The sequence below is a fragment of the Labeo rohita genome, chromosome 14, assembly GCF_022985175.1.
Source record: "Labeo rohita strain BAU-BD-2019 chromosome 14, IGBB_LRoh.1.0, whole genome shotgun sequence".
NCBI lineage: Eukaryota > Metazoa > Chordata > Actinopteri > Cypriniformes > Cyprinidae > Labeo > Labeo rohita.
In genome coordinates, this window is record NC_066882.1 from 15372153 (window position 1) to 15444241 (window position 72089).

The window sequence follows — 72089 nt, forward strand, 5'->3', positions numbered from 1 at the left end:
TTGCTATTTAGTAGGTCAATACAGGACAAGGCAGGTAAAAGTAGACAATATTTTATACCAAAAATTACAAATCATGTACAAATCATGTGATCAGCTTTGATGTGAAGTTCCATTGGTTATGAAGTGTCTCATGAACAGTGGCATTTTGGATCATTTTATACTGATTTTTGGTCATTTTGGGGGTCATCGGATGCAAACTTCACTTTTACATGTTGTCTGAACGTTAATGTGTGTTGTCAGTGTATGTACAAATCTACCCTATAATGATAAAAATCCATGCAGTGGTTTTTAATTAATCTGTATAAATAACATCCCCTTTTTCAAATCAAGCCATTCTCAGATGTGGCGTCACACCGACAGAGGCCACTCCCACGATAGTTGATTAACATGAGCGTCTTACCTCAGATCAGCTGTAACAGTCCGATCCCCATTGTTTCGATGCCGGAGCAGGGATGTAATTTAGACAAGAATATCTCCGATTGAGGTGTTGTATTGCTGGATGTAATAATGAACATAGTGGTCTTCATTTACTCCCAACATCTGAGCTGCTGTAGATGCAGTGGATTACATTTGTTTGTGAAGGGAATGAGCCTCCCGATCTACATAAATGTGTCTATGTTCGCGCAAATCATTTGTGATCCAGCTTCACCTACAGCAGAAGTGAGTATAAGGGTTTTTTTTTATGAATCTCTGCAATCACCTTTCCTGGCTAAACATGCTAAATAGTAGTAGTATATTTTATTGTCCTCAAAAGGAAATTTGTTATGGACTAAATGCTGCTAAATTAAACAATCTCTCAGAGCAGCAGCCAGAAGAGAGGGGCGGGGTGAGCAGAACTCATTTGCATTTAAAGGAACAATCCCTCAGAATGGGATGATTTTTGCAGAGCTCATTTTGACAAGGTAAAAGGGTGTTGTTTTACACAACCATTGAGAATTTTTAACCAAAGTATATTGTAGACTTTTCATTAAGACCCAAAAGAATTATATCAACTTGTGGAAACAGGGCATCCGATGACCCCTTTAAAATAAATCATTGTGCTTGTACTTGTACTTTTAATACATAAATACACCTTTTTTAATCATATAAAAATATATTGATGCCTGTTGTATCAGTCTGTTGAGTGCATGAGAGGGAGTGCATGAGCTGATAAAATCTAGGAGTTGCAACATAAGATGTTGTAAATAAAAAAATTATAATAAAAAAAATTATATGTATCAAAAAACATTACAACAAGATTAGGATCTAAAAAAGCTCTCTATTCCTGGCACACTTTTGGATTAAAACCTCATGTCTCCAACCCAATGAGCTCATCTTCAGACTTCACAGGAGATAATTAAGACTTTGCATGAGACAAAATTGTGGAACAAAAGTCGCATGGTTGTGTGTGCTTTTGTCTAGGTTCAGATTTAAAGTATAAAGCTTTTATACAAAGCAAAGAAAACAACATATGACGTCACACTATGCCTCACAAAATGTTTTTGTATGGTTTAACTTTTTCCTTGATGGCTTGAAAAAGTTGTGTTACAAAAAAGTATGTAAGATTTAGCTTTAATAATTAAAACAGGTTCTTTTCTTGGTCGGAGCTGACAGTTGCCTATGATTTTGGAAAGCCCTATTTTTAAAATGATTTTAAAAATCATTATCTGTCTATTATGTCTGTTGTTAGCCCCTTTTGTATGTATTTCTTTCCCATTCACTTACTATTTTATACTACTTTTTTTAGTTTTTCCACTTCAAAATGTCATGTTTATTTCTCTTTCTGCCAAGTTTCACATTGTAAACTTTAATATGGAAAAAATTATTTAAACGTTTAAGACATTTCAAAACTCTTCAGCCTCCCCTATAGTGTATTGTGTTTGCTTTTTCAGCACTTCATCTGTTTAAAAAAAAATCAACATTTACTCAGAGTTTGGACTGAAGCTGGAATGGGCGGTATTAACGCCTTACCCCTGAGACACAGATTCTCGTTTTCACATTACATGAGTGCATCAGAATGACAACATTGCTTATCAGTAACGTTCAATCGTGCAACGTTGTAGTCATTTAACAGAAACCTGACTCAAGCAGCTATCCAACGTGTCAGCAATGGAGATCATTTTTCGCCAAAATGAGCCAACAAAATGAAGATGAAGTCACACAGTTTTGGGGAAGCGATTCTTTGGATGCGTACGAAGGGTCAGCGAACTTTTCCAACTCTTCAGAGTTAAATGGCACAGAACTCGAGCCTCTCCACCTGTCCCGTGCCGTCCCGCTCGGCTTGGCTTTGGGGACTTTCATCATCTTCGCGGTGGCTGGAAACATCTTGGTGATACTATCAGTGGTGTGCAATAGGCACCTGCGATCGCCAACTAACTATTTCATCGTCAATCTCGCTATTGCCGACTTGCTCCTTGGCACAACCGTGTTACCCGTATCAGCCACTTTGGAAATATTGGGTTACTGGGTGTTCGGGAGGATATTTTGTGATGTCTGGGCAGCGGTTGATGTGTTATGTTGCACCGCATCCATCATGAGTCTGTGCGTAATCTCCATTGACCGTTATATCGGAGTGAGCCATCCGTTGCAATACCCCAACATCGTGACAGGACGAAGAGCTTTGCTAGCCATGCTAGGGATTTGGGTCCTTTCTTTAGTCATCTCCATCGGACCCCTGTTAGGATGGAAGGAGCCTCCGTCACCGGATGACACGGTGTGCGTAATAACCGAGGAACCCTTTTACGCACTGTTCTCGTCACTCGGCTCCTTCTATATTCCCTTAATTGTCATTCTAGTCATGTACTGTCGTGTTTATGTAGTGGCTAAGCGGACAACGAAGAATCTGGAAGCCGGCGTAAAGACGGAAACTATGAATTCAGGTGAAATAACGCTGAGGATCCACAGGGGTTCACAGGTGCACGAGGACTCCGGCGCAGCAGCCAAAGGTCGCACGCATCAGGCGAGAAATTCTCTGACGGTCAAACTTCTAAAGTTTTCCAGGGAAAAGAAGGCAGCTAAGACCTTAGGGGTTGTGGTTGGCATGTTTACCTTGTGCTGGTTGCCATTCTTCTTCACTTTACCAATTGGTAGGTCTTTCTTACACACAGTTGCACAATTCGTACCCCCTCTCACTTTCATGTTGTCACACTATATGGGGTACACTGAAACAGAGAGCTGCAATTTAATAGCATATTATGGGACTTTTTGGTAAAATAACAGTAAAAATTAAATTACAGTGGTTTCTTAGTCTGATCATCTAAAAACCAGCTAGCTGTTGACAGACCAGAAAAGACTTTAAAGCTGGTTTAAATAGCTTTCTTTCTTTCTTTACAATAATGAAAACAATATGAAACGGAAAATAAATGTAAAAAAGGAACTTCAGGTAACTAAAACATCTAACCATTGTTTTGGCAAACAAATATTTTAGTAAACAACATGTAATAATTTGCCCCAATTAAAATGTGACTTCTTACCTCAACCAACATTTAGGCCTATTAAATAAACCCTGGTGTTTCTAAAAAAAAACGTTCTGATGCCCACACACACAAATATTTCCAGAGAACACACACACAAATCATTACGCCAGTCTGATATGATCTATGGTATTCTAGTCTAACTAGTAAGAAAATGCACAAAACGCCTTTAAAACCAGCCAACAGATCAGCTAGACCAGGCTTGGAGACCAACTAACCAATTTAGACAATCATTATATTATTTCAGGTAGTGTTAGTAGCGGAGTTGGGTAGTAACTGATTACATGTAATCTGGATTACGTAATCAGATTCCGAAAATCAAGTCGTAATTAGACTGTTTGTGACCCTGGACCACAAAACCAGTCTTAAGTAGCACAAGTATATTTGTAGCAATAGCCAAAACTACACTGTATTGGTGAAAATGATAGATTTTTCTTTTATGCCAAAAATCATTAGGATGTTAAGTAAAGATCATGTTCCATGAAGATAATTTGTACATTTCCTACTGTAAATATATAAAAACTTAATTTTTGATTAGTAGTATTCATTGCTTAAATCTTCATTTGGACAGATTACAGTTACTTTTTATGGATTATATAATTACATATTATTCACACAATGGCAGTAAGTGATTCATAATTTATCAATTCCCCCTGACTCTTTTTTTTCTCTTGTAAATATTCCTTTCTAAAAAGCTTTGACTATATTCACAATATATAATGGTCATATAAATGCCACTTTAATATAAATGTCAATTAATTTGCAAACCATGCTTCTAAATTTGGGTAAAAATTTTAGTAATTAAATATTTCAGTAGTTTTACAAAACATTTGCATATTTGTAGCTCGAATATTTCTATTTTTAAGAAATATTTAGATTTTTCTATTTCTATATTTTTCTCTTATTCAAATGTTTAAATAATTTAATTTATATTTTTATGATTTAACTAATTATTAGCTTTATATGAACTCACAAGCCCCCTGCAGTTCTTCCATTGAGCCCTGTTTGGAAAATCCTGGTTTGATGAATTTTACAATGTTAATGTAAAAAAAATAGAATATATTTTCTTTCTCTTTGCCTTTTTATATCAGTATGGTGAGTTTAATTGTAAGTTTCAAACAAGTTAGATTAAAAAAAGTAATCAGATTACATTACCTGAAATAAGTAACTTAGATTACATTAATACAGTTTTCACACAGTAATCACAGTAAGTACACTGTAAAAGACAATTTGTTGAGTCAACTGAAAATAATTTGTTACCCAGCTGCCTTAAAATTTTATGTTCAGTCATCTCAAAAAAAGTTTATTCAGCTTGAAATGTTAAATTATACTAAGTGACAACTTAGATATTTGAGTTGATTCAACTTAAAATTTTAAGGCAGCTGGGTTACTTACCCATCTGTTAAGTTTAAGAAACACAAATATCTAAGTTCTTACTTAGTACAACATAACATTTCAAGTTGACTAAACTTATTTGAGCTGACTGAACTTAAAATTTTAAGGCAGCAGGGTAACTAATTATTTTAAGCTGACTCAACAAATTGTTTTTTATTTTTTACAGTGTAATCGATAATGAATTACAATTTGTAAGTAATCTACACAGCTTTGGTTAGTAAGAATAATAATACTTTTTAGTTAAAATACTGGCATTCTTTAAAAAAAAATCTTAATTCTTAATGAGCCCTTTATTTTGTTTGTCTTTATACATCCTGATGCCTTATATTTTGCTTATGACTGTCAATATTTGTTCTCATGTCATAGGATCTGTGAAACAATCCTCAGAAGGTGTAATTATTATTTATGTTTAATTTAATGCTTAACAAATAATCAATCATTATAATTGCGTTTCTTGTTACATAAGAGTTTGGCAAGATAAGTAGAAATTGTTTTACATTGTAATTAAATTACAGAAAATTACACAAAATACAGAACAATGAATCCCACTCTAACATATATAAAGGTAAAATAATAATAAAAAAATACAAATATTAAAACAAAAAATACTTAAATTACAGTGGAAGTATGCATTCTGTGTTATGTGATGTTATTCAACTAAATTGAGGCGCCAGTACACTCGCATGAAATACATACAAGTGATTTATCCCATAAGCCTTCTGCAGCTGGACATTTGTGGTCAGTGGGAAGACCGCAGAGTAGGAGGTTAAGACAGAATAAATCTTTTTGCACTTTATTTCCTCCTCCCTCTCATGGGGCTCCCAGTGTGGGGTCTGCTGCATCCGCCGTTTGGCTGTCACAGCAGGGAGTATGAGAACGAGGCCCTGGACCGCAGCCATTCAGACTCAAAGGCAGGTTATTATTAATGAATTAACATAGTAGTCATTCCTGTCCCAGACAGGGTTATCTAAGCAGGGCAGGGTGCTTGGAAGTTCAGCTGGCCTGCTTCTTAATTAGGCAACTGTGGCTTTCTTTGAATTTTACAAAAAAAACACTTAAGTGGAAAACAGTAGTTTGTTTACTGAGTCATTACAGCACTAAATTATTGTATCTACAGAGGTCAAATTTACATGAATATATCATGATACAATGCTTTAAATTAACACGTTTGTTAAACAATGTCAGATTGTGTTTACATGGAAACTCTTTAAACCGTTGAAACGTTAAAATTATTTCAACTCAAATCAATATTTCATGTTTATTTATTTGATGGGTTCCGTAATTGTTCAGGAAGGCATAATAACCACTAAATGCATAATTCATCATTGTCCAAGGCAAGCAATTTCCTGTGCTAATTTCATGTCTTTTAAATCACTCCCTACTAGCCTTCTTTAATATGGAAGCCTGTTTCTGCAATGAAATATTTAAAAAAAAAAAAAAAAAAGGTTATTGTGACTTTTTATTTCACAGTTAAAACATTTTCCCTCACAATTCTGTTATAAACTCCAAAAAAAAAAAAAAAAAGTCAGAATTGAGAGATGTAAATTTAGAATTCAGACTTTTTTCTTGCCGAGTTTACATCGTGCAATTATATTTTGTGTTACCACCACAAAATAACAAATGAAAAAGGAGATTGCAACTTTTTACCTCACTATTTTGATTTTTCAATAACTTTTTTTTTTTTTTTTATATAATGTGGCAAAAATAAGCATTCATACTCTAACATAATGATATATACACTACCAGTCAAAAGTTTGTGAACAGTACGATTTTTAATGTTTTTTTAAAGAAGTCTGTTTTGCTCGCCAAGCCTGCATACAGCAAAAACAGTAAATTTTTGAAATATTTTTACTACTTAAAATAACTGTTTTCTATTTAAATATATTTTAAAATGTAATTTATTCCTGTGATTTCAAAGCTGAATTTTTAGCATTATTACTTCAGTCACATGGTCCTTCAGAAAACATTCTTATATTCTGATTTGCTGCTCAAAAGCATGTAAAATTAATTTTATTATTATTATGTTGAAAACAGCTGAGTAATTTTTTTTTTCATTCTTTGATTAATAGAAAGTTCAGAAGAACAACATTTATCTGAAATAGAAATCTTTTGCAATTTTATAAATTACTTTATCATCACTTTTGATCAATTTAAAGCATCCTTGCTAAATAAAAGTGTTACTAATTAATAAGTATTCTATCATTTCTTTCCGAAATAAAAAATAAATATATACTGTATAATGTTACAAAAGCTTTTTATGTCAAATAAATACTGGTCTTTGGATCTTTCTATTCATCAAAGAATCCTGAAAAAAAAAACTCAACTGTCAATTTTAAATATTGATAATAATAATACATTTCTGAAGAATAATAAATAATACATTTCTAGAACAGCATATTAGAATGATTTCTGAAGTATTATGTGACACTGAAGACTGGAGTAATGATGCTGAATCATTTAGCTAATTAAATTTATAATAATAATAATAATAATAATAATAATAATAATTTTGGTTTGCAGGTTTGGTGAGCAGAAGAGAATTATTTAAAACACATTAAAAATCTTACTGTTCACAAACTTTTGACTGGTAGTGTATTATTGCTCTTTTATTTCTTTATTTCTTTAATCATTTATGTAAATACTTTTTATGAAATAGATAATGTAGCTATATGCAGCTTAAGAAGACCTGCTCATAGTTTTAGCTCATTAATTGCTGAGGAAAAGGATACATGAGATACACGTTAACAGGGACTATAAGTTATGTTCCATAAATCGTTGATATTTATCCAAACCTGTCATACTAGACAATGGAAGAAACCCCAGTGAGCTACTTGACTGCCACAACTTGGAAAAACAGGATGCGAGATTGTGGACAGTATATCTCAACCTTGTTTGCTTCCTCTTAGAATCGTATCGTTCTACCGTTCTAGCTACGTTCTAGAAAAGTTCTTTGATAAGAGCAGCAATCAGAATAATGAGACCATTTAAGTGTGTGAGCTGCTTTGGTGTTGCTAACATTAATCAATGCCCATCTAAGGTCTATTCATGACTTCTTTTTAAAATGTTAAAGCCTTCTAGATCTTTGTTACTTATATACTCTTTTGGCCTTCATTCATGAATTCGTTTTTTCAGCCAAGTCTCATGGTTCCCATGGTACTTTGAATGCAGTGGGTCAATGCACTAGAGCTACAGCATTGAGGTGCCTCCGCTTTATACACCAGGGATCTCAGTCTAAAGCAATTAATGGCACAGATCCACAGCTCCTCCACTGAAATTTAATCAAAAAGGGAAAACAAGAACTTTTTCTAGAAATCTTGCTAAATTTTGTTTTTACAATAAACAGAAGAAGCATTTCATTTTTAGGTTATTAACTCACAACTGCTTTAGCAGTTATCCACTTTATTAAGGCTTTCACACATTCATTTATTAAACTAGCGCTATCAAATTGATTAATCGTGATTACTCGAGTCCACTATAAACGTTTGTGTTTATATAATATATGTGTGTGTACTGTGTGTATTTATATGTATATATACACTAGATAATCTAGCCATATTCTCTTCAGCTCAGTCAATTGTGAAATATTTTTGCTATTTCAAATATCTGTTTTCTGTTTGAATATATTTTAAAATGTAATTTATTCCTGTGATTTTTCAGTATCATTACTCCAGTCTTCAGTGTGACATGATCATTCAGAAATCATTCTAATATGCTGATTCGCTGTTATTAATATTATTATTATCAGTTATTACAAACAGTTGAGTACATTTTATCAAGATTTTTTGATGAATAGGAAGATCCACAGATCATCATTTATCTGAAATAAAAAGCTTTTGTAACATTATACTACACTATACCATTCGAAAGCTTGAAGCCAGTATAATTTTTCTTTTTCTTTTTTGCGACTCATAGAAATTAATACTTTTATTTAGTAGGATGCTTTAAATTGATCAAAAGTGAGGATAAAGACATTTATAATTTTACAAAAAAAAAAAATCTACTCAGCTGTTTTCAACATAATAATACTACTGCTACTAATAATAAATGCTTTTGAGCAGCAAATCAGAATATTAGAATGATTTCTGAAGGATCATGTGACTGTAGTAATATTGCTAAACAAATTCAGCTTTGAAATCACAGGAATAAAATAAATTTTAAAATACATTCAAATAGAAAACAGTTATTTTAAATAGTAAAAATATTTCAAAATTTTACTGCTTTTTCTGTACTTTGCAAGCCTGGTCAGCAGAAGAGGCTTCTTTTAAAACATTAAAAATCTTAAAAACTTTTGACTGATAGCGTAAATACACACATCTATTTAATTATATATATTTAGTATTATGCATTATGTAAACACAAATTTTTATTTTGAATATGATTAACTGATTTGACAGCACTAATATCAACTGGACAAAAGGCCTAAATTTGGCCTGTAAACTTTGCTTATTAGATAATCACTTGAATACTAAACTCAACAGGTTAGTTTTAGACTTATGAAAAAACAATCAATTTACATTTTGTTTGCATTATTATGTATGCAAGTGACACCTTTTTTTTAATCTTGCTTTCTAAAATTTGAACGAATATCCCTTAAAATGTTACATTTAATTATCAAACAATATAAAATTGTTTTTGTAAAAGATTTAGAAATTGTAAAAGATTTAGAAATGTTATTTCAGAATATTTTGTTCTTTGTTATATATTATCATCATGCTATTTATTGAATTATAACATAAAGCACACTGTGTAGATGTACAGTGAAATGTTATCTTAACAGACATAGTTCTATGGTTCCTAAAAGCTGAAACATAATCATCCAAACATTCCTTGATTAATATGTTTAACCAGTGTCTAATGCATCACATGACCTTTCATCCAAGTTCCCATCAAAGAGTAAACACAACTAATCTGTACTGTTTCAAGAGTTCACTATAGTAATTAAGTATTAACTTAGATTATTAATTTAGCTCATTCATTGCTGAGGAAAAGGATACATGAGATGCACACACTAACAAGGGTTATAAGCTCCATAAATCACTGATATTTATCCAAACCTGTCATACTAGGCAATAGAAGAACTATTTATTGACTACATTTTTAGTGTCATAGTTGTCACACCAGTTTGCAGTAAGCAGAAATGTTGTGTTTTACTAAGCAAGCATTGCTACCACCTGCTGGATGCTAAAGCAAATGACAGACCTTTAAAACAAACACCAGTTGTACCGGCAGGCGGCACAATCACCAACAATCAAGTCACAACAAATTGTGCAAGCAGGGGAGAGGGTGCTTGCTGCAGAGCCAGATGGGAAGAGCTGGAGCTCCAGCTCCCCCTCGCTGGAGGTAATGGGTGGAGATAGACACCTAACCACACCCTAACCCTACCCCTTACCCTATCCTAACCCTAACTCTACCCATTAATTCACACAGAGGTGGAGCTGGACATCCAGAGAGGGGGAGCTGGAGGCCATTCGGCTCTGCAGTGAGCAGTACTTGAAGCAGGGGGCGCACACCAGTTGTTATATGAGAGAGAGACAGACAGCAGAAGCCCATGTGCTGTGGTTTGTTCAGGGCGGCAATTTCACAGAGCATCACAGATAATGCACAAGGAATATACCTCATAGCTAAGACTTTCTCTAGAAATGGCTTCATTTTCAAATTCAAACCACAATTGTTTAATAAAAGTACTATGTAAATCTAATTTGTAATCTGAATAATTTATAAGACTTATGTCATATGCCATATTTCATGACATTAATGTTAAAACTTAACCTCACTCATGTGCTTTCTCTCTTAACAGTTGCGTTCAATGTTAGCCTGCGGCCTCCTGAAACCGTCTTCAAAATCATCTTCTGGCTTGGTTACTTCAACAGCTGCCTGAATCCCATCATCTATCCCTGCTACAGCCGGGAGTTCAAGCTAGCTTTCATCCGCATCCTGAAATGCAGATGTCACCGCAGGAGACGGCCAGGTTGGAGAGCGTACAACTACCAGGGCGCGCACATCAACTCCTTCTACTCCCGGCAGGACTCAAAGGACTCTGTGAACTATGGTAGTTACCTAAATGGGAGCCAGAGAACCCTGTCCTCTGCCAACCCCAGCCCTAGTTATCATACCAAAGGCCTGTCGCATTTCCAGGAGGACGGACCCAGACATGCCCGGAGCAGGACACCTTCTGTGTTATCCGAGAGTACTTTGGATCATCATCTTGAACCTGTGGAGGAAGATCCAACTCAGTCTGTAAGCAATCCAGATCAAGCTGTTTTAAGAAACAAGCCTCAAGAGCAATTGAAAGAGTAAGGATGTTGAACTTTTAAGCGGCACAAGACGTTTTTTTAACCGCGTTAAGTATTTCTGTGGTCATGAATAATACAAAGAATTATATTTCTTTTTAAACTATTTAAATCTAATATACAACCTGGTGTTAATGTACAGCAGTGTGAATACTCTTGTATTCTTTAACAAACAACACTAAAGCAATTTTGCTGAGTATTTTTCATTCATTTCCAATACATCAATTCATTAGTGATTTCAAGTTGTATTGTTGTCATTAAAATAATGTATACAGTAAATTTAAAGCAAAACTGATGACCTTTTTTCCATCATAGATAAAATTATAAGCAAAGGAAAGCTTCCAACCTGCTGAAATGAGAAAACGGTTCCCACATCTCAAGAATATCAGAGTGGATTATTTATTTATCATCAACAGATGCATTTCAGATGCTCTTTACTGGGTAGACAATGCACTGTACATTTTATTTACATTCATTTTTCGTACATTTTCATAAGCACCCATGTTCAAGAAAGGGGTTCTATAATTTGTTTGTTACAAAGTCGTCAGGCTACTCCATGAAACCCCCTCAATGGAAAAAAGTGAGAACCGGCGATCAGTTTTCTCAATACTGCCTTGAACATTTCACATGAGGAATGTAAAACAAGACTGCAAAAATACACATTTATACAACAGTCTTTGAACAGAATCAACCTTTGACATTCTCAAGCTGCGATACAAGAATTATTTCAATAGTGTAATTAGAAATACCATGATCAGTTTACTGTCCAAATCACTTAAACACTAAATCCAAAGCAGAAATGTAAATGTGTAAGTAAAAAATAAATAAATTACACTTAAGATTAGTAACTGCAACTCAATATAAAAAAGGCAAACAGAATATGAAAGAAAAACATTTAGAAATTGAATCGAATACACTTCCCATCCCCACCAGCAAAAGATCAGTTAATAGTACGTTGTCAACATTTAAAAAAAAGAATGTGGCTCTGTTTTTATACACTGTACATTTTTCGTAAATACAATATTCCTCTGATTAAACCCTTCCATCTACAAATCTGAAGGCCTTTAATTTCCTAGTGTTTCCCTCCACAGCATCCTGTGAAAGGTCAGATCCCAGGACAGTTGTTTTTGTTTGTCTCTTCTGATGAAGATTTAAATTCCATAAAGATTTAGACTGTTGTTGCAGCATCTGAAATGAAATTATAGCATGAACAATTTAAGAGAAAATACTTAATATCAATGTAATGATATGAACATTTGAAAGGAGCTATCAAAAACACCCACTGTTTAAAAGGCTCCTTAAACAACAAACTTGTTCTTGGTGGTGGAACCACTTTTGGTGGCTGTGTCCGCATGTGACTGGTATCCAATGATGACTTTTGGAGGCACGCCTAATCTTTCCTTATACACACGCCTGTGGATAGACAAAAAAAATACAAATTAACAGACAGATTCAAGAAGTAAAATTAGGTTAAGCATTAAAGGATTAGTTCACTCGTGAATTCAAATTCAATTCCTTGAAATTCATCCAAATTTTAATGTCTTTCTTTCTTCAGCCAAAAAGAAAGTCAAGTTTTTGAGGAAAACATTCCAGGGTTTCTCCTCCATATAGTGGACTTTAATCGGGATCAACAAGTTGAAGATCCAAATTGCAGTTTTAATACAGCTTCACAGGGCTCTACATGATCCCAGCCAAGAAATAAAGGAGAAACGATCAGTCATTTAAAAAAAACAAATGAAATTTATGAAACTTTTTTTAAACCACAAATGCTCATCTTGCACTAGCTCTGTGTTACATAATAACTTTGGAAAAGTCACGAGTGGTTAGTTCTTCGTCTCTGCATTCTGGTCCAAAAAGTTAGGGTAAGGCAAAAAGGTCCATCTCGGGCCCTGTTTACATTAGTGTGTTTTCATTTTAAAACAGCATTTTAAAATAAATGCGCTCCTCGTCTACACTGGTGTTTTCAATGTGTTTCAGAAACGATCTCCGTCTACACTACCCAACTGAAAACGCATGTCACATGACCATTCATGCAGAACCATAGATATGTATAGGTAGATGCCCTATTATTTAGATGGAGGGCACGTCTACGTGCTTAAAAACGGTCGAATGGGGAATCTACCTACACATATCTATGGGTACAACAATGAGCATCATGTTATTGTTGACAAGATCGTCAAGCATACGCAGAGCGAATGTGGGCAGCCATGCCATTGTTTTCAAAAGTCTCTGTTTTGGTCCGTTTACATTGAAACACAACCCCAGAGTTTTCAAACTAAAGCGTTTGAGGGTCAAAAACACTGAGGTAGTGTAAAAGATAGGCATAACTGTAGCAAAAGTTATGCTTTTTAAAATAAAAATGCACTACTGAGCCGGTGCCAATAGCCACGTGGTTAGTGCGTCAACATATAGCACAACTGCGCTCACGGCGACTCGAGTTCGATTCCCGTCTCAAGGTCCTTTGCCGATCCCGCTCACCTCTCTACTATCCTATCACAATAAAAGGCATAAAAAGCCCTAAAAAAAAAAAAAAAAAAAAAAAAAAAAAAAAAAAAGAAAGAAAATGCTCTAGTGTAAACATAGCCTCATTTTCTCCTCCAACTTCAAGATCGACCAACATCATTGTTTTACCTTTTTTGTAAAGGGTGTTTGACTTTGTTTACACGTTCGCTTTGTAAACAGTAGGTCGGTACGTCGAACTACGTCATGCATGACCTTTTCCAATGTGACTATGTAATACAGTTGTAGATGTAGAGCTAGTGCAAGGTAAGTATTTGTGGTTAAAAAGTATGCAAATCTTTACATTTTAGTTTAAAACTTTAGTTGAGTTTAAAAATGTTAGTCTAAATTTTTTTTAGAAAATGACCAGTTGTTTTGTAATACATGGCCCTTATTCCTTGGCTGGGATTGTGTAGAGCCTTTTAAAGCTGCATTGAAACTGCAACTTGGACCTTCAACCCACTCATCCCCACTGAAGTCCACAATATGGAGTACAATCCTGGAATGTTTTCCTCAACAACCTCAATTTCTTTTTCACAGTAGTTTGGAATTCACCAAACAGACTAGCCCAACTGCGGCTTGGTGTGTCCAGGGCTTTAAGGCACAATGCCGCATAAAAGCCAGACTACATTATGCCTGCAGACCCACCTCAGCCGCTAGTATCAATAAATGTGTTGTAATTGCTGTGAAAATGCATTTATTCCACCTCTGTGCAGCATTAAACAGTCTGGGTAAAGAGACCTAAATGCCACTTCAGAAGAGCTTCTGTACCACCTTTGCAGTGTAAATTTGGCAATAATCTACCTAGTGCTCTACCTAATAACCACAAATGGAAAGGATTGGGATTGGGATCGTTTGAAGCCGCATTTAAACCGCATTTTGGAAGTTCAAATTCGGGGCACCATAGCGGTCCATTATACGGAGAAAAATCCTGAAATGTTTCCCTCAAAAACATAATTTCTTTACGTCTGAAGAAAGAAAGACATGAACATCTTGGATGATAAGGGGGTGAGTACATTAACTGTAAATTTTTGTTCTGGAAGTGGACTTCTCCTTTAAAGTCACACTGAAACACAAGTAGTGGACGTAAAAAATTGTAGGGTTTGTACTTTGTTCTATGCATAGGTTGTGGATTAAGATTTTGACGTGTGTGGGTGCACACCAAAATCAAAACAGATGAACATGAGCTTGGTTTAAGTGGACTATGATGTGGACTAAAATTTTACCCTATGTGTACAACAGCATCTTTGTTCTCGTAGTCTGTTGTCCATATCGCTATTTTATCTCCCTTTGTTCGGACGTTGACGACGGCACCACAGACATCGTCACTGTGGTCATCAAATGCTTCTCCCACAAGGCACAAAAGCTGAAAAACAAACAAAGAATTAAGAGAGAGAACATCTAAGCCTTTATGATCCACAAACACACTATAAATGTTGCAACTAATGCAGCTAAATTGACTGGAGAAAATATGGACTTACTGTCTCCAACCAGAAGCGGTCCAGGTCGGCTCTGCGCTGCTGTTTGGAAAGGGTAATCAGCCAGCGGCCGCCCCGCTTGTTTCTCTCATCTTCCCACATGGGCTCAATGCCATCCTGTTTCGAAAAGAAAAAGAGCACACGGATCAATTGAGATGCCTTCAAAATTATTGACGTAATGTTATAATACTATATTGTGCCTTACCTTGAAGAGGGAGTAGTCACATCCTGACATTAAGTTACTTGATAACTGAATGTGATTGTATAACCTGGGAAAACAACATCAAAATCTCTTTTAGTACCACAGTGTTGCTTACAACTCACAGTCTGTAATTTAATCAATGGTTGGTGAATCTATCATGCTGTCTGTGTCGTTTTAATTCTCCCAGTAATACTTACGCCCAAAAGTCTTCCACAGTGTCAAACTTTGAAATGAGACGGAGATTAGCTTGCCATGTTTTGCTTTTGTCATTTTTGAAGAACCAAAGAGCCCATCTGCCATAAAATAAAAAAAAAACAAACAAATGAACTTTTAACTCTTCCAGACAGTTAAAAAAAAAAAAAAAAATTAAATGTGTGTGGCCTGGGTGGCTTTACCTGTTCTGCAGAGGATGTTTAATATAATCTTCAAGGCTCACTATCTCTTGCTTATTCTCGTCGTTTTTTTCTTCTTCTGAATTTGTTGGATTTGTTGAAGTTTCCTACAGGAAAAGAACAGAACAATTTATTATATTTCCATATTTTTTATCTTATATTTTGCAAGCTGAATGTGACATTTAAAAGAAAACATCTTTTTCCCCCTTGTTTCCATTTAGAGAAGAAGTTCTTGATCTTTTTTGACTCCAACACCATTGTCTGCAGGATATTCAATGGACTTTTCAAGCTGTTTGTGAGATCTACAAGTCAATAATTTAGTATTTTAAATAATATTTATAACCCACAATTTCTACTCAATGAAATACCTTGACATAACTAGGAAAAATAGAAATTCACTGTAAAAATTCAGATTAATTCAGAGTTATCAGAATTAATTCACATGAGTTTTCCAAGTCTAGAAATCACACTTTTAAAAATGAGGCGTTCTCATATTATTACATTGTTTTGTCTTGTTTTAAATCATTGTAAGTCATCTTGGACGTCTGCTGAGGCCTCACTGTGTAAATGTTATGGATTGCCTCAGGACAAGTCATAAAATAATTACAGTGCATTTATTACTTCCAGGTGGTATTACTTTTATTAATGAGAAACCATTTTAAATTTGTTTTACTTGTTTCAATATATCATTAGAACTATATATATATATATATATATATATATATATATATATATAATATATATATGTATATAAATGAATAAAAAATAAACAGACTGACGACACCATTTTGGTTCCTCAGACTGTTAACCTGTCAAAACCCTCTGAAAAAGATCTCAATTTCAAAATCTTTCGCATACTCAAGGAACTTTATAATCATCTTTTCCTTATGACAGGGTTACTTGAGGAATGAAGGACATTCATTAAAGCTTTTACAGAAACTTTTGTATCCTTATTAAAGTTTCTCAGAAAACTGCACTTTCTGAAAAAGTTCTCCAAAGGCTATAATTTATTTTTAGTGACAAACAAGTGTGTTTAAAAAGAAAAACAGATACTCCTGCAACCAAACACGTAACGGTGTCAAATTCGACTTCGACACACTGACCAAAGATTCTCTTCAAAACTTACTTTATTAACATTTTACCAAACATCTAACAATTCCGCTTATACTGTATCCTTGTAAACTTAAGTGATATAAATCAGTGATTTTAAGCTGCGTTAAGCGACGTGTCCATACAGAGACTAAAACCAAACAATCACATTACCCATATTTTCAGTGACACATCAGCAAAACATGAGTCAAGATTACAGGAACAAATACGGTTTAACAACATGTTCAACTTTTAAAGAAAACATCAAATATGCTCACAGCCCTCCTCTTCAGGTAAAAACATACAATATTTAACACTTTTGTACAATATCCTTCCAACGCATATGTGCGACAGTCCCACACATGAGCTCAGTTGACTGTCCGCTAATAGAGATATCACTCCACAGCAACATATTGATTCAGATTAGCTTCTACAAAAGCCCTCACCAAAATAAAACACGTATTGAATATTAATAAATACCACTGGTGTCATCACAACAATGTTTGTAAGAGCACTTATATTTACTCACCGGTTCAGCAGTCGCCATCTTCTACAAATGTGAAGGGTCTTTCCGTGTGTGAAAACACCATTTGATTGGCCAAACTCTACCGAACACATGTGAGTCAACGAGTAGCACGCGTTTGGGCAGCGACCCCTACAGGACACCGAGAGGTAGAGGACTCCCGCCGTAAAAGGTTATGAATTGTGTATGGCTGTTTCCTATTCATTATCACTCAGCAGCCTGACCAAAACCATTTAAGTATTTATTTTTGCACATGAATATAACGAATGGATCATCTAAATGTTGTGTATTATTGTGTATGTTTACATTTTCTATAACTGACAGTAGTATCTATCGGGAAATACTATTTAAGAATAAATTTTAACATCACGTGATCAAGTGAATTGTTTTTAACGGATTTATATTAATCAATTTGGTCAATTTATGATTTTTTTTAAGTACATATTTAAGATTTATATCACAAACAGAATACACCAAGCGATTAATGTTGCAAAATTATTTAAAATGGAAGCATGTAATGTTTTGTGTTTGGTAATCACATTTATTCAGTGTGTAACTGGAACTCTACACACAAATAACCTAGTTATCAGAACAACCTCTAACACAACAGTCAACATATTAACTACTGAGACAAGGGTGTTAATGATTAGTATGTGTGTTTCATGGCAGGACAAGGCAGTTGGGGCTCATATCTGAACTCGAGGCTCACAGCTGCAGGACAGCTCGGATACTGTGGAAGACACACAAAAGAAAGTGTGGATTTAGATGCCAATTTGTTCCCCATATTGCATTAATATGATATTACAGATGTCACCAGATAGGCATGTTATAAGGTATGGGTATGTACCTCTTCCCAGCATGCATCAGGTCAAAGGCCTCATTGATCTGGGCAAAAGGCAACGTGTGAGTAACAAACTCATCCACCATCAGCTTCTTATTCATGTAGTCATTCACTAGCTTAGGGACACTCTCCACACTCTTCCAACCTGAAAGACAAAAGAAAATCCTTCTCTTATGAAGTGAATTGCCTGGCATTTCATATTTATAAGCTATAATAATAATAATAAAAATACACACAAAATAAAAATAAAACAATAATAAAATAAGATTATTAAATAAGTAATAAAGTAAAACAATAAATTCTATAATACATTTATAATTTTAGAAATGTATATAATTTTAGAAATATAAATACAATTTTAAAATGATATTTTATGACATAAAAATAATAAAATGAAACAAAACAATACAGATGAATTTTTATTTTAAATATACATGTGACCCTGGACCACAAAACCACTCATTAAGTCCAATTTTTTTTAAATTGAGATTTATATTTGAAAGCTGAATAAATAAGCTTTTCACTGATGTGTGGTGGTCTTTTAGGTTAGGACCATATTTAGCCGAGATACAACTATTTGTAAATCTGGAATCTGAGGGTGCAAAAAAAAAAAAAAGTTCAAAATATTGAGATAATTGTCCTTAAAAGTTGTCCAAATTAAGTTCTTAGCAATGCATATTACTAATCAAAAATTTTGTTTTGATATATTTACGGTAGGAAATTTACAAAATATCTTTATGGAACATGATTTTTACTTAATATCCCAATGATTTTTGGCATAAAAAAAAAAAAAAAACGATAATTTTGACCCATACAGTGTATTTTTGGCTATTGCTACAAATATACCTGTGCTACTTAAGGTTTTGTGGTCCAGAGTCACATATAATAAGTGATATTATTATTACAATAAAATAAAATGAAATGAAATAAAATAATAAAATAAAAAATATTAAAAAATACTAAAATAAAATAAAAAACCCACCACCAAAAGCTGTGCCTTTCCATGTACGCCCTGTGACCAGCTGAAAGGGGCGGGTGGAAATTTCTTGCCCTGCTCCTGCTACACCGATAATGACACTAGTTCCCCAGCCTTTGTGACAAGCCTCAAGAGCAGCTCTCTGATTGACATGACAACGAGAAACATGACAACAATACCGGTCATCCTGAACCTAAGCTGTATAAAACAATAGGCAATTATGCACTTCACATTAGTATACGTAGTGATAATTATTTTGGCTCTAATTTTCAGTTACCATGGAAGCAAATATTCTGTGGAACAATTACGACTTCAACTAAGCAGAACACAGCTGGGTGGCTGTATTAGCCGGCTTTTTTTCATCCCTAACTAAACGGCTGATGTTTCTGCAGCTCACCATGATGCCAACATTGCCAATGCATTCGAAGGAGTAGTCAACTCCCCCATCTGTCAGCTCCACCAGCACTTCCTGAATGGGCTTGCTATGGTCCTTGGGGTTTAGAAACTCAGTGGCTCCAAACTTCTTGGCAATTTCAAACTTGTCTGGGTTGATGTCAATGCCAATGATCCTGGTGGCGCCGACTGACTTGCAGCCCATTATGACTGCAAGCCCCACTGCTCCCAAACCGAACACAGCACATGTAGAGCCGGCCTCAACCTGCCAGGGTGAATACAAGCTCATGAGACATTTTGAGGCAGCAAGAAATATTCAGATATAAAGAAATACTCATTAAGGGTGTGTTCACACTTGTCATGTTTGGTTCGATTAAAACAACTCTGGTACGATTGCTCTGTTAGTGTGGTTCATTCAAGTAAGTGTAAACCCTGGTGTGGACCAAACAAGCGAACTGAGACTGCTAAAAAGATGGGTCTCGGTCCGCTTCCAAACAAACTCTGGTGTGGTTCGAATGAAATATGAATGCGACATGGACCAAATACTTCTAAACAAACCAAAAACAGGAAGTAATGACAAGATGCGACGCTATGCAACAGGATTTCATGAAGAGAACACGCAAGTCGAATGCACCTTTTCCTTTTGTTTGGAGTGTTTGGTTCCATCACGAAATGTATGTATTTTAACTCGACCAATCAGCTTGTGAACGTATCACTATGTATCTTTAGGGTCACTGTCAAAAATGCCAGTGTGAACGCTAAGCAGACCAGGAGCAAATGTATCATTTTTCTTTTTGGTCCGGACCAAATGAACCAAACTACAAGTGTGAACATACCCTAATTAAACAAAGCAGACCTTAGCAGTATTGATGGCAGCTCCATATCCAGTGGAGATGCCACAGCCCAACAGACACACTTTGTCCAGGGGGGCACTTTCATCCACTTTGGCGAGAGAAATTTCAGCCACCACGGTGTATTCGGAGAAGGTGCTGGTACCCATGAAGTGGAAAAGCTGCTTGCCTTTACAGGTGAACCTGGAGGTCTTATCAGGCATCAGACCCTGACCTTGGGTCACCCTAAAAATTACAGTACAACTAAGTATTACCAAACTATTACAGATAGCATAAACAACAAAAATATTTACGCTACAGTTTGGGGTTAGTCTCTTATTCTCACGAAGGCTGGATTTTTTTTTTTAATTTACAGTGAAAACTGTAATATTCTGAAATATCCATACAATTTAAAATAACTTTTCTTTTTTAACATATTTTAAAATGGAATTTATTCTTGTGATGCAAAGCTGAATTTTCAGCAGTCATTACCCCAGACTTCAGTGTCACATGACGATTCAGAAATCATTTTAATATGCTGAATATATATGCATATATATTTTTTTTTCAGAATTCTTCGATGAAGAGAAAGTTTAAAAGAACAGCGTTTTTTATAATAACCTAAATAGTTACATGTAAGCTAACTTAAAGGATTAGTTCACTTCCAGAATAAAAATTTCCTTACAATTTACAGTACCGTGTCACCAAAGCTGTTCATGCATTTCTTTCTTCAGTCGAAATGAAATTAAGGTTTTTGAGGAAAACATTCCAGGATTTTCCTCCATATAATGGACTTCAATGGGGATCAGCGGGTTGAAGGTCCAAATTGTAGTTTCAATGCAGTTTCAAAAGGTTCTGCACAATCCCAGCCGAGGAATAAGGGTCTTATCTAGTGAAAAAAAAAATTACAATTTCTATACTTTTTAACCACAAATGCTCATCCCGCACTAGATCTGTGATGCACATCTTCACGCATTATGCAATCACGTTAGAAAGATCACGCATGTTTAATTCTTTGTCTGTGTGCTTCAGTAGGGTAGGGCTAAAAACTAATTTTCTCCTCCAACTTCAAAATCGTCCGACATCGTTGTTTTTTTTTAGAAAATGACATATCGCTTTGCTAGATAAGACCCTTATTCCTTGCCTGGGATTGTGTAGAGCCTTTTGCAGCTGCACTGAAACTGATTTAGACCTTCAACCAGAAAAATCCTGGAATGTTTTCCTCAAAAACCTTAATTTCTTTTTGACTGAAGAAAGAAAGATATGAACATCCTGGATGACACGGGGGTAATCAACTAATTATTTTTAAAAAAAATAATACTAATAAATGTAATTTCTTCCAAAAAATATAAAAATCTTCCTGACCCCAATTTTTGAACAGCAGTGTATTTTCAGGAAAAATGATGGTGAAATCACATTCATAATTACCTGATTTTCTGACACAGGTTGGTTTTAGGATTTTTACAAAACTTGCACTCTCCACATTGGGGTACGTACAGTGGAATAACAGTATCACCTTCACAAAAATGGAAAGAGCTTCAGGATTTCTGCATAACTCCCAAAACTGCTTGCATTTTAGACATTAAATGTCATTTATGTAAAGGTACACAGTCGATTTTGACATGCCTGGTTTGAATTTGGTGACCCCTTCGCCAACACTCTCAACAGTGCCTGCCCCCTCGTGACCCAGGATGACAGGAAACAAGCCCTCGGGGTCGCTTCCACTCAGAGTGTAGGCGTCAGTGTGACACACACCTGTAGCATGAATCTAAAACATACAACCACATAAGACTTCCCACGATTACAGATTTTAAACAGCTAAAAAGACTTGATGGCTTAATTGTTTCAATAAAGTACACAAACACTCTTCTGCATAATCATTCTTAGGACAAGACAGCAGGGTCAAAACTGAACATCGGTGCACCTGCCCTGTCACAAAACATGGCGCTTTTGACAGGGTGCAGCTGCAAGCCGGTTTGCTACAGCTTTAGTAGAGCCGGTGCAGTTAGAAAGTGAAATCTTGACTCTTTCAGCTATGAAAGGATCTTATAATACTCAGATATGTCGGTTTAAAATGTTAAAAACATGTTTTATGGAGCACCAAAGTACTTTGTGTCATCTACAGTTTATGCACATCACCTATTGCTTTTGTCAGGAGGTGCAATGTTCAGATTAATAGTTTACCTTCACTCGAACTTCATGGGCTTTAGGTGGAGCTACTTCCACCTCTTCGATGGAAAGAGGCTTACCAGCCTCCCAGGCAACTGCTGCCTTGCATTTGATCACCTGAATTAAGAAGATATTAGTTCATAAATACTCTTAAGAGGAGATGTTTTGGTAACTAATTTCCTCATAAAATAAAAGGTTATGTAACCCACTGCACTGGATGATTTTATGCACATACAGTGCAGTTCGACAAGCAGTTAGACGAACAAAACCATGTGATTTTTAATACAGTTCATGTACATCATAGCAAAATCTGATCAATATATAGTTAAATCTCAAAGTATATGCTATAATAAAGTCTATGCTGAATGCAACAATAAAGAGACTAGACTAACGCACTCCTGAGCTTTTTATGCATGCATTGCCACATATCTAAATACAGAAAACAAGGGCAACGGAAAACAGGTCAAAGCAGCACAAAGGATCTTTGTACACTTGAATCTGCACTCCTGTCATGCAAAAGAAGTGCTGCTACATATTTGAAACCGCTTTTGATTTAACGTCTTTAACAATCGACGTTTTTCACAAATGTTGCAAAACTGCGTACATTAATCGCAACCAAATGCACACTGTAAATACTTTACGTAGTTCAGAGGGTGAGGGCAAATTTCGCTGCCAACTTACTTTCCCTATCGTGTCCATGCTTTTCTTCCACCACGAGAGGAAAGGAAGGAGGGGTGTGGCAAACTGAAGAACTCTTTCCTCAACCAATGAGAGAGCAGGATGTGGCTACGCTTGAGCAAAGTCCGTTGTTTTTCACAGCGCAAAAGGCGCTTTTGCATTTTATTGGTCTGTTGTTAAACGATTGATCTTTTGAATAGTTAAGTAATGAATCAAAGAGCAGCATTCCCTCAAACAAGAAACTGCCTGTCACAGCATTTCTGATGCATGTACACTGTAAATACTTAATTAGCTATATGGATTACCATATACTTTACAGACTAAATGTATTTCAACAAAGACAAAGAATAACACTATGCTAAAACAGCAACGTGTTTTTTCCTAAGAGGACAGCATGATTCACCTTATTTATTATTGAAGGGAAATCACCAGAATGTCTTACAAAATATAACTGGACACATTGGCTGGAAATTTAACTTTACATTGTGTGGCCTTTCATTGTTAATATGCATTAAAGGAGAAGTCCACTTCCAGAACAACAGTTTACAGAATGTACTCACCCCCTTGTCATCCAAGATGTTCATGTCTTTCTTCTTTAGTCGTAAAGAAATTGTGTTTTTTTTGAGGAAAACATTTCAGGATTTTTCTCCATATAATGAACTGATATGGTGCCCCGGGTTTGAACTTCCAAAATGCGTTTTAAATCGGCTTCAAACGATCCAAATTGTTGTTGTAAACGATCCCAGCCGAGGAAGAAGGGTCTTATCTAGTGAAACGATCAGTTATTGTCATTAAAAAGTACAATTTAATTACTTTTTAATCCCAAACGCTCATTTTGTCTTGCTCTCCCTAAACTCTGTGTATTCTGGCTCAAGACAGTTAGGGTATGTCAAAAAACTCAGATCCTATTTTCTCCCTCAACTTCAAAAATCATCCTACATCGCTGCAGAAGTTCCAACCCTGTCCTTGCAAAGTGAACATGTTCAGGAAGAGCAAGACGAGCGTTTGAGATTAAAAAGTAATTTAATTCTATTATTTTTATGAAAATAACTGATCGTTTCACTCGATAAGACCCTTCTTCCTTGGCTGGGATCGTTCACAACCACATTTGGGATCATTTGAAGCTGCATTTAAACTGCATTTTGGAAGTTCAAACTTGGGGCACCATATCAGTCCATTATATGGAGAAAAATTCTGAAATGTCTTCCTCAAGAAACACAATTTCTTTATGACTGAAGAAAGAAAGACATGAACATCTTGGATGACAGAGGGTAAGTACATGTTCTGGAAGTGGACTTCTTTAACTATCAGCACAGTTTAAACGTTCAGCAGTTCAAACAGGTTAGTGAATTAAACACTTAAAACGAAATTGACTAGGAACTCTGGAATATACAGCGACCTAAATGCCATCCTGCAATGTCTGAAATGTTGTCTATTTAATTTTACATTAAATTTGAAAATCCTCTTCTGTTTATCAGCATCTTCAAAAATGTATAATTGTTATTTTAAGCTGCAGTCAGTGACATAGCACTGTTTTTCCAAAAATAGTCAATTTCTATGGGATTATTTTTGTGCCAATAAGAATGAACGTAACTTTATAAAACTGAACGTAACTTCCCAAGAAACGATCAAAAATATGCCACTGCAAAAGAAGAAAAACACAATGAAAATGAAAAAATGAACTCAGTCGCACGAATTTAACATGCTCTTCAAATATGCTTCATTCTTTGTTAATGATTTTCAAAGAATCGCGCGAATCATGGATTCTGAATGCATTGCCAAATCGCAAATTTTCGTTTGCTGTTTTGGCACAAACCTCTTGGGGGCGGGCTTAACAGCGATCTACTCTAACTGGCTAATGAGCTTTTGATGGACAGTTGCTCTCTGACCTGGAAGCACGGACGGTGACGTCAGTGGTGCAATACGTCGTGCTTTGTTTATAGAAAATATCAGAACTGTTGCACACTGTACATTAATAAAACTTTTATCGATGTTATTGATTAACGTTACTTTAGCAACACGAACTTACTTCAAGCTGCCCTGAGGGACAAGCTGAGGTGGAAGATGATGCTGCTCCGTGTCTCTGCTGGGAGCTCATCTTTAGAAACTAAGAGACGACCGTAGGTGAAATACTAATAACATTAATACTTAATATAAACAAAGCACGACGTATTGCACACCGCAACAACTTTCCAATATGTGCGCCACTGACGTCACCGTCCGTGCTTCCAGGTCAGAGAGCAACTGTCCATCAAAAGCTCATTAGCCAATTAGAGTAGATCGCTGTTAAGCCCGCCCCCACGAGAGGTTTGTGCCAAAACAGCAAACGAAAATTTGCAAAGCGTAAGCGAAAGCTGTGGCAACGCATTCAGAATCTATGATTCGCGAAAACGATTCTTTGAAAATCATTAACAAAGAATGAAGCATATTTGAAGAGCATGTTAAATTCGTCCGACTGAGTTCATTTTTTCATTTTCATTGTGTTTTTCTTCTTTTGCAGTGGCATATTTTTGATCGTTTCTTGGAAAGTTACGTTCAGTTTTATAAAGTTACGTTCATTCTTATTGGCACAAAAATAATCCCATAAATTTCCCAATGCCGTCTGGGTCTAGACTGAAGATCTGGAAAAACCCTGACTAAACACTTTGTCCAGCTGTTGATAACACTACACATTCCTTTTTCTAAACTGTCTCTGACAGCTTTGCAGAATCAGGAATCTCCACTTCTACACTTAAGCAGATAGCAGATTCTTTTGGAATTTGTGACACTGCAGTAGAATTAATAAAAACAAGCTGACCAAGTTAAAAATACAGTAAATATACCTTTGATTTTATTTTTCAAGTTTGTGGTGGCACCTGGAGTTCAAATGAAACAAACAGCAATTCTGTAAATGCAAATATCCATTACGATCCAACAATGAAAAGTTGTTACATTATTATTATGATCTGTGGAGTTGGCTTTATCATTTTGTCACTACATAACCTTGATGTTGTTCAAGTCTGTACTAGCCCAACCATCAGTAGCTGCAAACCAACCAGTCAAGGTTGTGGAGACACCCGCCCTCTTTGTACACAGGGATATGGTAACTTAAAAGATCAGCCCTATTAGTATACCAAATAAAAAAAAATAAAAAATACAATATGGTACAAAACAAAGTAAAAAGTTCAGCTGTACAAAAGAGGCATCAATTCACAGTCTTAAGACTCTGTTAGGCCCCAAATGCTGCTTCTGGCTTCTCACTGGAAGTCTCTCCAGCAGAGGAAAGGAAACATCCCATGCTGTGAGACCTTCATCATCTTCCACCTACAAATCAAAGAGGAAAAAAATGTCACATGTTTCTCCTACTACAATGAAGACGTTTTAATTGAATGAAAAAAGCAGATCAGATATGATGTTCATAAATAAGACACTACTATTCAATGTAAATACAGCCTTGCAGATCAAAAGCGTTTTTAAAAAAGACCCCAACTTTTGAACATTAATGTAAAGTTTGGAAACCCCTTGCATAATTTGTGAATAATTTTAACAAAATAAGAGAGATCATACAAAATGCATGTCATTTTTTATTTAGTAAAATCCTGAGTAAAATATCTCATATAAAAGATATTTACATATAGTCCACAAAAAAAAAAAAAAAAAAAAAAAAAAAAGAATGAAATTATTAAAATAACCCCTGCAAAAGTTTGGGAACCCTTTGTTCTTAATACTGTGTGTGGTTACCTGGATGACCTATGACTTTTTTTTGTTTTGTGATGGTTTTTCATGAGTCCTTTATTTGTTCTGAACAGTTAAACTGAGCACTGTTCTTCAGGTCCTTCAAATTCTTCAGTTTTCCAGAATCTTTTGCATATTTGAACCCTTTCGATTTTGAGATCCATCTTTTTACACTGAGGACAATTGAGAGACTCAAACACAACTATTAAAAAAGCTTAAAAAAAACAAACAAAAAGGTTAAAACACTCACTGATGCTACAGAAGGAAACACGATGCATTATAAAAGCCAGGGGGTGAAAACTTTTGAACAGGATGATTATGTCCAAATTTTTCTTCTTTTGTTGAAATATAATTTTTTTCCATTTAGTACTGCTATTTGGAAGTAACAAAAGATACTTGCATGTTTCCCGAAAGACAAATTAAGCACAATTTACCTTGATCTTCAAATTCAAAAAGTTTTCACCCCCGGCTCTTAATGCATCGTGTTTCCTTCTGGAGCATCAGTGAATGTTTAAACTTTTTTTAACAGCGTGTTTGAGTCCCTCAGTTGTCTTCAGTGTGAAAAGATGGACCTCAAAATCATAGAGTCACTGCTGGAAAGGGATCAAATATGCAAAAGATGCTGGAAAACGGAAGAATCTGAAGGACCTGGAGGATTTTTCTGAAGAACAGTGCTCAGTTTAACTGTTCAGAACAAAGAAGGGACTCATGAACAACCATCACAAAACAAAAAAGATCCAGGTAACCACACACAGTATAAAGAACCAAGGGTTTCCAAACTTTTGCAGGGGGTTATTTTAATAATTTTAGCCATTTTTTGTCTTGTGGACTATATGTAAACATATTTTATGTAAAATATCTTACTCAGGACAGTACTAAATAAAAAAAAAACAACAACATGCATTTTGTATGATCTCTCTTATTTTGTTACAATTATTCACATTTTCACAGATTCTGCAAGGGATTCCCAAACTTCTGCATAAAACTCTAGATTCGAAATATCATGTTAAAGGCATGAAGTTCAGTACATTTTAGGATAAATTCTTCCATTAAACAGAATTCAGTAATTCCATCATTATTTTCTGATGATCAACATAGCTAATTACCTCTGAATCCACGTCCACCGCCTCCACCTCTGCCTCCTCTGAATCCTCCACCACCACCTCCTCGTCCGCCAAATCCTCCACCACCTCCTCGTCCGCCAAATCCTCCACCAAATCCTCCACGACCACCACCACCACGACCTCCACGGAAGCCACCTGCAAAAACATAATACACTTTAGGGTTCATACTTTTAAAGGTAAACCACAATGTTACAGTTATGTAGATGTTATTACCAGAGTTGTGATCAAGCATATGTTTGCTGTTTTCTTGTGTGATCTTACCTCCTCTGCCACCTCTTCCTCCTCTACCTCCACGGGGTGGTCCCTTCTCACCTGGAGGCCTAGGGAGGAATCTCTGGAGGGGCAACAGCTTCATGGGGTCAATGTAGAACTGATGCAAGAAGAGAGAAAAAGAAAAGCTAATTAAAAATATCTGCATTATACTGTAAGTCAAATCCTAGCGTATTGATAAGAGTCAAAGGAAGCTGCTAAAATTGCTAGATGCCCTCTTATAACTCATTTGATACTTTGAAGCAATATCTGCTTTTAAATTATGGATAATTTTAAAAGAACACCCACTGATCTTTACCTAATATTGGAAATAACACTGGTAAGTGGTGGGGTGTTTTTTTAAAAAATATACCTGGGATTGTTAACAAAAATTAAAATAACGAATTTCTTCTCTTCCATGTCAGTCTTCAATGTATGTTCATGAGAGTACACGAAACAAGCCTTTGGTGTTGTAAATAATTAATGACAGATTTTTAATATTTGGGTAAACCATCCCTAATTTGCTTATAATTTCTGCAAATTAGAGACTTGGTGTTGTTTCCAAACAAAAGAAAATATAATATCGCAATCCAAAACGAGTTGAAAAATATCTGCATAATAATTCCCTAATAATTATTAATATATATATATATATATATATATATATATATATATATATATATACAGATAAAAGGAATAATCACTTTTTAATTATACATTCATACATATTTATACAAATGAAAATATTAAAAAAGGTAACAGACATGTTATGCTGCATGTTTAAAAAAAAAAAAAAAAGGCTCAAACCAACACTACATATCTAAGAAACCCAAAACAAAAATGACCTTACCTTCTGTAACTTCTTGAAGGAGGATGCCTTCATATTTTCAGAGAGCTTGACTGAAAAATACTGAGGAATTTATTAAGGAATTGCTTACATATTGAATGAAACTTAGTTTGTTAACCATGCAAATTCTGACATATGGAATAATGGTAAAAAAAAATAAAAATGGTAAAAAAAAAAAAAAAAAAAAACATTTTGAAATATTATTAATAACGTGTGTATACAATTTTGCATTTATAAAAATTATTAAAGATCTCAACAGCCAAAGGACAAGTACAACAACCTGAGTTATAGAACTATGCTAAAGAATTGTATAATGTTATAATTATAAAGATTTAGAATTATACTAAATGCCTTTAACTTGCTAAAAAATATTAATTATACTACAGAGAGTATGTACAAGATTTTATTTGATCATGCTGATCATTTAGAGCCCTTTGAATGTCAAAAAGTAATGTCAAAAAAGAAACAGTAGGCTTCACAGGGTTAATTATACAATGACCCTTCAACTGACGTCAGGCTGAAGTCTTTGTAACATCAGACAACACTGTCAAGATCCCACGCATAAACATGTAAGGATACAAAATCACGAAGCTGCCCAAAGATCTCGTCCACTTTTCCAATTTGCTCTTTGTTTTCCAGGTATACAGGAGCATTGAAGTAGGGGACTTGGTTGTTTTCCGTCACAGATTTACAGACAATATCATCCTCACAGGGGTGCATGAACTCTCCCACAGCTGAGACACGAGGAGCATGAATACCAATTATAACCTGACATGCAGTTTTGCAGTGAAACCGCAATTGAATGTAAATAGAAAGAGAAGCATGAAAGAAAACAAAGGCATCTTACCGACAACTTGTTCCGGTGGGCCATAGTCTTGATTTCTGTTAAATCCACCTCTGCCACCTCGACCCCCTCCAAATCCGCCTCGGCCCCCTCCAAATCCGCCACCTCGACCCCCTCCAAATCCTCCTCCACGACCACCTCTGTTAAAACCACCGTCACGACCCCCTCCTCGACCACCACCCCCGCGAAATGACATGATAGAGACCCTGTAAAACACACATTAAACAACCTAATGTTAAACGACGAGATATCAAAATGAAGTCTGATCATCGTGACCCAAACAAACCCTGAAAGAAAAGACTGTATGTCCAGGTTTAACGCAAATCGTTTTGGGATTTTATTTAAGATAATAAAATCATAAACATAAAAGAAAGAAATAACAGTCATGGTAGTGGAGTACATATCGAGCACGGTGAACTAAGAACGTTAGCCTTTTAGCATATCTAATACTTCTGAGAGCAAAAATATATAGACAAATAATACAACAAAGAATTCTACAGAAACATATGCTGCTCTTCACTCCGAACTGAAAATCGAAAAGCACAATTTACCTTTAAAGATGGATAGACGGACTATCAATAGACACGCTGTTGACTCTGGAAACACATGTGCGTGCACTGCCTGCCGTAAACGAACACCGGCTCACAGACTGTCGTAAACACGGAAGTGAATACCATGCTTGGGCGCTAGAGGCATACGTGTCAAGTAAAAGCAGAAGATTACAGTGTGAATCGACGTAGAGAGAATACATTAAAATAAATAGAATTAAAATAAAAAAATTAATAAAAAAAATTGAAATATATTCAAATAAATATATGTCCTCTCACACACACACACACCCAGGGGACGGGGTTGTCCCAACACTGAATATTTAATAATAACATAATAAAGTACATTAACACATTCCTTTAACAGCAGTAACCCTGTGAATATGCATACATTTTTATTATTTAGCTTATTGCATGTCAAATAATAATAATAATAATAGTAATAATAATTATTATTATTATTATTTTAATGAAGTTGAGGTTTTAGTAGGGTAAAGTGGGGGGAACATTCCCCTTAAGGACTGTGCAATTGTTTTCTGTGAAACAAAAGGTAAATGTGTTCAGAAGAGTTACCATAGTTTTAGTACCAATGACAAACTATAAACAAAGTAAAAAGAATGTCTAGAGTGTTTTTTTTTTTTTTTAGATTTTTAGCAAAATGTGTACCAATGGGGCGTTTTACCTCACCTTTATTATATTGAATATAATCAATAATTATGAATTACAAAATTCTAATAGTCTATTTGAAATATTTGTTAGCTGATGCTAACTGGCTAGCTAATTAGCTACCTGATGCTAACTTGAAATATAAAATACAAATATTTTTATTCAACCAACTAGTTAGAATTCATTTGATGGGAAAACAAAGGATTTGATGTTCAGAACAGAATAACTACAGTAATTGCCCATCGCCCCATGGGGGTGTTTTACCACACTATGTTGGAGAAAACATTTATGTAATTCTGAAAATATAATTATATTTCTATTAAATAACACATACTTCCTATCTACAGGCCCTACTGTTCTCACATCATATATAACTGTGATGTTCTACAGAACGGCAAGCTTTAAAAAAACTTTTTTTCTTACTGCTGAAAAGTAGATCATTTACTATGAAATCTGTTTTCTCTCCGGGACATCACCAGCGTATCCTTCAGGGTAAAAACTTCTACATCACTCTTGTCAGCGTACTCCGTAGATACAATAAAAATGTATCTTGATTTCATCTTGTGGTTATTTTGAGAAAAACAGTCTACCATATATATATATATATTTTTAACTCTTTCTTATTAATTTTACGTGATAATGTTTCCTTTAAGCTGTTTTCCCACAGTGCAATATATAGTAAATTAAAAGGTTTTTATTGATCTCTTTCCCCCCTGAAGCTGATGTTTTGTTATATTTAATTTAAGGTATTTTTTTTATGATTTATTTAAAAATCAGAAAGAGCTTTATTGCCAAGGACTTTGACTTGTTGCAGGAGCTTCCAGTACAATTAATACAGACATAGTGCAGCCATACATCTAATTTAAGGTAATAAAAACACTAATAATAAAGAGAACAGACAAGAAATTGTACATAGCTATACAGTAATAAAATACAGAGAGAAAGAAAATGTCAATAGACAGAATTGTGAATGTGCATATGTGCTACTTACAGTACAGTCCTGACGTTACATAATTCACTTTAGCTAGTAAATAAATATAAAGGCAACTTATCTTGAAGAAGCAAGTCTATAGTCTAATGACTTGTTACCCATGTATGAAATATGAATGCATGCACCGAGGAAACAGCAGAGGTCACTCTTGACACATAATGAGCTGAGCTGCGGTAGATTACAGTATCTCTGGAGGGGCTGTAATGATAGTGAGGGACCAGTACATTTGGATTCTGATCAGGGAACTGCTGGCTCTCCTGGGTCTACACAGGAGAAGGCGATATCTGTAAATAGAAGTCAGTTTCCCCCGAATCTTTCTACCTCATTTTTTTTTTTTTTTTTTTTTTTTTTTTAGTTTTTCTTGAATGCCGCAGGCAACTGTCAGCATCCAGCATGGGAACTTGAGTAGTGTACCGAAGAAGAGGGAGAGAGCGCTAGACAGTCAGAGAGAGAGTACCCTACATCAAGAGGAGTGCCGCACTTTATGTGGAGCTTATTATAACCTTGTGTTGTATATCTTGTACCACAAATACCTTTACACTTTCCCTTAAACCTTTTAGAGAATAAATCCTGCTTTTATACCAGCACGTCCTCGAACTCAACAGCGACTGGAATTTTGACTTTATCTCTTCTTGGCTGACTGAGAGACACAACAGCATCTGAATGTCAATATTTGATGTTGGGCTAGCACACACATGCTCAGAAGCTGTGCTGCTTTCATAGAGGAGATGGAAGATATACACAAAAAATGTCTTGTATGTGCAAAAATGTGTCTGAATGGATGACGCCGTTTCAAAACAGAACTGAAAGACTATATTTTGTTCTTTGTATATACTTTGTATTCTATGTATACATCTAAACACTTGATGAGACCTTCATACTGTGTATGAATAATATTGAAAAAGATATAGTTTTAGATTAGCCAAAAATTTGATTCATCAAGGACAAAATCATTCAAAACTATGGTGTCTTTAAAATGCTCACCAGTTTAAATTCCGTACTCTTACTCTTCCCGGGCTCATGAGTTGTTTACCTTGGAAAACTTATTGTAAATTACCACAGTGTGTAGCCACTTCACAAATTCCTTTTGTACCTTTCAAAACATGAACCATGTGATTTAATTGCATGAATGTGGAGTGGTTCGTATCCTATCGTATCGATTTTGTGGTTGGGTAATCCGTGATTGTCACAATGGTCAGTCAGATTACGGGGGAAAGAAGGCAATGTGGCCTTTTAGACAGTAATGGGGGGAAAGTCTGTTAATTGCCCCTGACTGCTGAAAGTAAATTAATTATTGATCTTTTACGCCACTCTTTTTTCGTACTTACATAGCTTTACAAATCCTTTTATCTCCTCTAAGTGTAAGTACATTTCCGCTCTGGCATAATTACACACAGAGGGAAGCCTATGGACCACTAAGTACCTCATTAGATCCAAAAAGTTGTTTGGATTTGTTTGGGATGCGTCTATCAAAACATGTCTCTCACATTTTTTGCACATTTTCGTAATGGGTCTCATTTGGTCGCTGTGAACCCCTTTCCACACACACACACATTTTTATGCCAAAAAAAATGTTTTCGAATAGAGATTCATCAGTACGTTTGTGTTTAAATTTATTATATGTCTTGTAAGTTAGTGAAAATTATATATATATATATATATATTTTTTTTATATATAAAAATTTCAATAAAGTTAAAGGTTTCTAATTCCAATAAATGCTGTTCTTTTAAACATCCTAGTCATCAAAAATCCTGAAACAATAAAAAAATAAAATAAAATAATAATAATAAAAAATATATATTACGCAACACAATTGCTTTCAACACTGATTGTATAATCAGAACCAAATCATCGTACAGGTATTAGAATGATTTCCTTTTTTTATTGCATGATTTCACGTGACACTGAAGATTGGAGTATGGCTGCTAAAAAAAAAATCATATTTGCCATCACAGGAATAAATTGTCATTTTAAATTGTAAAAACTATTTCAAGTTATTGCTTGTTTTTTACTGTAATTTTCAAATAAATGCAGTCTTGGTGAGCATATATTTATATATGTGACCCTGGACCACAAAACCAGTTGTAAGTAGCATGGGTATATTTGTAACAATAGCCAACAATACATTGTATGGGTCAAAATTATTGATTTTTCTTTTATGTAAAAAATCTTTAGGGTATTGCTCATGTTCCATGAAGACATTTTGTAAATTTCCTAGCTTGATTTTTGATTAGTAATATGCATTTCTAAGAACTTCATTTGGACAACTTAAAGGCGATTTTCTCAATATTTAGATTTTTTTGCACCGTCAGTTTCTAGATTTTCAAATAGTTGTTCTATCCTAACAAACCATGTATCAGTAGAAAACGTATTTATTCAGCTTTTAGGTTTTTTAATTTCATAAAATTGACCCTTATGACTGGTTTTGTGGTCCAGGGTCACATATAGACATACAAACTTAAAAAGAAATTTGACTAAAGATCCTTTTTACTGCACAGTAAAAAACGTTTATGCAACTTGCACACAGTTATTAAAGAAACCCAGTGTCATTGACTTCTTTTTTCCCTCTCTTGGGATTCTGCACACAAATAAGCCTACTACCGTCATTACCTGTGGATATACGTGTGGAGACAGAAGGGAAGAAAGAACGTAACTGAATGAAATTACTTATGTGGGTGAGGGCTCGCATCCAATCTGCGTTCAGGATGACACTGAATGCAAAGCACAGATCCAAGCCAAGCCAAGACTGCATCATTATTCTGGCCATTGATTTTCCACTGGGCCTCCAAAGGGCCTTGTGCTCTTTGAAACAAAGTATAAACAAAGTACCAGCATGATATAACAGCATTTTTATTCTGCTTCAGGAGGCAGCAAGCCCAATGGATTAGAGGTTTCACTCAAAGAAACGCAAGTGGTGTGCATGTGTGTGTCCATTTCAAATGACACACTGTTCTCTCGGCTTGTGTGAATGACACTCGTTCTCTGATCAGGTTGAGTCAGTGCATTCTGAGTGGGAGAGGAGAACTGAGCGTTCAGGGACATCTGAAGACAGGTCATCTGATGCTTAGAGCCAGGCTGTGATGCATTTTGAGTTGGCATTTCACCTCTTAAGATGAGAGACGATAAGAGCTAGCATTATGTTGGGTTTCCTTTAATGCTTTGACAGGCTGGGTCCGATTTAACCAAACTGAGTGAAGTGTTAAGACCAAGGGTGGGAAGAACAGCAGTGATAAAGGTCATATCTGTTAAGATTCCAGAGTTGTTTGTTGCTTTTGTGTCGGCAGCCGAGTGTCTTATAGTTTACGGTTTAAAGAAACTAAAAAGTCTGATTTTTGAGCGTTTCTTCAAAGTCTATATCCACTCCATTTTCAAGAATTTCAATGAGTCTGTAACCATATTCATGTTTTCTCAGGCGGCAGATGGACTCTTTGATTACATTAAGAGGATATCACCATAATGGTACAGAAGCAAATGCGAAACAGAAAAGACCATGCCACCAGGTCAGATAATTGTTAGCTACAAGCAGACAAATCTCTTTTTTGTACTTTGATGTTAGTAAATCAAATACTTTAATGTATTGTAATTGGTTCCCTTTGATATCGGACAGATTTACACATTCCATCTCACTTTGCCTTCTCCATTCCATTCAGTGCAGCAACGACGACCAAGATTATACCCTGAAAGCACCTATACATACAAATAGCAGTGTCATTAGAGCTGAGAGGTTTTCCATGCTCTCCCTGCCCCTGCTGTTCATCCACACAAAATCAGAGAAGATAATGTGTATTATTAGGTTTCCCATTCTCTTTAATAAGTGATGGACGAGTGCATTTCCTTTTGGATATCAGACTGGTCTGTTCACAGGTGCCGTCACTGGATGAACTGGACCAAACTGGACCTTACGTGGATCATTCTACCGTTTACTTATCTCCATGTTGTTCCAAACTTGCTATCTTTCTTCTGTAGAAAACACAAAAGGTGAACTGACTGGGGATGCTATCTTCAAAAAGGACATAACCTTAAAGTGCCCATTTTTCACAAGTTGGTTTGATTCTTTAGGGTCTTCATGAAATGTCTGCAACATGCTTTGGTGGAAATTCCTGAATGGTTGTGTAAAACGACGCCTTTTTCGACCTGTTTCGGTGCATGTCTCTTTAAATGATAATGAGCTCTGCTCAACCCACCCCTCTCTTCCGTTTTTATGTGTATTTAGTGCCACATCACCATCATAAACAAACTAATCCACTGCGTCCTCAGTGACTCTGATGTTGGGGGAAAATGAAGACTCTTATGTTCACTTTTTCATTAAACAACGTTGTTGTCGCTACAGCTGCTCAAGTGCGAAGGAAATATGCTAATACAAGACAGTCCGTCAGTGCTTATGGGTGGGGCCTGAGCAATATGACATCATACTGCTCAGAAAATTCAAACGACTTGATAATTGAGGTTTTTTATAGATTAAAAAAGGAGTGAATGGATTTTTATCATTGTGGGTGGTTGTGTCGACACACTGCTAAGTCACATTTATATGCAAACACCACGTAAAAGTAATCTTACATCCAATGTTTTCTTTAAAAGTATCATAAAAGTGATTCATATGACCTGTGCAGTATATTTCAAGTCTTTGAAGAAATATGATTGATTTGTGTGATGAAACAGACTGAAATCTAAAAACACTTCGATTGTGAAACTTGTTGACTGAATCTTCAGTTTATGAACCGACCATTAAGACCGGCTTTATGTCCTGGATGCAGTTCATATGAACAATTTGTTAAAAATGACTTGTTATACTTCTCTGAAGAACATAATAGGAGCTTGGGTGAACTTCAGGATTGTTTTGTCAATAATCAATTATTGTTGTTTCTCAAACAAAAGTGTTCTAGAGTTTAGAATTATTATGACTTTTACATGGCTATTTTATTCATTTTGTAATTTTGGAGCTTAGAAGCTCATTAATTTTTTGTGCGCTATAGAAGGTTTGCACTAACGTCACGATTTGGTCAGTTATCCGAATGGATGGCCATATTGGAAATACTTGAATGTAAACAACAGCATAGATTGCACAGCTAATGGAATATGTTGTTCTGCTAACTTATGCTGTCTAAACCACAGGAAAAAACATATGGAAGCTGCTAGATCATATAGAGAAGGAATTAGTAAGCAGGAAAGGGCACAATATTTTGACAAACTAAAGTTATTTTTGTGGTAAAGATACATACCAGCAGTATTAATTAAGATATTAACGTAATATTTCACCTACATGACCGTAAATGATAAGAACAAACACAAATGTTGTCAAGATTCTTGGCCTGGAAATCCTGGTTCAGTTTGGCCAACCACAAATGCCTTTTGCTCCTCAGACAGATTTTTTGCATTCTTCTCCTTGATTTGATTTTTTTGATCTTAGTGCTGCGTTCAACACTATAGATCATGACATACTCATAGATCGACTACAAAACTATGCAGGTATTCAAGGGCAGGCTTTAAGATGGTTTAGATCCTACCTGTCTGATCGCTACACCTTTAATTATTCAAATGGGGAGTCATCTCAGTTATCACCAGTGAAGTATGGAGTGCCACAAGGATCTGTCCTAGGTCCTCTGCTATTTTCAATATACATGCTGCCCCTTGGTAATATTATTAGAAAATACAGGATTAGTTTTCATTGTTATGCTGATGATACTCAACTATATACCTCAACAAGACCAGATGAAACTTCTAAAATATCAAAGTTAACAGAGTGTGTTAAAAATGTAAAAGATTAGATGACCAATAATTTTCTCCTATTAAATTCAGATAAGATAGAGATTTTACCAAAATTGGATTGGACCAAAAGACCGTGCACAGAATCTCTTGGATTACGGTTGTACAGTTACTTCCTCTACAGTAAAAAATTTGGGTGTTATGACAGACAGCAACTTGTCTTTTGAAAACCATATTTCTCATGTTACAAAAAACAGTATCTTAGAAACATTGCCAAGCTACGAAATGTGTTACCTGCTTCTGATGCAGAAAAGCTAGGTTATGCATTCATGACCTGTAGACTGGACTATTGTAATGCACTGCTAGGTGGTTGTCCTGCATCTTTCAATTAACAAGCTACAGGTTGTCCAAAATGCAGCTGCTAGAGTCCTTACCAGGTCAAGAAAATATGATCATATTACCCCAATTTTACAGTCTCTGCACTGGCTACCTATTAGGTTCTGCATCAGTTACAAAATATTGCTTCTTACCTATAAGGTCCTTAATGGTTTATCTCCTGCATACCTAACTAGTCTTCTACAACGCTACAATCCATCACGCTCCCTGGAAGGTAGAGCTTTTTTGCATTTGGCTCCTAAAATCTGGAATAGCCTAGGAGTTTGGACGCACTCTCTCTGTTTAAAACTAGATTAATGACACATCTCTTTAGCCAAGCACTCAAATGGTGCATCTTATAATCTTGTACTGCAGTTATATCGGCTCATATGCATATTATTATTCCTTAGCTTGGGTTAAACAAATCATTTTGCCTGGTTGAACAGCAGCTACGCAAATTATGTTCGTCTTTGTTCCTCTGTTTCTGCCATGGGATTGACATCCTGCGGTATATAGGAATTACACAAGCTTCAGTCTGGATCCAGAACTCCTAAGAAGAGATGATGCCTACCCGGAAACAACATACAGCACTACCAGATTTTGCTGTAATTGACTGCAACATATAATTCATTATTGTTAATAATAATAATGTCCATTGTCTGTAACTGATTTTTACCATTCATCTCTGCCATATGTACGTCAACTTGACAGTCACCACTAGTAAGCCACTACTAAATATATTGTAAAACTTTAATTTTCTGTAAAGCTGATTTGCAACGATTTGTATCGTGAAAAGCGCTATACAAATAAACTTGAACTGAATTGAATTTATTATAACTTTTGGCAGTTTATAGTACTCCAAATTTTTTTCCTGGTCTGACCGATTAGTACAGCCCAAAACATGACAATAAATGATAATTTACAGCAGCAATAATCAGCTAAATATGTGAGTTTCATTTGGTTCAGTGGCATCGTTTACCGCCAATATGGCCAATTGATGACGCGTCATGAAAACACTCTACAGAAGAAAGAAAGTCATATGGGTTTGACACAAGGCTAGTAAATAATAACACAGTTTTCAGTGTTGGCTGGACTATCCCATTAAGAATTGTAAAGGTTCGATTAAATATATAGGTGAACCATGATATTGAGGTATTACCGTATTAGGTCATACGGTAGCAGCTCTACCATATTTGAGGCCTCAAGCAAGGCACTTTACTTGTAATTAGTGTAGTGTAAGCCACTTGAGAAAGAGCCATCTGCTAAATGTCAAGGAACTGCATGCCATGATTAGATATATGTTTGCACTGAGAAGATCACTAACATTTAGAAAGAAAGTGAAGTATGAGGTTTGTTTGCTTTAATCTAATCAGATTTAGGTCTATAGCAAGAGAACATCTACTCCTGGAGGTCCACCTTCCTACAGAGTTTAATTCCACTTTGCATCAAAACACCTGCATGTAAATTTCCTTGATTTGCTGATTCAGGTTTTGATTGACAAAATTTAGTCATACATCTTATATAGCATGTATGGCATGTGCTGCCTACATATTAAACCTAGGCCCAATAAACAAAAACATGTCTCTTGTTTTTAAATATTTATTTCTTGAAGCATAGTTCTTAAATTGTGTATTGCGGCTGCTCCTCCCAGGCCATTTTGGGGGAAAATATCTTTTTTGTCCCCCCACAAATCCTCCTCACTTTTCCATTATATGTCACATCAATGTTTCAATAGCCACTGTGTTTGTGCCCAATATGGTTCCATTTATATTTAATATCTGCTTTATCCAAAATATTCTGCCGACCATTGCAGTGCTGATTCATGCAGTGCCGAGAGCAGAGCCCAGCATACACAGCAAGACTTGATATGTCCTTATACCTGCTGGGGTGTTGTTTCTTTACCATTGAGAGTTTTCTCGTTGTCAACAAAGAATCCAAGCTGTGTATTTCAAAGTCATGCCATCAATGACACATTAAACAATTGCTAACATTGTTACAAGACAAAAGCCTTTATTCAGCATGACAGATTGATGACAGATACAGAGATAAAATGAAAAGCACTTTACAAGCATTATTTTTTTTTACTGGTTACTGTGAGGCCCTTGTGGTAATGCATTAAAAAAAAAAAAAAAAAGTCAATTTTATTGACATTTATTATTAATATATTTAGTATTTTTGTTAAATTAAAGGTCCATTGAAGTGCATTGAAACAGTGTTTTATTCTATTTGATGATGTAATTTAATCTGAAATAGGAAGAGAGGGCGGGACATATCAAGCAGTCCTGCCCACTTTTTAAAATAGCCAATAGCGTTTTGTTTATATTAGCTTGGGCCAGAGCCGTTAAGCTCGGTAAAGCCACATTTGATAGCAGATGGCAGCCACAATCTCATCCATATCGCAATAAAACATAGCATGTAGAATTCAAATTGATTTGTCTTCAGTGAATTGTCTTCACTGTTTTGCACATATGATCCACTCCGTGCTATCATGTCTCTGGACCGGAGCAGACTGTATGCGTGCTGCAGCGGTTCGTGTGACACAACACAAAACCACTTAATTTGCCCCAAAGGAAAGCATATTTACACTATCTGAATTCTTCCCTGTTCCCTATGTAGTGCACTACGTCCCATTCACTGTGCAGAAAATATTAATTCTGTGAATAAATAACCGATTTCAGCTGATTTTCAGCCCAATTGCTACTCAAAACTAGCCCAAAAGTAGCCAAATCGCGTTTCGAGGGGGGTCCCCTAGGAAAAAATCGCTCTCCGGGGGGTAAAATACAAGTATTTTACCGCGGACTTGGCAACACTGAGCTGAAATGATGTCGTCAAAATCGTTGATCCGTACTGGCAGAAGTTAGAGACTGAAGTTTTGAATGCTTATATCTTGTAAATGCAAATTTTGTCATTGTTGCGGAGCACACTAGCTTAAACAGAACCTTAAGGCTAAAATATTTACACTGTAAAAAGTTTTCACCAGTTTCAACTTAAAAACTGAAGCAGCTGCCTTAAAATTTTAAGCTAAATCAACTTAACAGTACAAGTCATTTAAACTCATAAGTTAAATCAACTTAAAAGTACAAGTTATTTTAACTCACTTTATTGTAGTGAGTTTAAATTACTTGATTTAGTTGATTTAACTTAAAATTTTAAGGCAGCTGCTGAACTTAAGTTTTTAAATTGAAACTGATGAAAACTTTTTACAGAGTATACTAAAAGCCATAAAACTTCTATTTTTGTTTCATTGGGACTTTAAGTAATTCATTAAAATTTATGAAAGTCTCATGTTACTCATTTTAGGACGAATCGGATAATAGTGGTTAGTAGTATCCAAATATAACTGAATTGTATGCAATGATATTAACATTTGCATGTAATGTCACTGCTATTCTAATGCGAGTACCACCCTATTGTTAGGAATAGTTTACCCAGAACTGATGTGTTTTGTAGGATTTTCAGAGACTACAAAACAAAATTTCAGTTTGTTCCTCACACAAAGCTCAAGAAGATTCGGCATGTACTGTGAAGTACACGTCATACAGAACTTTATGGTTCTTTTATAGTGTTTTTTGTTCTTATTGGAGCTTGACAGCTGTAGTCACCAAACTGTTAAAAAAGTGTCTGAAAAGTGTTTCACAGAAAAAATAACAGCATATAGGTTTGGATCAACAGAGAGGTGAGTAAGTAATGACAGAATTTTTACTTTTGTCTGAAGTATCCACAATGCTCTCTCACATATGGACTGAATTGCATAGCATGCTTGACAGATGACAGGCTAAGATGCTGAGAAACTACAGAAGAACCCCAAACCTCAAAAACTACTGGCTGCAGAACTGATCGCTTATTAGCAAAGATGGCAGATTTTAAATCAATTGAGATGAACTGGAATGTAGTAAGTGGGTAGCTTTCTGCAGGTATTACAGAACTTAGTATTGCTGGCCTGGGTAAATTTGTCTAGAGAGAGAGAAAAGGTAGGGTTGAACAGAGAGGGAGAAGATGGGAGTCATTTAAGCACTGACACTTCCACCCACACTAATACTGCAGCAGCTCCTCATCTGCAGTTCTATGTTAAACACCATCACTCTTCCTTCCCCTCTCTCTCCATCTCTGAATTCTGCCTGTTGTGTCCACAGTTTTTATTGCAGTACTTCTCAAGTGTCCTCTCCAACTCTGCCTCCACCTCGTGTTTGTTTTGAAAAGTGGACAAGAATTCATCGTTTGAGATGGACATTTGTGTTACTTGGGCTTTCTTGTTGTCCCTTGAAATAATAAAATGATGACTAAAACTTGCACAGTACAAACACATCGCTTTATTAGATGCAATTTTCAGAAAAAAAAGAAAGAGATAGGCCTTGCACTTCTTTGCATACAGTCAGTTCCCAGTATATACACTGCCCTCCAAAAGTTTGGAAACGCCCTAGAAAAGTGGGGTTTTGGACAATATTGGCATGAATCCTTTTTAATTTGTGATCATTTTGCACTGATAAGGGACAACATAAACTACGAAAAAATTTTATTACATAAACAGTTTATACATAGAAAAAGCCTAAATTTTCGATTAATCAAAATATCCACCATTAGCAGCTATTACAGCTCTGTATAATCTGGGCCTAAATTCATTGTATTCTAAACTTAATTGGCAATCAATTGTTGAAGCTATTAAGGTGTGCTGACCCAAAAATCTTTTAAAAACTTGGGCCAAGTTTAAACCAGTAACCAGGCATCACAGCTGGCAAAGGGGCATGTCTGACTTTGACATGTATATATTGGCATTATTATGTAATCAAAATGAAAATTATTATTGCTGATCTTCTATGATAATGTCAAGTTACTTTAATGTATTTGCACCAAAAAAATGATAAGGATTTATGATATCATCCGAAACCACACTTTCCTAGGGGTTTTTCCAAACTTTTGGAGGGCAGTGTACATACTACACTGTCAAAAAAAAAAAAAAAAAAAAAAAAAAGGTACAGTTCTGTCGCTTGGGCGGTACCTTAAGGTACAAAGTGAAAAGGTACAAATATGTACCTTAATATATGATCGGTTATATACTTTTTAACCTCAAATGCTCATCTTGTCTAGCTCTGCGTGAACTCTGTGTATTCCAGTTCATTCCAGTTAGCGTATGTCGAAAAAAAATTCTCATCTCATTTTCTTTTCCAACTTGAAAATCATCCTACATTGCTGTTTTACCTTTTTTTGTAAAGGGCGTTTGATCTTCTTCACTTCTTCACGTAAACACTGAGTTGGTACTTCTGCAGCGATGTAGGCTGATTTTGAAGTTGGAAGAGAAAATGAGAAGGGAGTTTTTCAACCTACCCTACCTGTCTTGAACAGGAATACACAGAGTTCACGAGCTAGACAAGATAAGACCCTTCTTCCTCGGCTGGCCCTTTGAAGTTGCATTTAAACTGCATTTTGGAAGTTCAAACTCAGTGGCACCACAGATGTCCACTAAATGGAAAGAAATCCTGAAATGTTTTCCTCAAAAAACATAATTCTTTTATGAAGAAAGAAAAAATGAACATCTTGGATGACAAGGGGGTTAGTAAATGATCAAAAATGGTTCTTCAGTGGCATCATTGTGAAAACCCAATTTTGGAACATCTTTGTTTTGATCCATGGTTCAAATACAGTACTCCAATGAACGTTTAAAGGAACAGTTCATCCAAAAAATGAAAGTTAGCTAAATATTTACTCAACCTCAGGCCATACAAGATATAAAATAGTTTGTTTTTTCATCTAAACAGATTTGGAGAAGTTTGGAAACATTTACATCACTTGCTTTCCAATGGATCCTCTGCAGTGAATGGGTGCCGTCAGAATGTCCAAATATCACAATAATCCACAAGTAATCCACACAACTTCAATCCATCAAGTAATGCCCTATGAAGTGAAAAGGTACATGTTTGTAAAAAACAAATGTATCATTAAGCCATCATTTTAACTTTAAACCATCACTTTTGGCCAAACGACGAGTCCATTATCCATAATAACTCTTCGTCCATTACCTATTGCCCTCTCAAATCAAAAACCACCAACATATTTGTTTAGAACTATTTTGGACTGTTTTGCTTGTAAACAGTGCGGTAACGCTTTAGATTACAACCCGCAAAGAACTACGTAAGTAAACTGAATTCACGGTGTATGTTTCTGTAATTATAGTGTACCTATAAAGAACGTACGTGTAGGTATAAGGGACCAATATGTTATATTTGGGTAATAAGGGGATAACAAACCAGATATTCAACCTGCAAAGAACTACATAAGTATACTGAATTTACGGTGTACGTTTCTGTAATTATAGTGTACCTATTAGTACGTATGTGTAGGTATAAGAGAACAATAGGCTGTTACGTTTTGGTAATTCGGGGGTAACAACCAGATATACAACCTGCAAAGAACTGCGCAAATAAACGGAAGTTACAGTGTATGTTTCATATTTATATTGTACCTACGTGTAAGTATAAGGGAGCAATATGTTACGTTTGGGTAATAACGGGGTAGAAAACAGATATACAAATAATTTATAATGGATTAATTTAAAAAAACTTAACAGGTACCTGTTCTATTAAATCGTAAGTTTGGTGTATCTATACGTAAGCTTTTTAAAATTACTGGGAAATTATACTCTTGTTCCATGTAGTTACTGGGTAAGTGTGCCCTCTGCGGGCTGTAAATTAAAGTGGCGATTGTTCCCCCCTTGTTCAAGGAAGTTACAGGGTAGGTACAATACATAAACACACAATCTGAAAATATATCTAAAAATATTTTTTATAGTCGCTAATCCCACTTCTACCTCTAAACCTAACGTTAACTATGACTGAACAGTAATAAAAATATAAAAAACAGGAAAGTGCAATCACAATCATTTATTTATTGCAAAAATGTCAACAGCCATACAAAAAGTAATCCAAATAACGATGCGTTTGCAGCCGCAGTCCTCTCTGGCGGAATACAGTAGGTTTGAGGTGCAGTAGGATGAGAGCAGAATTTAAACTGTTAATCGCTAAAATTTTATCCAGATTATTGTCCTGATCCACTCCTCGAAGGCGCCCGCGCGTCATTCCAACACATCTCACCAGAAACACGGCATGTTGTAATCTGTGACGAATGCAGGCGAGAGCCAATGAACGTCCGATTTTCCTGTCGCAAAATGCACTTTAGCACGGGTTTACGGCTGTTGCTGCTGGACTCGCTGCTAGAGATGGAGATGAAGATCGCCGGACAAAGCCTTGAATTTGGTTCTGGTCCTCGCAAATCGTATGGATTCTCAAGATCTGGGTTACAGCACACAAATAAAATGGTTTAATTTGTAATTATGATGCGTGTTCGGTGTATTTTATGGTTCTATTGTTAGTCACAGCATGTTGGAGAAAATGCCTTTGTGTTCCACCACGGCAAACGAAGTTAATATTACATGAATGATTAAACGATTGCAGAAATATTATTTATTTTAAGGGTTTAACGTGTAGTCATGATAACATTATGTAGACCTTTTCTTGGAAACGAGCTGGCAACAGAAATCACACAGAACAGAATGAAATGTTATAATTTCATATTAAGTAAACGTTAAATGTTTAGATGATGTAAATATGTCAGTATTGTACATTTAATGTTTGTAAAAATGTAAATAAATGTACATTTTGTAGAACCACATTTTACGTCGCGTTGTTATATGTACCAACCCTGTAACTTCGTTGAACAAGAGGGGAACAATCGCCACTTTAATTTACAACCCGCAGAGGGCACACTTACCCTGTAACTACATGGAACAAGAGTATATTTTCCCAGTAATTTTAAAAAGCTTACGTATAGATACACCAAACTTACGATTTAATAGAACAGGTACCTGTTAAGTTTTTTTAAATTAATCCATTATAAATTATTTGCATAGCTGTTTGCTACCCCCTTATTACCCAAACGTAACCTATTGTTCCCTTATACTTACACGTAGGTACAATATAAATACGAAACATTCACCGTAACTTTAGTTTACTTACGCAGTTCTTTGCAGGTTGTATATCTGGTTGTTACTCTCTATTACCAAAACGTAACATATTGTTCCCTTATACCTACATGTACGTTCTTTATAGGTACACTATAATTACAGAAACGTACACCGTAAATTCAGTTTACTTATGTAGTTCTTTGCAGGTTGAATATCTGGTTTGTTATCCCCTTATTACCCAAATATAACATTTTGTTCCCTTATACCTACATGTACGTTCTTTATAGGTACACTATAATTACAGAAACATACACCGTAAATGCAGTATACTTACGTAGTTCTTTGCGGGTTGTAATCTAAAGCGTTACCAACAGTGCTTTATCTGTGCATATTTTTCTCCTAAGATGACTTTGTGACTGGTAAAAACAATATTATGGATAGAGGACTTGTATCTACATCTAGGATGGCCTAAAGGCAAATTATTTAACAACAAATTTCCTTTAAACTATTCCTTTTAACACTTTATTGCACACATGCTTGCTTTTTCTTCTTTTCTTCTTCCCATTCTCACACCTGAATACTCTTTCTTTTTTTTTACATAACGCCATCTACTTGTCTGTATCACTACTGTATATCTTGACAACCAGTTTTGCTGATTTTGGTCTTTCCTCATTCAAGCATATATTGGAGCTTACACGCATATTTCCTACATAGAAAATAGCTGCTCAGGCTGTTTCCAAGATGGTGGCTGAGTGCTGTGAATACTGTATGTATACATAGAACATACATGTACAAACAGCTCCTCAAACACACACATCCATAGTGCACTTCGATATCTCCCCCTTCACTCACCCTGCTTCATATTTCTCCTTTGTGCATTCCCTTTGCATAATTCATCTGTTTTATCGCCACGCAAGGGGCTCTCGTCAACACCGGCTAATTTTAGCGAGGGACAAGAGGAGGCTTTGTGATAAAGTGAAAAGCTGCGAAGTGTCTTTCCTGCTCAGACTTCAAGTACATGTGGATATGTTTGTGGCTAAGGACTGTTTTCCTCTCAACATTCTATCACTCCAGTGAACTGCTTTTGCTCGGCTCGCTTTTATCTCTGCTTCACTTTTTTCATTATTTTTTACCTCAATTTCTCTTTACATTTCAATTTCCCTTTTAGTTTCGAAGTATATTTCAGATCATCGATGCTCATTCGAGCTAGCGTGTACTGGTGTAGCGAGTTGACTTTACAGTGACAGGCATGTCAGTGCATAACAGTAGGGGTCCTTGTTTCTTTGTCTTGCCAATTATGCCCTGCCTAGCTGTCTTCCTTCCGACTGCAGATAGCGGTAGCTTCATATCGTATGGTATGTTTTATTAATTGGAACGTCTGCAAAATATTGACCCTGGTATTTGTCCAACCTAATCGTGTTTACTGTGCTTCCCAGTGGCATGTAAATAATCCCAAATCAGCTTTAATGAGTTAGGAGAGAGTTTGAACTGCCTGCGAGCATGAAGCGTGGATGATTCGAGCTTTTGGGAAAGGGGAGCGGTTGGTTTCTATCGCGTTAGCGCCAGTGCTATATAGCGTGTGTTTATAAAAGAAGGGGCAGTGGTTGAGAGAGATGAAAGGGTTGAAATAAACACAAGACTGCCATTTCGCGTACGCATGTGTTCATCTGGGGGTGTGCTGGGACAGTGCAGATGAAAGTGTTTGATAACTAACTCATTTGATCTGTGATATGAATTAGCGTTGATGTTATAATTGATTTGGTCAGCTGAAAAAGAGAGAGAGAGCAGAAATACAGAATCTGGGTGAGTGGGTGTGCGTATAGATGTAATTTGTGTGCATATCTGTTCGTATATATGCTAATTAGCCTGTGGTCATAACCAAGTGCGAACGTCTTGAAGAATATTTAAAGGTTAACTTTGCTGATTCTTAGAAAAGCGATGGATTCACTTTCATGTGAACATGTTGAAGAATATTTAAAGGTTAATTCTGAAAGTTCTTCAAAAAATGCAATAGGCAGAACTTTATATGACTCATCCATGCTCTGTGTGTTTTTTTGACAAATGATCTTCTCATACATGTCAATGACATATTAATATTATAATGCGCCTAATGATCTAGGTGATCATATTTATATATGCGTTTATCGTTCATCTCTTTTACTGACAGCTTCTTAAATCTAAATCTAAACACAGACTCAGCAAATCTATGAATACCCGGGCATATAAGATTCATGACCACATTAGGGTGATCACTAATGTGTGGGATGAGAAAAGGAAGAGAGAGGAAACGCATTGGCAGTTGAAATGTAATTTGAAAAATATAATGCCTCCTTTAACGCAATCTTGGTTTGAGGGAAAAAAAAGAGCATAACGATGGATCGTTTCAGTGACTAATGTACAAAATCCAGAGCACTGCTATGCAGTAACACATAGGATTGAATAAAATGACTTAATGTATGTTGTGGCATTCCACAGCGCGTTTTCAGAGTTTCTCTGAAACCCTCCACCTTCCCCAGCTCCACCTGTTTACATCATACCCATGACCATGCTAAAATCTTCAGAGAGTTTTCATAGAAATGTTTGTAAAAGAGCTAGGAAAAATCTCAAGTTCTGTCTTGAAACTCTAGATGGCGCAGGTTAACACAATCTGACAAAATGACATCATTATTCACATGGCGCAGCTGATTGGTTTCTTTCTGTATCAGCGGACAATGAGTTTGCTGCTCAACATTAAAATAGTGCTTGCTGTAGCAGTTGCAGCACACTACAGAAATCCTCACCTTCCCCAGCTCCGCCTGCATAGATCTGATACAGGTTGATTTTATGTATGTTATATATGGGGGTTATTTCATATATGTTATAAGTGCAGCAACAGCAGCAGCGTAGCAGATCTATTTCACCAAGACCAAACATATTAACATTGCCATGTGTATTACCATGCTAATCTATCAGAGAGTTTACAACAACATTGTGATGACTTTGCATTAATAAGGAGCACACAAACTATGAAAACACAAAGTGTTCTCATTGGTCTGTTGTGCATTAACATTTTTTGGCATGAAGGAAACCTGGGCCAAGTTTAATCAAATACTCAGACATCACAGATGCCAACATGGCATATTGTTTGTATTTTGTAGTGGAAAGATAAAATGAGGTCCTTAGCACACATACATCATGGATATGTCTATTTGATGCCTGCATTTACATCTGGAAGAAGTATTTTTAGAGTGTTTGCTCATTTGCAATACGTCTGTATCATGTCTCCTATTAGATGTCAAACAGACATGTCTTTAAGATGTTTATGATTTAGAATGTATGTAAAACTGACATCTTGCAGACGTCTGTCAGATGTTTATACACAGCAGATGCTTTCCAGATCAAGGGATTTTTAACAGACATCTTGGAGACGTATGTGTGCTATCTGGGTAGTTAAAGATGACAATTAAAACAAATTATTATTATTATTATTATTTTTTAAAGAAGTCTCATATGCTCACCAAGGATGCATTTAATCGAAAGTACAGTAAACTGTAAAGTTGCAAAATATTATTACAATTTATTTTAATTGTACTTTAATATATATTACAATGTAATTTATTCCTGTGGTGGCAAAGCTGAATTTTCAGCAGTCATTACTTCAGCCCTCAATCATATGATCCTTCAGAAATCATTCTAATATGCTGATTTGGTTCTCAAGAATTTCTTCTTGTTATTGTCAAATTTAAAAATGGTTGTTAATATTTTTGTGAAAACCATGATACATTTTTCTTTGATGTATATTAAATTTAAATGAACAGCATTTATTTGAAATAATTTTTTTTTGTAACAGTGCAAAAGTCTTTACTGTAACTTTTGATAAATGTAATGTATAAAAGAGAGAAAAATAAAATAAAAATACTGGCACCAGACTTTTGAAGGGTGGTGTTTATGTCACTTGAAATTGAATTATCTATAAACTAGCTTTTGATATATTAAAAGGAAATAAAGTCCTATAAGATTCATATTTTATACAACTATAGATGCTTCTCCATTTCATTTGTCTGCCATTATTCAATTAACTAAGTGTCAAACTGTCAAAATACATGAATTTAAATAGAATATTTGCTACAGCATTTTACATTAATATCACCTTTTTTTTTTAAAGAAAATAAATGCATATTTATAAATAACATAAATGTAACCATTTGTGGACTAAAATGATGCACATACTGCATTAACTGCGCTATCAACAGCCACATTTCATCTTAGTACTTCAAAACCATTGCAGCATTAGAAACTGCCTATGTTCCAGTGTGCCATGTGACTTACGAAGTGAACTGTAACCTTTCATTTCCCTTTTTCATCTCTGAATAAAGACTTGACCCCATCTGCAGCCACTGCTGACACTTATTACAGTCCTCCGCAAAGGGAAACGGCCCTCAGCCGCCTCTCTAAGGAGCGCAGACCCGAGGTGGCGAGGCCTCACTTCAGTCCGTCATTGCGGCGACCCGCGTGAGTGTGTTTATAAGTGGCGGGTGTATTAGCGGGTAGGTGGATTTGAGCTATGACTGTATTTTAAACAGCCCCGTGGACGTGTACACGTGTGGGCTGAGGGGTTACAAGGTACAATTCAGGTGAGATGGAACTACATTGTGTGTGAGTGTGTGTTTTGTGTGTATCAGCAGTACTGAAGAGCACCTGGAGTGTAATGGAAAGCGGTAAGCAGTGTTGTGATGGACTACGCTGGAGCAGCCGGTGGCGTTCACCTTCAGACAGGGGTCACACACAGCCTCCGTAAAGAGCCTGTAATAACTGTTCTCCTAGCCTGAGCTTACTGGTACAAAACAAAGCTAGAAAACAAACCACACGGGTGCTTAAACATAAAAACTTGCACTGAACCGCAGGAATCTCTTTGTGTATGTGAAGAAAGCACTCATTGATCGGATTTTAATTGGTTTTCGCTTCTTCCCGTCCAGCTTTTGTGAAGAGAGAGTCAGGCAGATGTCAATTAGACTGCAGTAAGCTGGCACAAAGTGGGCAAGTGTGACGGTTCTGGAGATGATACCCTCTTCACCTCTCCAGGAACAGCTGGCCGTTGTCAAAAACCTCATTAGGCGAGTGGCGTGATGCAGAGCTGTTCCGGCTAGGTCAATGTGACACATCAACACTCACAGTACTCGCGCTACTTCTTCCTTCAGCAAACAACTCATCGCGCCAGCTGATCCCTTTTGATCTCTGGTAAACAGGCCTGAATTAATCTTATTGTCAGTCTGCGTATTTAACTAAGGAAAGATCTTTTAATGCCTGTTCATATGCGAGGACTGAAAGCAGAATATGTGCCTGGAGTGAGCAGTGTAAAGCTGGAGTGTCTATGTTCTCTCTCGCTCCAAAATCGCTCTGATATTGCACATCAGCCCATAATGCAATTGAATGTCAACAGGAATTTTTTTCCTCATGATAAATACCCAGCTAGCAGACTATTAACATTTGTAATGAAAGGAATTTGTGAAATATTATTGGAAAGTGTGGAATTTAAATTGAGATTGAGAAAAATGTGAACAGTTATATAAAAAATATGTATACGAGTGTAAATATATGATCTGATACCAATAAGATTCAAATTAAAATTGTGTGCCAATTCGATTCAGTTGTTTTTAAACATTATTATTTCTAAATATATACTGAAGACACAAATGTAACCGGTGAGACCATTTACTCTCTATTTAAAGCAGAGATGCATGTGTGACTTCATTATATACTCAATGCATAAACGTCTTGCGTGTGTGGCCCCTTTAAGACTTCACACCGCTTGCGCCCTACTGCCCCTTTAAGATGCTACTTGAAGTGACGCAGCAGAAAATAGTTGACAGTCGCCTTTATTGTACTGTTTTATGTTTAATTTCAGATAAACTGTTATTTGCTGTGTTGGATATTTGCTGTAGATCTTAAGTATTTGTGCAGGTTGATGCAAATATTACGTAAATGTTTCAGATGTCAGTGTGCAGTTTATGCAGCTACATTATTTTACATATGTCGCTAGTGATGTCCTACATTGACACTGTTTTTGTTTATGACATGTTGTCAAATTATTGAATATAAGTCTGTATTATTTACCTATTGCAATTGCTATTTATCTTTTGTACAGACCACACACATTTCATACTTTTCCAATGAGGACGACAAAGGAGGAACTGAGTTCTTGGTTTTGATTGACCTACCCAGGGCAAGTGTTTCATATCCAACAGTTCTTGAAGAGAGAGAGATCAAAGTTTTCAGTTCCCAAACCTACATTCAGTAATATTAATAAAATACATAAATATAATAAGAAATGATGAATATAATAGTAAAACATAAATAAGTGTGATGACAATCTTTAAATCAAGAAGGGTCATAGATCAACAGATAATCATTACAATTCATAAACACGTTTATATGCATATTCTTCAGTTATTCCAGAATATGCATAGGAAATCACAACTGGAGAAGAAATCAACAACAACACTTCACTTTGTTTAGATTGACACAGAACTACAAATAATGACTCAGAAATCTGCAGCATGAATTGCAAATTCTGTAATCAATTTTCATTATCATTATTAATTTGCATTTCACACACCAATGTGCAGGGGTTTTTTTTTCTTTAAGTGCAAAGTGCAATATTTACAATAACTCCACCCATAAACATGTGATTGGGATAGTCAACACTACAAAAGACAACTGTATAACATCAGTTCCAATAGTGCAGATGACAAAATATGCGCCGTAGTCACCTGCCAAACGTTTTTCTCCCTTTTCAAATATCACATCGGAAAGGCATTTATTTTCAATAAGAATGAAGGAAATAATAAAAAAGTTAAAAAAAAAAAAAGTATCATGTAGGGAGGGCTTATATTGTCATCCATTTAATGATTTGAATTGAAATTATGATTTACACTCAATACGTTATTATTGCATACTGTTTTATAATGTACAACAGAGGTGCAGATAATTGCAAATATTTGCAATAAGTATTCTGAATAGCAGAAAATCCTGCTATTTTTACCTAGTGCAAATAGAATCTATCGTTATTTGCACTTAGTGTAAATAGAATCCATTGCTATTCACACTTAGTATGAATAGCATCTATATTCTATAATGTAAATAAGATTTGTCGCTAAGAAAATATATTTGCAAATAGCCTCCTATAATTGCAAATAGTCGCTGCCCTTTTTTTTAAAAATCCCAAGCAATCATATCATAATACTAATCCTACACTAATGTAATAGCTTTAAGGTGGAGCAGTAACTTGGTGCAAATTAGCAAAGTTTCTCTCACAAATTAGCATGAAATGGAAACCTTGGAGTGGAGTGATTACAGAACTCTGATTGAAAGTATATGTAGTCAGAAAAAGAATGAAAGGCTTAAAGTTAATCTCACTGCAGAACTTCCCTCTGGCCTCTTCGCTATCTGTCCAACACAATGAACCCTCAATCCCGCTGAGCATACTAACCCAAACAACATTTCATTTAATCATCCACACCCCCGCCTCCTTTCTCGCTCCACTTTGTCTACTTAAAGAATAGACATGTGGCTTGTGCAGACAAGGCAGGAGTTTTCCATTCCCAAAATGTAATCCCATCAGCTGTGGTGGACTAGAAGACCAAGGATGCCCCTCCGATGGCATCCGCTTCATCAAAACTCATCCCGCGTCCGGTTTCTACCTTTGTAGTGAAAGTGCCCGTCAAGAACAAAGCCACTGTAATGGTGTATTCAGCAGTGTGGATGGGGAAAACGGCCAGAATGACATTTCAATGTCACTCTGCTGGAAAAACTTTCAAAAGGGCCTTTTGCTCCCTCTTGTCTCTGAGGTTTGGATCATGTCCAGACGTATCGCCTGCTCATTCTTTTATGTCATTGCGGGTTCACGCGTCGTCCATCCATATAAAATCATTTGGCTTATTAGTATGCATCAACCATCTACGTGGTTGCAATGTTCAATCAGCTTTTTTTTTCTCGCACATCCTCAATGTGTCAGTGAAATAACTTAATATGATAGGTTCAATCCAGAGAGGCCTGCTATAACACCAGCTGAGTATTACTTTCACATCTGAGCTTGAGAGCCATGAAATGGCTTCCTTCTTGCCTTCCAGCTTTACAATTTAACATTACACCAGGTCCTGGAACACAGTCCCGTGGGGCGGTGCACCTCATGGTGAATACATCACGGGGAAACACAGACAAAATCAACAAGATCACAGGCCCCTCAGGGGCAAATGCAGGCCTGATTGCATCGTAGAAAGAGTCCACTGTCACCTCACTGCTCTTCTCCACCGCAGGAGTGTGTGAAGTGTCTCGCCATGATCCACTGCTTGGCCTCTATTAAATCCTTCAGCCTCAGACAGAGGTAGGCTAGTTTTCGTTAAACATGACACTACCCCCCACGGGTGAACTGCACGGCAGCTTGGAGAGCCACCTCAATGCGGCTGTCTTGTCAGTAAAAGAAAGCAGAATATTTACAGTGGCTGCTTTCAAATGTTATTTCAAGTTCACTGTGGTTATATTTTCAAGTAAGCAAACAACAACAAATGTCAGTATGTAAATACAGGAATACAAATCAACAGTGCAGTACATTTAATTCCTTTATTTAATCATTTAGTACTCAGTACTTAGTCTGGGCCAACACCAAATTGGTTCATTGGTTACATTTTGAACATGGATAGATATCCTGGTTTTTAATTGTAAAAATAAACACTTTCCGTGTTTTGAAGATAAACTCTTCAATTAGAGGCCAGAGAAAATCCACAGTCAAAAGTGACAAACACGATCTGACAGAAAACAACCTAGATTCATTGTCAGATCCACTGCTCCTCCCTCAGGAACTCAAAACCATCTCAACAATATAATGCGATAGGATTCGGCCAAAAAGAGGATTCTCCAGCACTCCTGACAGCATCTTCAGAGCTTGATGTAGAAAACAGCAGCATGTAGAAAACAGCAGGTGAGAAATCAGGACATCTAAATGGGGAGGGAGAACATAAAAGGACAGTAAATGGGCTAGAAATCGCTTGGCAGCACAGGACGGCACTTCTTAGGTAGAGTCTCCTGGAATATAATGGCTACCTGAGAGGAATAAAAGATTGAAATTGTTTTGCGTTTTAACACCATCAAAAGCTTTTCATTTTTTTTTTTTATTTTGAGAGAGAGTTCTCCTGGCATGACATCAGCTGTAGCAGAGGTAATACTGAGTGTCAAAAAGAGAGCTTTTACAGCTTTGGAGGAGCCATCTTGCTGCTGACAATATTTACATAGCCCCCCCTTGCAGTTCTCTAAACTGAATGATGTTACAACGCTGTTCAGTTTTCAGGGTAATTAATTTCACCACCTGGCAGATAGAAATAATAAAAGTGGAATTTATTGACCCGTTTTATTTTCTTGATGCAGGAGAGAAGAGGCACTGAGGTTTGTAAATAAACAAAGATTCATTATTATAAATAGAACAGACAGATAATCAGGTCCTCAGAAGTTGTTGATCTAGGACCATGTTCTGTTGGTGTAAATCACACAAAGCCTGAAGCTACAGTATAGCGTTGGACTTTGTGGAAGTTCTTTTTACCATAGACATCACTATACCGTCGCTCACTCGGACAGACAAACATGTCTTACAAACTGTCTTCCAATGGTAGCCGTCGGTGTGAATGTTTTTTATACATTTTGGACACAGAAGGACCATCATGCAAGTGGGACTTAAATATGCCATGGAGGGATATATAAAACGGTCATCACGATCACAATGACAACATTTTGGATCAACAGTTTATGTACCGCAGTGTAAGATTAAATTAATTTATATTTAACCAGTTTAATATGGAGAGGCACTGAAATGTAGACCTTTGTTTGTGTTTTTGTCTTCAAAGCGATGCCATAGAAGAATCATTTTTGTTTCCACAAAGAACCATTCAGTAAAATGTTCTTTAAAGAACCATCTTTTTCTTACCTTTTTATAATTTGAAGAACCTTCTTTCACCACAAAGAACCTTTTGTGAAACAAAAAGGTTCTTCAGATGTTAAAGGTTCTTTATGAAACCATTTAGACAAAAAAGGTTCTTTTATAGCATCGTGAAGCATCTTTATTTTTAAAAGTGTATAGTGGACTTCTGTGGTGCCCCTGAGTTTGAACTTCCAAAATGCAGTTTAAATGCAGCTTCAAATGGCTCTAAATGATCCCAGCTGAGGAAGAAGCTAAACAGTCTTCTGTGCACTTTGACTTTGTAAACACTAGGTTGGTACATGGCAGTGATGTAGGGCGATTTTGAAGGGGGAGGAGAATTGATACGTGCGTCACTTTTAGTCGATAAAACACTTCCGCAAAGGATACACCTGTGTATCGTTTCACTAGATTAGACCCTTCTTCCCTTTGAAGCTGCATTTAAACTGCATTTTGGAAGTTCAAACTCAGAGGCACCATAGACGTCCACTATATGGAGAGAAATTCTGAAATGTTTTCCTCAAAAAACAATTTCTTTACGACTGAAGAAAGAAAGACATATCTTGGATGACAAGGGGTGAGTAAATCTTGAGTAAACATTTCTCTGAAAAACAAGACATGTATCTTCATTTTGCATCTCAAGTAAAAGTATCTTGATTTAAATATGTTTAGGTACTTGTACTAGAAAACAAGACAAAAATACAGTAGAGGATTTTTTACAGTGCATATAATATCTAATTGCATGACTTTCTGCTCTGATTTAAGACCACTTTAGACCGTAATTTGTGAAAAGAGCAAATTAAGTCTTTTTGAAGCTTTTTGTACGACCAGCAGTAATATTGCCACAACACTGAACTAATCTTTCACCAACAGGCAGATTTTTTACTTCTCTCATTTGGCACCACAAGGTAGTTTAAAAAAATAATAATAATACACATTCTGCTGAAAAAAATACAAAATCATGAGCATCTCCCTAAAAATAAGTGTACACTTCTGCATTTCAGAATTAAGTAAGCTTTGCTGATGTTGCTAAAATGATCCTTCATATGTCTTTCAGTCTCTTTATCTGGTCCACTTACTGCATAAACATCCACTGTATCTTTCGCATTGTCATCATTTTTTGTTCGACATTGACAGAGTCCTTATCTAGGCTGTAAAAACAATTACAAACAGTACCTCAGACTTGTCAGGCCAAAGTATTTCTCTTCCCCTTTACTCCTTCCTGTTTCTCTCTCTGTCCCAGAAGTCCATGCCTCATTCTCCTACATGGGCCTTAGTTGTGGATAATGAGCTGGGATTGAGGCAGCAGCACTATGGTGGAGTTTGAATCCTCATGCCTGCAAGCAGCTGTGTCTCTATCTGCCTCTCCTATTACTCCATGTTGCCTTGACTACTGCTTTAGAATTATTGTCAGTGTGGGGGAATTAAAAAGAAAAAGTTCTTTGTTCAAAATCAGCCGTTTCCAATGCCAGTGACTTACAGTAAGATCAAACGTCAGCCGGCAGATGTACAGCTGAGGCAACTGAAGAGAAACATTTCCCTCGCAGACTGCAGGCAAATTTACTGCTGAGGAAAAGAAAGAGGACACGGAACACAATGCAGAAGTACAATGCATCATTACAAGAGCTAATCAAATGGTATTTGTGTGCACGGCAAAACTTCACATGATTAAGAATGAGCAGTGAGCTTTAAACGAAACAAGCTGGTTTTAATTGATCATTTAAATCTGACAACATCTTCTCTAAAGACTTCCTAGGCTTCTCTTGTTTATTGAGCTTCATTTTATGAGTCCATAATTGTATTACTAACAGCAATGTTACGAGGCCATTATCACTGCAACGTTAATCTGCAATGTGACAAAATGCTAGCTTTGAGTGAATGTGGATCAATTCTGAATGGTATCAGCTGCTCTGTTTTACCTTGCTATGCGGTAACCTTTATGGCATACACGCTTTTCACTCCAGGCAAAATAACAGTGCCCTCTCCAATAATGGCTCTCGGTTCCCTTGTATTATTTATTGTGCTCATCATGCCTGAATTGAACATTTTTGTTTTTCATACAGGTACAAGAGCTAACATGACATTTGGAGCACATCCCTTAAGTGGGAAACATGGGAATCGTTCAGCCCACTGAGCAGCACCTTCGTTTTTGAAGAGGTGTTTTAATCCATTCGAATGTTTTGATTTCTCTTTCGCTATATATCGGACACTTATCAGGATTGATTTAAAAAAGGGGAAAAAAAGGTCGGTCAAGTTCAAAAATGTTTTTTTGGAAATATGGAACCCCGTTTTTAAGCACACAATTCTTTATTTCTCATAGACAAAATAGCAAAATATAAACAAATACTGTTAATTGTGAGCTATAAACTCTGACCTTTTTCCTCACAATTCTTATATCCCAGAACTGTGAGTTTCTCGCATAGGGATGTGCCCGAAGCGTGAATCCTTTTTTTGGAAATGAATAACATGTACTACAGAGCTACTAAAGTGACATGGTTAGCTGCTTGCTAGCAGTAGCCTGTTACAATACAATATATAAAATTCCACTTACCACATAAAGAGAGTAAGGAGCGATGGCTGATAGGATGATAGCGAATGATTTGCAGATCCCGAGCACCACTGACAAACATCTAGTTTTGTAAAATGTGTGGTAAGTACTGCCACTCCATAGTATGCACTGAGTATATGTGATTACGAGTCTTAGAAAGTTAAAGTGAAAAGCGAGCGCGCATTTAAAAGTGATTTCAACACCCTGCATATTAATAATGGCTCTCTTATGGCTGCAGTTTATATACAGTATAATTACCCAATGATATAATTGCAAGAGAAAGCACTGAAATATATTTGTCCTCCCATCGCATATTTTTTCCCTTTGGGATTCCGTAGTACACGTCATTTCCTTTCTAAACACGGTACAGTGCCTTGCGGAAGTATTCATACCCCTTCTTTTTTTCACATTTTATGTTGCTGCCTTAAGTTAAACTGCTTTAAATTAGCTTTTTTCAACATCAGTTTACACTCCATACACCTTAATGACAAAGCCAAAAAACTGTTTAACATCTTTGCAAATTTATTAAAATAAAAAACTTAAATGATTCCATTGCAAAAGTATTCATAGTCTTATCTGGGACAGTTAAAATTTAGCCAAGGAGCGTTCATAGACAGCTTGTAGATGTTACTACACTTTAAGTAAACTTAACCTGTGGCAAATTCATTTGAATGGTTATGATCTGGAAAGGCACACGTCGTAATAAAAGGTCTAACAGCAAAAAAATGCATATCAGAGGAAAAACCAAGCCCTAAGATCAAAATAACTGCCTACAGAGCTCAGAGACAGGATTGCATCAAGCTACACATCTGGGGAAGAGTTCAGAAAAAATTCTGCTGCATTGAAGGTTCACAGAAGCATGTAGTCTCCATTACCCTTAATGGAAGAAGTCTGAAACAGCCAGGATTCTTCCTTGAACTGAGCAATTGATGGAGAAGGGCCTTGGCTAGAATACTGACCATGATCATATGTGGAGATAGGAGAGACCTAAAGAAGAACAAACATCACTGCAACACTCCACCAATCTGGGTTTAATGGCAGTGTGGCAAGACTCAATCCTCTCCTCAGTGAAGACATGAAAACACATTTGGAATTTGCAAAAAAAAAAAAAAAAAGCACATAAAAGTCCCTCGGATTGAGAGAAATAAGATTCTCTGGCCTGATGAACCTCAATTCCAGGCATCATGTTTAAAGGAACCCTGAATCATCATTTTAAGAGTACCATCTCAACAGTCAAGTGTGGTGGTAGCAGTCTCATGCTGTGGGGCTTTTTTTCAGCAGCAGGGACTGAAGGACTCATCAGAGTAGAAGAATAGTTCTATGCACTAAAATATTGAGATAGCCCTAATGAAAACCCAGTCCAGAGCATTCAGAACCTCAGACTGGGCAGAACGTTCACCTTCCAACACGACAATGAGCCTAAGAACACAGTAAGAGTGGTTTATAAAAAACTTTGTGAATGTCCTTGAGTGGCCCAGCCAGAGTTTGGGCTTAAACCCAATTAAATGTTTCTGGAGAAACCTGAAAATGTGCGTCTGCCCCATTCAACCTGACAGAGGTGGTGGTGACAGAGGTGAGGTGAAGAGGTGGGGAGAAGAATGGCAGATAATTGCTAAATGCTGATGTGCAAAACTTGTCGCATCATACCTAAAAAGACTTGAGGCTGTAAAGGTGCTTCAGCTAAGTACTGAGTTAAGGGTATGAATATTTATGCAATGTACTTTTTTTTTAGTTTTTTTATTGTTAATAAATTTACCAAGATGTTTTTTGCTTTGTCATTATAGTGTATGGAGTGTAAATGGATGTAGGAAAAAAGTAATTTAAAGCAGTTTAACATAAGGCAGCAACATAAAACGTGGGGAAAAAAAATAAGGGGTATGAATACTTTTGCAAGGCACTGTATTCGGATTTGGGCACATCTCACAATTCATGTTTTTTTTTTTTTGCCTTGGATTATACCTCACAATTCTGACACTTTTTACCTCACAGTTTTGAGTTTGAAATATATAAAGCCAGACTTGTGAGAGAAAAGTTTGAATTGTGAGATAAAAAGTTTTTTTTTTTTTTTTTAATCCTGTGGCGGAAACAAGCTTCCATTAAGACAGGATTACAGGCTGAAATGGTAGATTAAACACAATTAAAAACATCACCCACATGTGAATCCTACAAGAGAGCAAAGGAACATAGCATCAGATTCGGGAACAGGAAGGAGTCAAAATGACACGGCAGCAGGCGGTCTTCCTCCCTTCGGGCCACAGTTCTGAAGACAGAGGCTCCAGATGCGTTGTCATAAACTAAATCCTTTTGGGAGATAGATGGGAAAAGAAAAAGGGATCACATTCTCATCGAGATGGATAGATCATGCTGGATGTCAGCGGGGAACAGTAGGCATCAGATGTTTTTGGAGAATCATTTTGCTGTATTAAGGTGTCGTCCCACCAGCTGACTTGTAACAACTCGATTTTGGTATGGGATATCACACCTACTCACTGTTTGTACTGAAACCTGTGTTGGTGTATGTTTTTTTTTTTTTTTTGTCCCTATTGTAAAAGAAGGTTTGGGAGAACATATTAAAGGGCTCATCATTGAAAAAATTAAACTCAGTAAATTGACAGCCATGCTGATATTCAGAAAAAACAGCATGATGGTAAGTATTTATTTATTTTTTTAATGATCTAATCTGATCTATTTTTTTTTTTTTTTCATCTTCTCTCTCTCTCTCAATCTCTTTCTCTTTCTTGGTTTTATTATACATTATATTTAAAAACTTATTTAAAGATACAGTAATAGTCTTGTGATTGTTTTTATACTTTCACAACCTATCGATTTTATAACAGAGTTATCAGAAAGCTTTTTTAAAAATGCATTTAGACTAGATGATTAGATTAGATTAGATTAGATTAGATTAGATTAGATTAGATTAGATATGAGAAAGACTTCCTGAGTTTATATCTCACAATTCTGAGTATATACACTACCAGTCAAAAGTTTTTGAACAGTAAGATTTTTAAAGTCTCTTCTGCTTACCAAGTCTGCATTTATTAGATCTAAAGTACAGCAAAAGCAGTAAAATTGTGAAATATTTAAAACAACTGTTTTAAAATGTAACTTTAAATATATATATATATATATACATATTTTAAAATGTAATTTATTCCTCTGATTTCAAAGTTGAATTTTTAACATCATTACTCCAGTCACACGATCCTTCAGAAATCATTATAATATTCTGATTTGCTGCTCAAAAAACATTTATTATTATTATTATTATTATTATTATTATTTTTATTTATTATGTTGAAACCAGCTGAGTAGAATTTTTTTTTTCAGGTTTCTTTGATAAATAGAAAGTTCAGAAGAACAGCGTTTATCTGAAATAGAAATCTTTTGTAACATTTTACATGTTTTTATCATCACTTTTGATCAATTTAAAGCATCCTTGCTAAATAAAAATAAAGAAATTATAGAAAACGCTTTTTAATTAAAAAAAAATTACATATATACTGACTCCAAGCTTTTGAATGGTAAAGTGTATATTGTTACAAAAGCTTTTTACTTCAGATAATTGCTTATCTTTGTATCTTTCTATTCATCAAAGAATCCTGAAAACAAAGATGTACTCAACTGTTTTAAATATTGACAAAAATAAGAATAAAAGAAATCCTGAACAGCAAATTAGAATGATTTCTGAAGGATCATGTGACTGGAGTAATGATACTGAAAATTTTGCTTTAATTGCAGGAATAAATTACAATTTAAGATATATTCAAATAGAAAGCAGCAAAATAAACAGCAAAAATATGTCACAATATTACTGCTTTTGCTGCATTTTGAGCAGAACAGACTTCTTTAAAAAAAACACTGTACTGTTCAAAAACTTTTGATTGGTAGTGTATCGAGCAATCGAGAAACAAAGTCATTTTTTCATTTTTTTTTTTTTTTTTTTTTTTTTTTTATTCTTTGGTGGACACAGTTTTCCATAATGACCAAATCAATGACCTACGTAAAGAAAAAAATAGCTTCTAACTCTCAACCCATGATAGGAACAAATGAAAAAATGAACAAAGGTAAGAATGGAAAATAGAAAAGAATAGAAAATTTCTTTCACATGAAACAACACTAAGCTCTTTTCATTTTATTTTGACCTAAAGAAATCTCACCCGAAAAGATAGCAAAAGCAATTTTCCACATCCATCAATGGCATTCATATCTTATCTGTCTACTTTGCTTTATCTTCTGCTCAGTTACTCTGAGTAAAAGACTTTCTTTAGTTCAATGACCTCTCATTTATGCTACCAGAGTTACTGGTTCAATAAGACATAAGCTCTTCATAAAATTTGTTTCACGAATATTATACCTCGTGTTAGTAGAAAGCAGAGGGGTTGAATTCCAAACACTTTTAAAGATGTCAGTGAATCAAATGCAAGCACCACTCCACTGAAAATCTTTCAAAATATTTGGAAACATATTAAAGTCTTGCTTTTTTCATTAAAATGTTTCATGAGGTTTCATAAAATAAATTTTGCTTCATAATTCTACGCAAACGCTGATATAAAGATGTCTGTCTTCCCATGAAAAAAATAGTTTCATTACCAGTTATGCAGCAATGCATGTCAAAATAGTGTCTGAGTTAAACAATCAAATGTCATTCATTGCTGCCTTACCCTTTATCTCCAAAGAATAGCTGAATGCCTCATATGTGAAGAAAGAACACATGAAAGAAGCTAAATGCTCTAGTCAGAATATAAAGACTCAGTCTGTCTCATCGATTTGTCTGAATTATTAGAGAGCATACTGACAACTGCAGGACTAATGAGAGAAATATTGTTTTTTTCTCTCTTTGTTACAGGGCAGCTTTTGTTTTCTTGATATGTTGAATTTGTAAACTTCGCACAGATTCTTCTGTAATGATGGTCTATCAGTGAGCGACTGAAAATTTTGGTAAAACATTACAATAAGATTCAGTTTGTTAGCAATACTTGGTGACATTTTAAGGATCCATTCTCATTATTACCTAGAATGCATACTAGCATATTGGCTGTTTATTAGTGCATATTGATTTCATTGTTTTCTCTAGTGGTTTACAGTCCTGACATATCTCGAGCTAAATTCAGCCTTGTTATAACGTGCCAAAACTTTTCAGCTAATTTAAAGGAGACCTATTATGCCTCTTTTTACAATATGTAATATGAGTCTCAGGTGTCCCCACAATGGATCTCTGAAGTTTCAGCTCAAAGTAAACCCACACAGACCATTTGTTATATCATTTCGAAAACGCCCATTTGAGTGGACGCAAAAACATGCTGTTTTCATGCATGTCTCTTTAGATGCAAATGAGCTGCTGTTCCCCACCCCCTTTTCCAGAACAGGGCTGTGCCTTTACAGCTCTGATACTCTCCCAAAAACCATCTGTTTGGTTATCATTATCTTGTCTGTCGCACTGAAATAATGCATTTTAAAGCCATATTAGTCACACGGCATTGGGAGTACCAAACTAAGTTCTCTTTCACGTCTTATTGCACTTAACCTGTCAAATACACACAAGTTTATGTTAAAAACACACAGGTTTTAAAAACAGTCGGTTATGTCTTGTCTCCTCTGAGGATGGGACTCTAAATAGTGTTTTGTGCTCATCTTTGCAGCTAACGTTGGAACAGTTAACATGCTTTGCATGAACTTTTGACATGGCGACATGGTGGAAACGTGCAGATTAAAGGAGAGCTCCACTTCCAGAACAACAATTTACAAATCATTTACTCACCCTCTTGTCATCCAGGATGTTCATGTCTTTCTGTCTTCAGTCATAAAGAAATTATGGTTTTTGAGGAAAGCATTTCAGGATTTTTTTCCATATAATGGACTTCAATGGTGCCCTGATTTTGAACTTGCAAAATGCAGTTTAAATGCAGCTTCAAAGGGCTCTAAACAATCCCATCCGCGGAAAAAGGGTCTTATCTAGCGAAACGATTTGTCATTTTTTTCTAAAAATAAAAATTTGTATTCTTTTTAAACACAAAAGCTTGTGTAGCACTAGCTCTGGGATGCGCAACCATGACGCTACGTACTATGGAATCACGTCTAAGTTCATCGTCTGTGTACTCCGGCTCAAAAAAGTAGGATATGGCGAAAAACTCCATCTTATTTTCTCCTACAACTTTAGAATTTTTCGACATCGTTGTACCTTTTTGTTTGTAAATAGCGTTTGACTTTTTACTTCTACTTCCTTAGTCTTTGCACATTCGCTTTGTAAACACTGGGTCTGTAGTTCTACCTATGTCGCGCATGAACATAGCGGTACATAGCGTCGTGGACGCGCATCCCAGAGCTAGTGCTACACAAGCTTTTGTGCTTAAAAAATATACAAATTATTATTTTTAGAAAAAAAATGGCCGATTGTTTCGCTAGATAAGACTCTTCTTCCGTGGATGGGATCGTTTAGAGCCCTTTGAAGCTGCATTTAAACTACATTTTGCAAGTTCAAAATTGGGGCACCAATTAAGTCCATTACATGGGAAAAAAAAATCCTAAAATGCTTCCCTCAAAAACCATCATTTCTTTACAACAGAAAGACATTAACATCTTGGATGACAAGGGGGTGAGTAAATTATTTGTAAATTGTTGTTCTGGAAGCGGACTTCTTCTTTAAGGGACGGTAATATTATAATAAGATCCCATTTCTACATCACGGAGAGAGCGAAATCTTAACGGCTCATTTTTTTCACATGCTTTCTGAGAAAGGTTTACCAAAACAGTTACTGGGTTGTCCTTTTTCACGGTTTTAGGGTTGGTAGATGCACTGGGGAAATTATTAAAGCATCCATGATATGTCTCCTTTATACATTTAAAAATATCTACTAAACAAACAAATATCATAGTGTCAACAACCACAGTGAGGATTACTATAATTATATTTAGTAATCATTTTATTAATAAAACATTTATAAAATCCAGTGCTCTTGAATGTGGTCCAAAGATGCCAGTTAAAGTACTGCAAGACTAATCAATTACCACATAAACAAATGTTGACAGGACATACATGTTTATGCAGGGACCGTGTATTTCCATGCGGCACAACCTCTCCACAATCTCATTGTGAAAGCACAAACAGTAAACAAATTAAGAGATAAAAGTTTTCCTCTCATTACAACCCAAATGACTCAGCAAAACACCCACAATCCCTTACAAAGATGCTCCTCTTGAATTCATCTCTGCTACAATTTAATAACAAATATTTGAAGGTCTTTTGATGTATGTTGATTATGCAGCTGACTTGATTATATCAATGTTCCCTGTTCTATTTTCGCAATATTCCATTTTCTTTCATTCTGTACTACCTATTTTGCTGATGTTTACCCAGATTTGCGGCTACAAATATTAATGTTTGTTTTTATCAAAAGTGTACTTTGATTGTATTGCCACTCCATTGTTTTATTTTTTATTCATTTATTCATTTATTTATTTTTTATACACCTACTTTACACAACATGGTTTTGTGAAACCCTCACAGTGGCAGAAATCATACATTCGCATCTAACATAGTTTTTTTTTTTTTTTTTTTTAAACTGTTTAAAACTTTGGGTTTGAGAGTTTTTTTCAAAACGTTTTTGAAATAAGTGTCTTATGCTCACCAAGGCTGCATTTATTTGATCAAAAATACAGTAACAACAGTAATATTATGAAATGTATTTTAATTCAATTCAATTCAATTCAAATTTATTTGTATAGCGCTTTTCACGATACATATCGTTGCAAAGCAGCTTTACACCAAATTGACATTTTTACAACCAAATCTATTCCTGTATTGGCAAAGCTGAACTTTCAGCAGCCATTCAGTCTTGAATGTCACATGAGCCTTCAGAAATCATTCTAATATGTTGATTTAGTGCTCAAAAAACATTTCTAACAGCAGTTATGTAAAACAGAATTTTTTTGTTAACAATATGTCACTTTTGATCAACTCAATGTGTCCTTACTGAAAAAAAAAAATTCTTTCAACCCCAAACTTTTAAGTAGCATGCTATACTATTAGATCAACACATTCTACCTTTTTTTTTTTTTTTTAAAAACATATATCTATTTTTTCCCTTCTGTGATGTCTTTTTCGCCTAGAGGACCAAGTGAGTCAGAACTACTTCATCCTAATCACCACAATTTAAACTAGGGAAGGAGGAAGTCATTCTCCGTTTCAGCCTCCACTCCACCTTTCCGTCTTGATCTTCTGTCTCCAGAGCAAAAAGCCTCTGTTCTTCACCTTTATCTCAGACTGTGTCTTTCACCAGCTTCCCCTCGGCCACGCTGGGGCTGGCACTAAACACATCTCAGTGATACCAGTGCTCATCAACCACAGAATTAAAACAGGAGGGTGGAAAGAGGAGGAGTGCATCTCCAGAGGAACTGCCAGGAATAATAGTCATTTTGCTCCTCTGCAGTCTGAAGTCCAAGGGCAGCTCACCATGGACTGATAGATTAATTTCTGCAAGTAATAATTGGAAATGTTTCCATTCCCTTGTTCTTTTTTTTTCTCTTTGAGATAGTCAGAAACTTTGATGTGCATTCACACGTGGAATGAAACAATGAAGCAATATTCCTCTGAGCTGCCGAGTGTATTGTTTTGAGCCATCATCAAAGTACAAAAGTGTTTCTGCAATAACTTTGTGTCATAACTTACAAATGTAGGTTTTAGGCCATAAAATATACATTTTGACAGCTTCTGAAGTCTTTGAATTGGAGTTTAATAACATAAATTGCTTGAAAGAAAATTAACTTTAGAGTTTCACATTCCAATCAGATGTCAAAACATTTGGTTATTACCATATATGATGTCTTTAAATTACATTTAATATCTGTCTGTCAAATCTAATTTACAGTTGTTTATCAAAGACCTAAAGACATTTTCAACGTTTAAAATATCATTTTCATAAAAACAATAGCAAAATGTCTTGTTAGTAGGATAGAAATGGCGTCGATGAGGGCTTGAGTGATCTGTTATGATCTCCATTTATGTCAAAGGCAATTAAACTAAGGACTAGTTATATAGTACACTAGTTTTGTCCCCATGAGCTAACCATGTTAACTAGTCAAACCCAGCTACAGTAATCCAAATTTGCAGTTGTATCCCACCAACACCTTGCTCTTTATACTGAATAACACTAAAGGTATTCAGTGACTGATTGCATGAGATTTTGATGTATTATGTGAATAAACATCATCCCTCTGATGTAACTGCATTATTCTCGAGCTGCAGTCTTTGTGACAGTTTATTAGGTTTGTTATTGAGTCCATGTGTCATTGTCGGTGGGTGTTCTTCAGGCCGAGCGTTACATCTGTCACTTGTGATTGCTGATGTAAGCTATGCTGAAAATGAATGCCTGAGCACTCTAGCATTTATCTTTCATTCCTGTATACAGAACACAGGAGTTTGAAACTCTCTCTTTCTTTCCTCAGAATAAAGAATTCCATGAATTCCAACAGTTAACAAGAGAAGATTGAAGTTCTGTGCTGAACCAATGGGTTGAATGTCACTTTTCAATGCCAATATGCCACAATCTTCTGAAAACCATTTAGCAATTATTGTACTGATACCAGTATTATTAAAGTTTTTCTTAACTCAAAGGGTTTGATGCAGCTGAGTTCATTGCAGCAGTAGATAAAAACAGGACATGTCCAAACACTGAAGCCATTGATGCTGTCAGGTCTGCTGAAATGGAAATGTGACATTGACCCCATTTATACCCAACAACCATCTCAAGCCAAATTCAGATGTAGTCAGAAATGCATGTGTCTGCTGTGCTTTTGTAGTGTAAATGCTAATCTACTCTGATGCATTTCTGGCAACTGTGAAGAAATGCCCACAAATGCACCAAAACACAGCTTAAACTGCTGGTTAAGTGATTGAAAACAACCCAAATAAAAAATTCAGGGAAACCTAAACATATAAAGACTTCTTCAGCATGTCATTTACAGTGACACAGATAATTCATTTTGGATAAAAGCATCTGTTAAATAAATAAATAAAGAAATATAATAAATATAGCCCATGGAAGTGCACACAACTGAGTTGCATTTTTAATATCAATACAAATTTAATACAAGTACTCAGCTAAAATTAGTATTTCGCTATGAGCGAGCCATCCTGACGACATTGCAATACAAAGCATATTTGTGTTTGCTAAGTGGTTACTGAAAAGAGATAGAGATGTGTTTAAATACAAGGTGAAAATAACAGTCAATAATGTGATAAATATATATGAATAAAATTCTCATTTATTTTGGGTGAACTATCCCTTTAAAGGAGAAGTCCACTTCCAGAACAAAAATGTACAAATAATGTACACAGTCGTAAAGAAATTATGTTTTTTTGTGGAAAATATTTCAGCATTTTTCTCCATATAATGGACTGCTATGGTGCCCCCGAGTTTGAACTTCCAAAATGCAGTTTAAATGCAGCTTCAAATGATCCCAGCCGAGGAAGAAGGGTCTTTTCTAGCAAAACGATTGGTTATTTTTATTAAAAAATACAATTCAAATACTTTTTAATCTCAAACGCTCCTCTCGTCTTGTTCTGCCTTAACTCTGTGTATTCTGCCTCAAGAGAGAAAGAGAGAAAAACTCGAAAAAATCGTATTTTTTCCCTCAACTTCAAAAATCATTTTAAAATCATCCTACATCGCTGCAGAAGTACCGACCCAGTCTTTGCAAAGTGAACATGCAAAGAAGATCAAACACCCTTAACAAAAAAGATAAAACAGCGATATAGGGTGATTTTGAAGTTGAGGGAGAAAATACGATTGGAGTTTTTCGACATACCCTAACTGTCATGAACCGGAAAAAAGTAAAGTCCAGGCAGAGTAAGACGAGATGAGCATTTGAGTTAAAAAAGTATATAAATTCCATTATTTTTATTAAAATAAATTATCGCTTCGCTGGATAAGAGCCTTCTTTCTCGGCGTTTACAACTACATCTGGGATCGTTTGAAGCCACATTTAAACTGCGTTTTGGAAGTTCAAACTCGGGGCACCATCAGTCCAGTCAAGTATATAGAGAAAAATCCTGAAATGTTTTCCTCAAAAAACATAATTTCTTTACGACTGAAGAAAGAAAGACATGAACATCTTGGATGACAAGGGGGTGAGTACATTATCTGTAAATCGTTGTTCTGGAAGTAGACTTTCTCTCTCTCCTTTAAGAGATTAACAGTGATGTTTTAGTATTATTTATAGGCAGCGGCTATTTACACTAAGTGAAAGTAGCATATTTTCTTAGCAATAGAGGCTATGTACACTAAGTGCAAATATAGAGATAGATTTTATTTACACAATGTAAAAACAGCAGGATTTTCTGCCGTTCATAATGCTTATTGCAAATACTTGCAATTATCTGCAGCTAGTAGTACATTATAAAACAGTATGCAATAATAACGCATTGTGCATGTGTAAATTATAATTGTAATTCAAATCATTAAATTAATGACAATATACACCCTCCCTACACCTACCCTATCCCTAGCCAATACTTTATTTTCAAATTTTGTTCAACTTTATTTCCTTCATTTTTATTGAAAATAAGTGTCTTTCTGATGTGATATGAGATTTGAAAAGAGAGAAAAAGTTCGGCAACCTGGGTCGATTGCTTGACTACATCACGTTTTATCAGCTGCACCCCTGAAACTGTTTTTAGGCCACTGTCTTTTTTGTAGTGTGGACTAGCCCAATTACACGTTTATGGGTGGAGTTAGTGTAAAGCCTCTGCCAACAAGACAGGCTATTTGCACCTAGTGTAAATACACACTCCGTCATTGGGCATGCTATTATAATATTATCTTTTATTTTATTTTATTTCATTTTATTAACTTTTTTTTTTGTTTTCATTTTAATCACAGTGGTTTTTACTATTTTTGTCATGTTTTATTATGCTCTATTAGTTGTCTGTTTTTTTTAAATATTTCTATTTATTTTTAATTTATTAATTTGTTTTAGTTAGTTGCCAAGGATTTCTAATTTTCATTTATTTTAAATGTGTTTTTCATCGTATAGTTATATTTTATTTCATTTCAACATCATTTCTGTTTTAGGTTTATTTAACGATGACAACAGTGGTGTACAACAGGGCCATTTAGCCCTACAAATCATTTCTGGTTATCTGTAATTGCTATATCCAGTCTTGTGTTTCCCTGACTGACCATATATGGTCAGAGTATCAATAGGGCCCAGGATATACGGCGACCGAGCCTAATCCTCCAAATCTTCCATTAAGTACATTTCAGAGCCCCAGTCTTCCATTTGTGATTTCCAGCAAATCTAGTCTAATACCACCACAATATCCAGTGAACTCCAGACTTTGCCACAGGATTTATAGTTTGGAGCCTCCTAAAATTGAAGCATTGAAGCAAAACACTATATGAGAACATTTGTTTTACTGTAAATAGCTTTTCTGGCAGGCCATGTTATATGTGCCACCCCTAAAATTGCTGTTAAACACACATTAATACCCTGACCACAAACTTATTTACATATTAATTAAACAGCATTATCACTATTCCAATTTATTAATTTATTTGTGCATTTTATCTATAATTGCGGGTAACTGAAATTAAATTATTCCCAGTCCCTTGAGTAAGTGCTATGTGATTCCTTCTGATCAGCATGTGTTTATAGATATTGTTATCAGATTTTTTTCTTTTTAATAATTCTTAGCCTGCTTTTTATATTCTCGCAGCAACAATGGCAAACCTCCTAAAAGGGTCCAACTGAAAGCTGCTGAACAGATTTTGATAGCGCATGACTACAAGCAGTGGAAACACTTTCAAATAACAACAAACCAAAACAAAGCTTCAGAAAGATAATGAGCGAATCAAAGGAAGATATAATTTAGTCACGCTCCATTTAAACCAGTTTGCTAAGGACATCTGATGAGTTTACAATTACTAAGCTAATGTTGCTTTAATTAAAGAGATAGATGGAAAAATTGGTCGCTATTTACTCACCCTCATGTAGTTCTAAACCTTTATGGCTTTCTATCTTCTGTGGAACATAAAGTAAGGTTCATTTTGGGGGGGAACTATCCCTTTAAGATTTAAAGTGTACACAACAAAGGACAAATCTTTGTCACACAGGGCTGACATTATGTGTATGTGAACCTTGTGGCCTTTTTTTTTTTTTTAATCGCTCCACTTTTCTTTCTCTCTCATGAGTCACTGAAAAATATTTCAGGTTTGTATCATAGAAGAGATATCTACTCTAGCCAGTTCTTGTTGGCCCTTTGTAATAATTCACTATTGATTTTTAGCTTTATAAGCTCTCAGTTCTATTCCATGACATTTTCAGCAGAGAATGATTCTTAAAGAGGAAGCCTGGGGTGCACATTCATCAATAATCT

At 35.7% G+C, this 72089-nt stretch overlaps 4 protein-coding genes across 4 annotated transcripts; 1 reads left to right on the plus strand and 3 right to left on the minus strand.

The window, feature by feature from the left end:
- The first annotated feature begins 1958 nt into the window (after positions 1-1958).
- On the plus strand, positions 1959-11363 carry adra1bb (adrenoceptor alpha 1Bb). The gene is made up of 2 exons (XM_051127699.1): positions 1959-3065; positions 10645-11363. The coding sequence occupies exons 1-2, from the start codon at positions 2111-2113 to the stop codon at positions 11142-11144; spliced, it is 1455 nt and encodes a 484-aa protein (XP_050983656.1). The 5' UTR covers positions 1959-2110; the 3' UTR covers positions 11145-11363.
- Positions 11364-11513: 150 nt separating this feature from the next.
- On the minus strand, positions 11514-17467 carry eif4ea (eukaryotic translation initiation factor 4ea). The gene is made up of 8 exons (XM_051127701.1): positions 17327-17467; positions 15712-15815; positions 15514-15609; positions 15320-15383; positions 15118-15231; positions 14863-15002; positions 12421-12550; positions 11514-12325 (listed from the first exon to the last, which is right to left on the minus strand). Exons 1-7 carry the CDS (start codon positions 17342-17344, stop codon positions 12436-12438), a joined length of 651 nt encoding a protein of 216 aa, XP_050983658.1. The 5' UTR covers positions 17345-17467; the 3' UTR covers positions 11514-12325; positions 12421-12435.
- Positions 17468-17838: 371 nt separating this feature from the next.
- Positions 17839-23342, minus strand: adh5 (alcohol dehydrogenase 5). The gene is made up of 9 exons (XM_051127700.1): positions 23211-23342; positions 22545-22646; positions 21987-22128; positions 21789-21876; positions 20387-20606; positions 19535-19795; positions 19144-19279; positions 18168-18306; positions 17839-18050 (listed from the first exon to the last, which is right to left on the minus strand). Exons 1-9 carry the CDS (start codon positions 23226-23228, stop codon positions 18026-18028), a joined length of 1131 nt encoding a protein of 376 aa, XP_050983657.1. The 5' UTR covers positions 23229-23342; the 3' UTR covers positions 17839-18025.
- Positions 23343-26015: 2673 nt separating this feature from the next.
- Positions 26016-30671, minus strand: gar1 (GAR1 homolog, ribonucleoprotein). Its single transcript, XM_051127126.1, has 7 exons — positions 30537-30671; positions 29989-30191; positions 29721-29875; positions 29145-29204; positions 28307-28415; positions 28028-28180; positions 26016-26510 (listed from the first exon to the last, which is right to left on the minus strand). The coding sequence occupies exons 2-7, from the start codon at positions 30179-30181 to the stop codon at positions 26500-26502; spliced, it is 681 nt and encodes a 226-aa protein (XP_050983083.1). The 5' UTR covers positions 30182-30191; positions 30537-30671; the 3' UTR covers positions 26016-26499.
- Between the last annotated feature and the right edge of the window lie 41418 nt (positions 30672-72089).

Excerpts from the sequence above, each read along its gene's own strand:
- eif4ea (XM_051127701.1), bottom strand. Across the intron at positions 15,610-15,711 it reads AAACATCCTCTGCAGAACAG|ATGGGCTCTTTGGTTCTTCA; the intron begins GTAAAGCCACCC and ends ATTTTATGGCAG. Across the intron at positions 15,384-15,513 it reads ACTGTGGAAGACTTTTGGGC|GTTATACAATCACATTCAGT; the intron begins GTAAGTATTACT and ends TTGTTTTCCCAG.
- gar1 (XM_051127126.1), bottom strand. The coding sequence starts at position 30,181 with ATGTCATTTCGCGGGGGTGGTGGTCGAGGAGGGGGTCGTGACGGTGGT. Across the intron at positions 29,876-29,988 it reads CCCACCGGAACAAGTTGTCG|CTGTGGGAGAGTTCATGCAC; the intron begins GTAAGATGCCTT and ends CTCGTGTCTCAG. Across the intron at positions 29,205-29,720 it reads TTGGGCAGCTTCGTGATTTT|TATTTTTCAGTCAAGCTCTC; the intron begins GTATCCTTACAT and ends TAAATTCCTCAG.
- adra1bb (XM_051127699.1), top strand. The coding sequence starts at position 2,111 with ATGAGCCAACAAAATGAAGATGAAGTCACACAGTTTTGGGGAAGCGAT. Across the intron at positions 3,066-10,644 it reads CTTCTTCACTTTACCAATTG|TTGCGTTCAATGTTAGCCTG; the intron begins GTAGGTCTTTCT and ends CTCTCTTAACAG.
- adh5 (XM_051127700.1), bottom strand. Across the intron at positions 22,129-22,544 it reads CCCATGAAGTTCGAGTGAAG|ATTCATGCTACAGGTGTGTG; the intron begins GTAAACTATTAA and ends TGTATGTTTTAG. Across the intron at positions 19,280-19,534 it reads TTGGCAATGTTGGCATCATG|AGAGCTGCTCTTGAGGCTTG; the intron begins GTGAGCTGCAGA and ends CATGTCAATCAG.